Below are 72,089 nucleotides of genomic sequence, written 5' to 3'. Positions count from 1 at the left end.
GCTTGAAAATACTTCTTTGTTGGAGCAAACATGTCTTGTAGCTCCTGTATCAACCCACCACTCTCGTGGATTAGATCCCACCAAGTTAACCTCAGATATCATCGCACATGTATCCATTATCGATAATCCTTGAGTCAATTTAGCCTCTCGAATTCTTCTCGGCTTCTTGCAATCGGAAGATCTATGGTCCATGACATTGCAATTGAAACACTTGCCCGTGAACTTCTTAGAGATTCCTCCTTTAGGATTAAGGCTCCGGTTTTTGACAAAAGAATTATGTTTCTTCTTGTCTTTACCATGCTCAACCACATTTGCTTTAGCCACATGTTGACTATAGTATTTCTTTGAGGCGCTTTTATTTTCCTCTTCAATGCGTAGACGAATCACCAATTTTTCTACGTTCATCTCCTTTCGCTTGTGCTTAAGGTAGTTCTTGAAATCGTTCCAAGACGGTGGCAACTTCTCAATAATAGCAGCCACTTGGAAAGTTTCTCCCAAATTCATGCCCTCAGCATGAATTTTGTGCAAAATTACTTGGATCTCTTGAACTTGTTTAATGACTGGTCTTGAATCTACCATTTTGTAGTCCAAAAATCGACCGACCATAAACTTTTTTGCACCCGCATCTTCTGTTTTGTACTTACGTTCAAGAGATTGCCATAGTTCTTTGGCCGTATTCTTTTCACTGTACACATTGTACAATGAATCTGATAAACCATTCAACACGTAATTTCTACATAAGAAATCTAAATGGTGCCAAGCATCAATGGCCGAAGCAGCTTGCACATCAACTTTCGGATGCACGTTTGCATTCGACGATGAAGCCACGTTTGGCTCATCGATTTTGGGAGTGGGAGGATCCTCCGTGAGGAATCGCGTAAGACTTAGGGTCGTAAGGTAGAAGAACATCTTCTGCTGCCATCTTTTAAAGTTTGAGCCATCAAACTTTTCTGGCTTATCCAAATGGTTAGCTGGAACCGGCATCCTCATGTTAGAAGTAGGTGTTTCGGTAGTCATTTCTGAAACAAAACCAGAAACGTGTAAGAATCTGAGATAAGTAGTATTTGAGACTGTTTTAAGATTGTTGGTAATCTTATCTCATAAAAATTACACGTAAATGATATATGAAAAATAATACAATGATAATAAAACAAATACAACAGATTATTTAAGAAATGAAGAAAAATCTTCTCGTTTGCTCCGAGGCCTGTGGAATCACAGTTCCCTTAAAACAGTTTCACCGTCTCCCGTTTGTGCTGGAGAGTTTCGTCGGTGGCTGCTTCCCAGGGTACAACGGAACCTGCAATGATTTAGCACAGAAAACCACTAAAACAACGAACTAGACAAAAGTACCTGAATCACAATCACCGGGTTTTGCACAAGAATGGTCGAGTCAAGAAACTCGAAGAACACTCACAAGAACACTCACAAGAACAAGGAAAGACTTTAGAATTCTAGAGAGAGAAGTGATGAGATGATGTGTAGAGAGGAATACAATGTGAAGGGATATTTATAGTTGAAAATTAAACTCATAATCAATTCTTTAATCCAACGGTCACTAATCCATCATCCATTCATCCAACGGTTATCGTTGCTTGCCTTTTCATCATCTTTGCAAGTTACATCCTACAATAAATATTTTGTAGTTACAATGACAATTAACATCATTTGTTAACTGCCTCATTCAAGACATTTATGTTAATTGTAACAATTAACAAATTTAATTCACAATGAATTTGATGTGAATTTCATTTGGATGAAATTTCACCTTAATTTACATTTGAATTTCATGTGAATTTCATTTGGATTAATTTCACTTTAATTCACATTTGAATTTCATGTGAATTTCATTTGGATTAATTTCACTTTAATTCACATTTGAATTTCATGTGAATTTCATTTGGATTAATTTCACTTTAATTCACATTTGAATTTCATGTGAATTTCATTTGGATTAATTTCACACTTAATTCACATTTGAATTTGGTGTGAATTTCATTAGCCCAAATATCATTTCCATTTAATTAATGGAATTAGTTTAATTCCAACAATTCCAATATATGAATGAACCAAATTTACATCAATGGGAAGTTGCACTAAGAGTTGTGAACTAAACATAAAATAATGAATACAATAAAAAATTATGTTGGAAAACAAGTTTGGATCATTGACACTAGTGCGAGTAACCATGTTCATCATGAAAAAGAGAAATAACCAAATTTATTTGCATGTGAAAATTTTGTGGAAGTAAAAGCTAGGTTTTGACTAAAATGAAACTATGTTTATTATATGATTGATAGAGGCAAGATTTATTGTTGCTTTGTTGAACAATATGAATATCTTACAATTAAATCATAAAAATAGATTTGAATTCTTACCTAAATGGTAAGATTGCAACCTATAAATTCTTTATAAACATTTATGAGCTAATAAAACATAATTAAAGATTACCATAATTTAATTTTCTTTGTTTTATTTGTTTTTGTTAAGTTCTCAAAAAGTCACTTAGAAAACTAAACACAGTCTAAAATTCAAAAGCAATCTACTAATAAAGTACAAAGATAAAAATCAAACTTAAAAGTTTAACAACAACTCAATAAACTAGTAGAAGAAATTCGCCCTTCAAACTGACATTATGAAGAAAAAAACTCATTTACTTAGGCGATACCATATTTCAGAAAAACCCATCTAAAAGAAGTAAGTCTATAGTTAAGTTCTCTCTAGCCTTAATCTCCTTATCATGACACAAAGAGATAACAACTAATAATATCAGTTTGGATTAGAATGATTGAATGTTCACACTTTTTATAGTAATTTAGTGTCACATTTACTTATATGTTAATAATGTTTTAATTACTTGTTGTTTATATTAGTTGAAAATAACTTTGATTAATATATAAGTAAAAATAAAGGATAAATGAGTAATTAACTTGTATACATATGTTAATTTGAAATATTAGATTTTCTGGATTCTGAAATTTTAGTTCCATAAGATAAAAGCATTGTTTAGTTATTTGTGTGAAAAGACCTTCACACCAAACCACAAACAAGGCCAACTACTTCAGTTAGTTTTAGGCAAAGGCACTTAAATAGTTATAATGTTGATGGAAAAAAAAAAAACTAATAGTAAATTTTAAAAATGTTTTCAAATTAATTTATATTAATAAAACAATAAGTAAATCTTTGCAAAAAGAAAAGAAAAGAAAAGAATGGGTTAATGAAATGGTGTTTCAACTTTTTAAATTAATAATAAGTAAATAATTAATTTTAAAATTTAAGTATAATGAAAAACAATATTTTGTGTCTAATACACATATCATTCTAATCTATTAACAATGTTTTTACATAGGTTTGATTTTTATTAAAAACTTAAGGTGAAAGTAATAACTATAAAAATAATGTAAACCTTTTAGATGTAACAAAAAAAAAAACAAGAAATTACAAATATTATTTTAACCTCTTATACCAATAACACTTTCTTTCCAATAAAATTTTCTACCAAATTATATATTTTACATCCATTCCATTTAAAATCTTTAGTAAAAACCACTTAATGAATAATTAATTATTCATTTATAAAAAAAAGTTACTTAACAATAATTTATTGTGAGTTATGTTAATTTACAAATTGAAAGAGACTATCTAATTCATTATAAATAATTGAAAGACACTAACTAATTCATTATAAATTTTCCCCCTTTTTTATTACAGTTTATCATTTTTTTATTAGATCATGAGTCTCTTAAAATTTATTTTATCAATTGGATGACTCAGTACGTTGTTTTTTTAATTAAATATTTGAGTTAAAAATGATATTAATTATTGTATTTAACTAAATTTCTTGAAAAAATAATTCTATGATTTATAAGTATTCAATGACAAACCCTAGTAAAAAAAAATATGGTATTATCAACCAAAAATAACAATCGTTTTTCACTTGTGGGTATTGAGATATAGAGGGGTCAATACCAATTTTGTGTTGAATCGTACTAGTTCGAGGTTACCTAATTCATTGCGTAGTTCTAGTATATAGTTGTTCTCTATTTTTACTATTTATTTAACCATGTTATTTAATTAGATTTATTGAAAAAATAAATTATATAAAATTTAATGGTTTATTAAGCTAAAGTCTTAGCGGTGTCATAATCCTCGCATTCATTTTCATCAAAGAATACAATTTATATTTGTTAGCACTAAAATTTTACCTATCCAATTTATAAATTTCAAATTATTATTTTGAATAAATAAAATAAAAATAATTAAAAACAAGGCCAAAACTGGATTAAATAATTAATTGAATTAATTATTGTGATAATTAAATTCCAATTAATTAAGATAATGCCAAGAAAATAAATAAAATGATTTAAGACAAATGTTATAATCATTTTATTTCAAATTAATTTTAAGAAAATCAAGAGGATTAAAATAAATAATTTATGATAAGTGTTGTATCCCTCTTATCCCAAATAAATTATTTAATAAACCCCAAAAATATAATAATTTGGCAAAATTAATGTCATATATTAAAAATATTTTGTCAGTTGAAAATAGAGCAAAAATGGATTACAAAAACTAATTTTAATCAAGCTCCAAGGCTGAAAATTGCATGTGATCATGTGTGGCCAAAATTCGAAAGAACCGATGCAGCAAAAGTCACAACCTTAGGATGAGCGTTGGATCATCATCCAACGCTCGGGAACACACCGCGTCACCCATTGTAATGGAGGAAGACATGTTTGCGAAGCAGCGGATCACCAAACGAGCGCTCCAACACCGTCTTTTCCAACACAGACGGAACGCCCGAGCGCTGTTGGAACGCGAATGGAACACCCACCGTCCACGCGTGCGCCCAAAACGACTTCGTTTTGGCCCTCCCTTTACGCTTAAACAGGGAAGCTTGAAACGACGTTGTTTCACCCTAAGTCTTTGTCTTCCTCGCAACAACGAACAAATAAACATTTACAACCATCTTCGATTTTTCAAAGATAGAACTTTTTCGTTTCTCCACTTTTTGACTTCGTTCAAAATGTGAAATGATCACCCTACTCTGGTGATCATTTCCCATATACCTAAGACTATGTGCATCATCACGGCCTATACATGCAACTGACCAAAGAACAGCCAAAACGCCATCAATTGTGATTTGACTTAATCAAACCCACTTGGTCGATGAACCGACCTTGGGAGACGGAGGCTATAAATAGCCTCCCCTGAGCAAACCGGAGGCAAGAGATTCACTCTCAATCCCTCAATCACCCCCGAAGATAATTTTTCCATTGAAGCTCTTCAAGATTCTCTGAAAATTCGGAATTTTCGTGTAAGGATGTAAGGTGCTGATTCAGGTATTTAGAAAGCTTCCATAAGAGTTAAGGAGTTTTCTCAAACACCCAATAAACTTTTAATCACACTATAATTCCCATTACCAATTTGAATTGAAATTTTTATATTTCAGTTTTGTCTATTTTATATACTGTCTTATTATCCAATTTTTTGATTGTAAAACAATTCTAAGATCATTTGTAAGCTTTATGTTGAAGTAAACCAGATCAATCATCTTAAATCGAAAACCCCGAGATTTGATTTTGAAAATTTTCAAAATAGGGTTTTATGTTATTGAGTTATTGTTAAGAAACAACAACCCATAAAGATTCTAATCACGTTTCTAAATATGTTGGGAACCTATTTGGATCTGTTTCAATTCATCCCGATCAAAAGATATTAGTTCTTGAATTGGTCAAAATGAACGATAATGTTCATGTTTTGGTTTCATTCAATCATATGAAGTATAATGAAGCTATTAACAACCTCCTCATGTTTTAATAAAGCTTAAAAACTAGAAACCCATTTTTTTACAAAACTATTTGGGTTGAATAAAACCTCATCCCAATCGAATGACACATCGGGATGATGTTCTAAGGAGTTATAGGAAGCTTCTCATGCCCTTATATCAAAGGAATTCGGGTCTCAAATGAAATCATCAAACATGTAGTTTGATGTTCTTGAGGACTCAAAAACTTAACCCGGGTCTAGCTAGAACCAAGAATCCTTCGCACCCAAAACTGATAAAAGTTAGCCCAAGGCTAACCCAGTACCGAGTATTCTTCGCACTTAAGATCGACAAAAGTTAGCCCAACACTAACCCATGACCGAATGTTCTTCATACCCTGGACCGCTGAAAGTTATCCCAGGACTAACTCAGGACCGAGGATTGACCAAGAGCCTTCTACACCCAGGACCGATGACTCCTACATCCGACTGAGGGTCTTCAGCATCCTGACAAATGATTCCCGCAACTTGACCGAGGAGTTCCAACCTAGGACCGAGGGTTTTAGTAGCCCGACCGATGAAAATCGCACCCAGGATCAAGAACATCGGTCTTTTAGGGACTGTTTGGTTCTATTTTCTTAATTTCAAAATTATTTTCGTAATTTGGAATCCTAAACCATTTTTCAAAAATCTAAAAAAATAAAAAATGATTTTAAAATATTTCCATAAAATATATTTTGATAAGGGTTTGTTTTGATTTATTTTCAAACTCTAATGTTGTATCACGAAGACCCTTTTCCTAATTATCTTTAAATTACGAACTAAAATGAAACTCTTTTAAAAATACGTGTGTATACGTATACTTTTTTTATTGATTTTAAACTAAAACTCAATTTGCGACTTTTTATCCAATAAATAATTTTTTTAATTAATTATTTTTAATTAATTTAAGTAAACATTTCTTTAATCGATTGATTATTTCAAATCTAAATTAAATTTGTTAATCTTATTCTAAAAAATCAAAATATTTTATTGTTTGATATTTATTTAATAATTATTCTAATTAAAATGTGAGAAATGATTGACAAAGGGAATTTGAGGAAGGGAATGATGTGGGTAATTTGATTAGCCAAAAAATAACAAAATTTTTCTCTTCTTTCTCCTCACCTTTTATCATTTTTCCGACCAATGATGTAGTGACACATCATTTCCTCCCCTGTTCCCTATTTCCCTCCCTCATATTCCCTCCTCTGTCACTCTTATTAAAATGTATTATATATAATAATAATATATTATAATTTTTTATTTAAAAATAATATTTAAAAAGATTGTATTCTAAATTACAAATTCTTCATTAGTTAAAAGAATAGGGGCTCCTTTATCTTCCCCGCCATCCCGCTTTTAATTATTATAAATAAATTATATAAAAAAAATTAAAATTATTAATCTTATTAAAATATTTAAAATAAATTTATAATTTTAAAATATTTCATTATTTATTATTTTAAATAAATTCATTTAGGGTGTGTTTCATAGCTATGGAATAATTTATTAGTTTAAGTATAATTATTTATTATAATTAATGAATTAGAATTTTAATATCAATTTTAATTTCAATTTCAATTCCAATTTTAATTTTAAATAAACTCTTTTAAATCTACTATAAGTGAAAATATGAATATACCTATAACTTATTTTATCAAGTTCATAAGTTATAGGAGATAAATATGATCCTAATTATATATGGCAACTTAAATCCAAAATTTGATAAAAATATGTCTAAATTCTAAACCAACTTGTATGTACAGAATCTATTGATTTATTTATTTATTTACTAGCATGATGATCGCATTTATTATATATATATATATAATTATTTTTTCTGCAACATTATCAAATAACATCATCACTAAAACTAGCATTTAGTACGTGCATTTGCACGAGTAATAATATAAAAAATCGTGAAAAAAATTATGAATAACATTTTTAATTTTATTTTTAAGCATTTTAAATTTATGGGTGGGTCAACCCACAATCCGACCCAAGTATTCATTTACTCAACATCATTATATATTAGTTAGTTAAAAAGTTGAACTTATATTAATATTAAAACGCCCCGCGTTTATCAAATTTGGTGTTGAATTTAAAATATAAAGTCTTTGTAGCCTAGTTGGTTAAATAGTTGTACTTGTTTAGATAAGTTGCAAGTTCGAAACATACCTCTAGCATTTTTATTTTTAACCGTTTTAAATTTAAAAACGGGTCAACCCACAATCCGACCCAAGTATCCAAATTAATCACAGCTCTCGACTCGGCAATCCGGACATTTTAAAAATTAAGCATCATTATATATATATAGATATGGTCTTTCTATTACATATTAAAAGTAATCATAACATCTTGTTGAGCCCGACAAAGATCATGCATGTCATCCATCAATCCTGACAAAGATAATGTCATCCATCGAGCCCGCCCGACAAAGATCATGTCATCCATTGTCTATCAGCTAATTCCGGCCATGACCCTTTCCCTTACTCGATCTGGCAGCAACACCCACGAGCTCGTAATCGACGACCTCATCTCCGTTCGATCACATCCGAACAAGTCTATTCCGGCCACGGCTATCACTATCATCAGTTCACTGTCGAATAGATCTTCAACACCAGCAGGCAGCAGGATCGCCATGACAAGCCCACAGTTACAAAATTCAATCTCTAAGAGGGTCATGAATCTATATTTGAAGTTGCTTGCCATTTACAGTACTAGATTGGTTAGGTGAAACTGTTACCCACAGAATGGTTAGATCGTAGGTTGCCATTATATATGATATGATAGGTTCGGTGAAACTCTTACAGAAAAAAAAAACAAGTATTTACAAAATGATAGACAAAGCTCTCTATGTTTATTAGCTAATAAGTCAATTTGATTTAGATTGATTGAATGCTCACTTTTATATTGTAATTTATTAACTTTGTATGTTAATAATGTTTTAATTATTAACGAAAAATAACTTTAATTAAAATATAAGTAAAAATAAAGGATAAATGAGTAATTAATGTCATCCATCTCATAAGTTCAAAAGTGTACCAAATAGTCATAATCCTTACCCTTTATCATCAAATTTGATACTCATTTCAGCAAATTGATTAATGATTTGTTAATCGTATTCAAATGATCGGATATAAGTTTTTTTATCTTGTTACATCAATCTTATCATCTACTTGATTGTAAACAATTTATTGTTGCAATTCTTACGAGTATATATAACTCTTCAAATTTGCGCTATAAACCATTGACATTCATCTTTTCACTGACATAGTTAAAAACATATTTATCCACCGTTCATTTCTCACCAGTTCTATCTTCTTATTTTCACTAGCAAGCACAAATATATAATAATATTAGATATAAAGTAGAATTTTTATTTTTATTTTACACACATGATTAGAGTCATTAAAAAATAATCATTATACTCGTATTAATCTCTCCATTCCATTAGTATAATACCAATTATTGATAAAAAAGAATCACATAAAATAATGCATAAATGAATATTTCTATTTAATGTGACATTTATAAATCTATCATTATGCAATAAACTAATCATTAATCAGAATATAAAGATATATAAATTTTAGTGTAAAAATCTTTTAACAAAAGTAAAAATAACGAGACTCTTAGGCGGCTTAAACCATCGATTATAATATGTAATATGTTGCATGGCGGACCTACTAGGGGGCCTTGGGGCCCGGACCTCCCTCAATCAATGGCGGAGCTACGTAGCGGGCTGGGTTGGGCTGTAGCTCAGGATAAAAGTTTTAAGATATTATATATATATATATATATATATATATATATATATATATATATATATTTACCAAATAAGGCTTTCTCCGGAGGTGAAGTTATCAAAACTTTCCTCTTACATTTCCTTTATAATAACTTCACACTTCTTTTTATAAAATAATATTTTTTTTTATAATTTTATTAAAGTAAAATCAGATTTATTTATATAAGTTAAAATATAAAGAATTATATATGAAGTAATGCAAATCATATAATATTATTATTTATTTTAAAACTACATTTATATTATAATTATATATATATATATATTATTAATTTCAATATAATTAATAATACAAATTACTTATAAAATAAAGATTAAAATAATAATTTATATAAATATAAGGGTAAAATAACAATTCATATAAATATAAGGGTAAAATATTATTTATTTTATGTAGAATATAGAATAATGAAGATGTTTTATAAACGAATTTGTACTTCTACATCACATGACTAGCCTGAGCTTTCTCAATCAATTAATTAATGAGTCTAATGTTACTGATCAAATATACATGGTTAGAATATAACATATCAAAAGATGCATCATTTTGTTTTTGGTGTTATTTTTTCAAGTCTTTAAATAGAGAAAACGTAGATAATACCTTTATAGGAGATGAGTATAAAAATTGGAAAAGGGCATTAGAAAGATTTAATCGTCATATGAGAACTTCAAATAGTTGTCATAATGAAGCTAAAATTCAATTTGAATCATTTCAAGATCAAAGACATAGCGTGAGAAATGTTTTACGTACACATGGTCGTGATATAGAAATAAATTATCGCACCCGTTTAACAACAATGTTTGATGTAACACGCTTTCTATTGAGACATGGATTACCTTTTTGAGGACATGATGAGTTAAGTAGTTCATCAAATAAAGGTAATTTTCTTGAATTGATTGATTGGTATAGTCAACGTAATAAAGAGATTTTGTCTTCTTTTGTATCTGACTCATGGACAAGAATAATTTAGTAATTGTGCTTGTTAGTATTTTTATGTAATTACCAAGTAAAATTTTAATTAAAAAATATATTTATTTGATCGCCAAAAAAATGCTACGTTACTATGTATTTCACCTCCTCCTGAGAAAACATTTATGGGTCCGCCAATGGTACTGGTTGCATTATTTGTTTACAAAATGAGATGTACCATCTAACAAATTACACATTTTCAAAATATCACCGTTAAATATGGTACTTAAATTCAGGTATCTATAGAGAAGTTAGGGAGAAATGAAAAGGTGATCGTAATACCAAAATAAAGATTATCATATAATTTGGTTTCTGACTAAAAAAATTAAGTTTACAATAAGATCAAAAAATATAAAACAAGTCATTTATTTTATCCGTTGGATTTAACTAGACATTATATAGAATTTTCATTTTCTTTTTCCACACATGATTAGAGTCATAAAAAATAATCATTATACTAGTATTACTCTCTCCATTAGTATAAATAGGGCACCAAATTATACTCTAATACCAATTATTGATAAAAAAGAATCACATAAAGTAATGCATAAATGAATATTTTTATTTAGTGTAACGTTTATAAATCTATCAATATGCAATCAACTAAACATTCAACAAAATATAAAGACACCTAAATTTTAGCGTAAAAACTTTTTAACAAGAGTAAAAATAACGAGACTCTTAGGTTGCTTAAACCATCAATTATATCACTTATAACATGTTACATGATTTTTTTTTTACAAATTGAGGTGTACCATCTAACAAATTACTCAAACTTTCAAATTAACATCATCGTTAAATCATCGTTAAAGATGATATATACATATAGAATATATTTTCTCGACGGTGAAAATACTTAAATTCAGACATCTAGGGAGAAATGAAAAGATAATCGTATTACCAAACTAAAGATTATCATATAATTTGGTTTCTGAATAAAAATAAATTAAGTTTATAATAAGATCAAATAATATAAAATATTTATTTTGTCCGTTGAATTTAACTAGGACATTATATAGTAACTTAAGGTTAAAAAAACACTGTGAAAAGAAAGTGAACAATTTTAGCTCGAATGAAAAAGAGAGAGGAGCAAGTTAACAAAGACTGTTAAGATTTCAGGAATATTTGGAGAAATGCCTGGCTAGGGTTTGGTTTGGTTACGAAATAAAATATATTATTTTAACCTCTTATACCAATAATATTTTCTTTCCAATAACATTTGCCAAATTATAATTTTTTTTTATAAATATTAATATAATTTTTACATCCATTCCATTTAAAAGCTTTAGTAAAAACCACTTGATAAATAACTAATTATTGATTTACAAAAAAAAAATTACTTAACAATGATTTATTGTGAGTTATGTTATATTACAAATTGAAAGTTACTGACTAATTCATTAGAAATATTTGAAAGACACTATCTAATTCATTATAAATTTTCTCCATTTTTCTATTACAGTTTATCATCTACTATATCTCCGAGTCACTTAAAAATCATTTAAATATTTGAGCTAAAAATCACATGAACCATCGTATTTAATTAAATTTCTTGAAAAAATAATTCAACTAATAATTTATTGGTATCAAATTACTAACACTAGTAAAAAAATATGGTATTAACAACGGAAAATAATAACCATTTTTTCACTGGTTGGTATTGAGCGTGTAATACTAACAACTAGAAAAACGGTTGATATACTAGTTCGTGTTGACCTAACTCATTGCATAATTCTCTATTATTTTTACTGAAGAAAAATTATATTTGATTTAGTGGTTTACCGTCTTAGCGGTGCCATAATACTCGCATTCATCTTTATCATCGTATCTTTCCTAATTTCTGAAACACCAAGTTTTATGATTTTTATGATTGAACGTGGTAAATTAGACAAGGCTAAGGTCTTGTTGTTGGAAAAATATTAATAATAGTTATTTCTAAATTAATATTTTAATTTTAATCATCCTAAGTTATAGAATTAATTTACAACGTTCAAATTAAAGATTTACGTATATTAACAGCCAAAATCAAATCTTCAATTAATGTTACTAGTCTCTTAATTTGTGGGATTGATTTTGAATTAATTGTGATCAATTAAGATATTTAATTACTATTACTAATCTCTTAATTTGTGTGATTGATTTGCAATAATTGTGATCAATTATTGAAAACGTTTTGTCAGTATATATATAATATATATATATATATACTAGAGGTAAAAAAAGATTATAGATATACTTTTTCAAAAAGAACAATCCACATTCTCGAGAGCATTCAAAGCTATTATCCTCTAAGCCTCGTTAAGGAGATTGCGACATTAACGGGAAGAGTTGTTGAATCCTGAGAGGGAGCGTCACTAACATCCTACCGCAACGAGTAATCTACTTGAGGAGGCGAAATCTCTCTAAGGACAGTGCCCATCACGCCTCAACTTTATCTCGATAAGTTTTCATACATGCTCATTTAGATACAATCGTTTGTAGAACTTTATTTTTCTTGTCGTATCCATACAGATCTATTTTTTTCTAACAATCTTAGAGAGATTGAAAATTTTAAAAATAAAATAAAATGGATACGGCTTTCTTTCTGCTACTAAATTTTTTCCTGAAATCACTCGTATTGAGGAGAAAAATAAACATCAAGATAAAGCGGAGAAAGCAAAGGAACTAACAACATAAGCCAATCTAGTGCAAGATCAATGTGGTAACATCAACTCTCGTTCATTCCATCATAACCGTCCCTATCGTTGGACGAATAGAAAGCAGCCAACTGGATCAAACGAAAAACATTATGAAAGGGCAGTGCGAACTCATCATCATATAGAGAAAAAGAAAGGTAACTGTTTTGTTTATGGAAAATTTGGTCACCATGCAGTTAATTGCAAGCACAAGAAGAGAGACATCAGACCTGCTCCTAGAGCAAATCTAGTTGAGACAGATGATGTGATAGTTACGGTTGTCTCTGAAATAAATCTTGTGGCAGAAGAAAAGTCATGGGTGGTAAACTCTGGTGCTACCAGGCATATCTGTGCTAACAGAAATGCTTTTTACTCCTACACTAAGGTAGGGGAAGGAGAGGAACAAGTCTTTATTGCATACTCAAGAAGAATTAATGTTTGTGGAAAAGGAAATGTGAATCTGAAACTCACCTCCGGTAAAATCCTCTCATTGACTAATGTTCTTCATGTGCCCGAGATTCGCTCAAATCTTGTGTCAGTTTCTGTCTTGGGGAAGGCTGGAGTGAAGAGCACTTTTGATTCAGACATACTAACACTTACGAAAAATAATATTTTCGTAGGCAAAAGTTATTTTGCTAATGGTCTGTTTTTATTAAATGTTCTTGAAAGTATTAATAGTAATGCATCTTCTTCTGCTTATATGATTGACTCGTTTAATTTATGGCATGTTAGATTATGACATTTGAATTATAGTTATATTCAGAAAATGAAAGAGTTAGAATATTTTACATGATGTATCAATTAATAAAAATGAAAAATGTCATGTGTGCGTAGAAGCTAAGAGTACAAAGAAACCATGTAAAATAATTAACAATAGAGAAAGTGAACTATTAAGTCTTATACACTCAGACTTGGGAGATATGAAATCTAACATGACTAGAGGCGGAAAAAGATATTATGTAACATTTATAGACAACAAGTCTAGATATACATACCTGTATCTTTTAAGAAATAAAGATGAGACTGAAGGAAAATTTATAAAATATAACCATTAAAAGATAGAGGTGGAGAATATGACTCTAAATCCTTTAGTGAATTTTGTGAACAACATGGCATTATACACGAGGTAACTCCACAATATTCACCAGAATCTAATGGGATAGTTGAACGAAAAAATAGGACATTAAAGGAAATGATGAATGTTATGCTTATAAGTTCGGGTGTTCCTTCAAATTTGTGGGGTGAAGCTATTTTGTCAGCATGTTTTATACAAAACAGAGTTATATTAAAAAAAACGTGAAAAACTCCATTTGAAATTTGGGAGGATAGATTACCTAATTTAAAATATCTAAGAGTGTGGGGATGTTTAGCTAAAGTTCTCTTACCTGATATTAAAAAGAGAAAAATAGGATCTATGACATGTGATTGTATGGGTTATGCTAAAAATAGTGCAGCATATAGATTTTTGGTGTTAAAAAATGATCTCTTAAATATAAATATAATATTTGAATCTAAAAATGCTGAATTTTTTGAAGATGTATTTCCTTTGAAATTGTCGATTAGTAAATCACCTTCTTCAATTAATTATGAAAATAATAGTGATATTGAGGTTGATGTTGATACTTTAGAAAATATTGATGTAATTGAAATGAGGAGGAGTAAGAGAATAAGAAAGGAAAATAACCTAGGAGATGATTATTATATGTTTCTAGTTGACGGAGACCCATTAACTTATAATGAAGCTATTTCTTCGTCTGATGGTGCACTATGAAAAGAAGCTATAGATAATGAGATTAATTCAATAATGATGAATCATACTTGGGAAATAGTAGACTTACCTACTGGAATTAAACCAATAGGTTGTAAATGGATATTTAAAAAAAATTAAAATTAGATGGATCAATTGAGAAACACAAAGCTAGACTGGTAGCTAAAGGTTATAGACAAAAGAAAGACATAGATTACTTTGACACATATTCCCCTGTTGCTAGAATAACCTCAATTAGAGTTCTGATAGCACTTGCTTCAATTTTTAAAATGATGATAATACATCAAATGGATGTAAAAACAGATTTTCTTAATGGTGATTTAGATGAAGAAATCTATATGGAACAACCTGATGGTTTTATAGTACATGAAACTGAAAATAAAGTTTGTAAACTAATAAAATCATTATATGGTCTTAAACTAGCACCTAAACAATGACATGAGAAATTTAACAAGACAATGGTTAATGGTGGTTATAAGATTAACCAAGTTGAAAAATGTATTTATTATAAATTTGATGAAAATATGTGTGGTGTTATCATATGTCTTTATGTAGATGAAATGCTTATTTTTGGTACTAACATAGAAAAAATAATTGAGACAAAACACTATTTGTGTTCTAATTTTGAAATGAAAGACTCGGGTGAAGCTAATATGATATTAGGAATAAAGCTTGCAAAATTAGACAAAGGATATAAATTATCTCAAGAACATTTTGTTGAAAATTTATTGAAAAAGTTTGAGATGTATGATTCCAAAGTTGTTTGTACTCCTTATTAGGGGTGTCAATTCAAGTGAGTCGGGTGGGTTCGAGCCGGGTTGAAGGAGGTGCATTATAACAAAATTTTCAACCCGACCCGAACCTGAACCAACCTGAAAACAACAAACCCAAACCCGAACCCAGACCAACCCGACCAACCCAACTAACCCGACTAACCCGAAATAAGTTTTTGCTTAATAATAATACTTTAATTTAAATACAAAATAATAAAATTGGCATAAACATAATAATTATGTTTAGAAAATTCAAAATTTTCACAAAATAAATATTACACAACGAAATTATGATACCAATTTTGGAGGCTTGATCTTGGGAATCAATGCACGTTTCTTTATTTGCATCTAAATTTGTCATAGGTGAACCCTCCACACTACCCTCCTCAAGATCAAGATTAATTTGTGAACTCATTTTATTGCTGGATACTAGCGGAGTTCAAGACATTAAAAAAGATGAAAATTAGAGAATGATGTATATTGAAGAGAAGTGAGAAAGATGGAAGAAAAGGAATAATGAGAAAGACAGAAGGAAGAAAAAGAATAGAAATTAAGGATATGGGTTAGACCCGTTAGGGTTAGGGTTTTTTTGTAAGGTAGGCAAGTTATTTTTTTATTAATATATTAGGTGGGTTCGGGTTGATGTGTGACCTGATTTTTTAATTCAGGTCAACCCGGGTTGACCCGAACCCAATCCAACCCAATTTTCTTTTGCAGGTTATATTTTGGGTCTGACCTGAAATGATTAAAACTCGAAAACCCTAACCTAATATTCTCCGGGTCGACTCGTGTCGGGTTGGCGGGTCGAGTTCATTTTTGACACCCCTACTCCTTATGACTCTAATTTACACTTAAAGAAAAATACTGGAAATAATGTTTATCAATCTGATTATGCTAAAATAATTGGGAGTCTCATGTATATGATGAATTGTTCGAGACCAGATATTGCATATGTAGTTAATAGATTGAGTAGATACACTCAGAATCCTAATAAAGATCATTGGATTGCACTGAATAGAATTTTAAGAACTATAGATTTTGGTATATACTATTGTGATTTTCCAACCGTACTTGAGGGTTATTGTGATGCTAACTGGATTTCTGATTCAGATGAGATTAAGTCTACAAGTGGATTCATATTTACTATAGGAAAATGTGTTGTCTCTTGGAAATCAGCAAAGTAGACTTGTATAGCACGTTCTACAATGGAGTAAAAGTTTATTGCTCTCGATTTGGCAGGTATTGAGGCTAAGTGGCTTAGAAATCTCTTAGCAGATATCCCTTTATGGAAAAAGCCCATGCCTTCTATATCGATACATTGTGATTGCAAAGCAGCCATTGGTAGAGCTAATAATGATAATTATAATGGAAAAAGTCGACACATGCGGGTGCGACATTGTTCAGTGAAACAACTGATTAAACATGGAGTGATATCACTAAACTTTGTAAGGTCAGAGATGAATTTGACGGATCCTCTGACCAAACCACTAAGCTCGAGGCTAGTGAGAAATACATCGAGGGAGATGGGATTAATGTCTACAAACGAAACTCAGAATGATAGTAACCCAACCTAGTACGTGAATTATTTCACATATTGTAGGTTCATATGGGTAAGACCAAGTCATTTGTCAGTTTGTGAGACACTATCCCAAATATTTATAAGCAATCCATCCATATGGTTTAAGATAGTGAGTACTGTAATGGAAGAGGATGAGTCTAAACTCTTAATGAATCTATAGCTCATGCGTGAGTGGTGTGTTTAACTGCAGTACACACTTGATAGATTTCACTTATGTGAGAATAGAGGTGGACCGCTTCTATGAAAGTTAGACAGCCTTTCTAGAGCTCTCACGAGATGCAGGATCGACGCAAGGCCAAAATGTGTCACACCACGACGGATAACTTTGGAAGAGAAATTAATGTGACAAATAAGTTCACTGATTCACGTCTGAAATGAGGTTCATAGAGGTTCTAATCTAACCGACATTTCTGTGAGTCTTTACTTATTTTTCTAAGTATTAGTTCATAGTCTAAAAGACACTAGTACTGATGCATTAAATTTTTGCGCTCTCGAGAAAAATATTTTTTTTAAATAATTTTGAAATATGTGGGGATTGTTGGATAAATATTAATAATAGTTATTTCTAAATTATTATTTTAATTTTAATCATCCTAAATTATGGAAATAATTATAACGTTCAAATTAAAGATTTACGTATATTAACAGCCAAAATCAAATCTTCAATTACCGTTACTAGTCTCTTAATTTGTGTGATTGATTTTGAATTAATTGTGATCAATTAAGATATTTAATTATCGTTACTAATCTCTTAGTTTGTGTGATTGATTTGCAATAATTGTGATCAATTATTGAAAACGTTTTGTCAGTATATTTTATATATCTATATATACTAGAGGTAGAAAAAGATTATAGATATACTTTTTCAAAAAGAACAATCCACATTCTCGAGAGCATCCAAAGCTATTATCCTATAAGCCTCGTTAAGCAAATTGCGGCATTAACTGGAAGAGTTGTTGAATCTTGAGAGGGAGCGTCACTAACATCCTACCGCAACGAGTAATCTACTAGAGGAGGCGAAATCTCTCTAAGAACAGTGCCCAACACGACTCAACTTTATCTCGATAAGTTTTCAAACATGTTCATTTAGATACAATCGTTTGTGGAACTTTATTTTTCCTGTCGTATCCATATAGATCTATTTTTTTCTAACACATGTTCTACCGATTAAGGGGCAAGGATGTAGATTAGTAATGTAATAATCTCATGGCATCTATTGAGCAGGCGAGAAAGGTGTGGAAAAATATGTTGCAGCACTAGCATTGACCTCACTTGATAACGTCCATCCTCGTCTCAATATTCAAAAGCCTGTCGAAGTTAATGTCATTATATTTTATGCTCTAATCTTTTTCAAAATAATTGGGTTTTGTGGCGATACTTCTCTCATCTCCACTGTGGTTGTTGGTGTGATGTATGTAGCCACAACTAGGGATGGCAATTTAAAACCGCCCCGTAAAAACCGAACCGAATTGCCCCGTTTGGGACGGTTTTTCCCCGAAACCGAACGAGGATGGGGCGGAGATGGTATTTGTGTCCCCCGCCCCAACCCACCCCACCCCACCCCGTTTTCCCCCCGATTCTGCCCCAAATACCATAAACATAATTAAATATATTAAATCATCAATATATTTATTTATTTACTATATTTTATAAGAGTATTAAAATTATTTCTTTATAATAATATAAAATTTTAATATATTATAATATATATTATATTAAAAAATTGGTTTATATAATTTTATTGTATAATATTTATTTATTTTTTTTAAATAAAAATTATTAACGGTGCCCCACGAGATTCCCTGAAACCGAAAAAAACTGAACGGGGCGGAGATGGTATTAAAAAAATCTCTGAAATTAAAATGGGGCGGGGATGGTAATTGCATTCCCCGCCCCGAACCGCCCCATTGTCATCCCTAGCCACAACTATAGTTTCATTCTACCTTCTTCATCGATTGAGTACAAGGTTCTCGTTTATCATAGATAACATCAAAATGTTCATTTGGCAGATAAGTATACTAATGCAAAATAATCAAATTAAATATATATTTTATATTATTAGTGTGGAAAAAATTACAATTTATATTAGTAAGCACCAAAATTTTACCTACCCAATTTATAAATTTTAAATAATTATTTTGATAAAATAAAATCAAAATAAATTAAAATAAGGCCAAAACAGGATTAAATAATTAATCGTATTAATTATTGTGATAATTAAATCCCAATTAATTAAGATAATGCCAAGAAAATAAATAAATAAAATTGGGACAAATGTTATTTTATCTCGAATTAATTTTAAGAAAATTAAGGTGATTAAAATAAATAATTTAGGATAAATGTTGTATCCCTCTTCTCCAAAATAAATTATTTAATAAACCCCAAAAATATACAAATAAAATAAAATAAACTGAAAAAATAAATGTCATATTTATTAAAAAGATTTTATATATTGTGTAGGTTGAAAATGAAGCAAAAAGGATTAAAAAATCAATTTCAAATAATTTCCAAGGCTGAAAAATCACTTGTGATCTTGTGTGGCCGAAATTCGAAAGAATCGATGCAGCAAAAGCCATGGCCATCAGATGAGCGTTAGATCATCATCCAACGCTCGGGAACACACAGTGTCACCCGTTAAATGGAGGAAGACACAATTATAAAGCAACAGATCACCAAACAGATGCTCTAACACCGTCTCCTCCAAGTAGATGGAACGCCTGAGCACTGAAGGAACGCCCATGGTCCGCTGCGCCCAAAGCTTCGTCGTTTTGGCCCTCCCTTGATGCTCAAACGTGGAAGCTCGAGATGACGTCGTTTCACCTTGCATCTTCGTCTTCCTCGCGACGGGAATGGATAAACATCCGCATCCATCTTTGATTTTTCAAAGATGTCTTTGATTTTTCAAAGATGGAACTTTGTTGTTTTTTCACCTTTAGACTTCCTTTAAAAATGTGACATGATCACTCTACTCCGGTGATTATTTTCCCTACGCCTAGGAGCATCATCATGGCCTATACTAGCAATTGGACGGAGAACAGACAAAATGCCATCAATGACTGTTTGACTTAATCCAACTCACTTGGTTGATGGACCATTCTTGGGTGGCTATAAATAGCTTTATCTAAGCAAACCAAAGACAAGAGATCCAATATCAAGCCCTCAATCACCTCCAAAGATAAATTCCCAAGCTCTTTAAACTTTTCTGAAAATTCAGAATTTTTGTGTAAGGCTGTAAGGTGTTGATTCAGACATTCAGAAAGTTTCTCTAAGAGTTAAGGAGTGTTCTCCAATGCATAATAAGATTTCAATTACAATGTAATTCCCATTACCAGATTAAATTGATTTTTTTATATTTCAGTTTTTTCCATTATCATACATTGACTTATTATTCGATTTTTTTATTGGAAAACGATCCTAGAATCATTTGTAAGCTTTCTGTTGAAACAAAACTAGATAAATAATCTTAAATTGGAAATCCCCAAATATGATTTTTAAAATTTTTAAAATCGAGTTTTCAGAAAACTTCTTTGCATATTTCTAATGATGTTGGGAACCTATTTGGACCAGTTCCAATCCATCCCGATCATGTTGGATCCAAAACTAATTTTTTTATAAAAAATTCAGTTATTGAATTGGTCAAAATGAACAACTAGTGTTCATGTTTTAGTTTCATTCAACTATATGAAGCATAAGAAAGCTATCGATAAACTCTTTACACATCATTAAAACCTAAAAATCATAAACTAGTTTTTTTATGAAAAAAATATTTTGGTTGAATGGAACCTCATCCCGATCGAATGAGAATGGGAAAAAAATTCTAAGGTATTCAAAAAAAGTTGAAAAGTTTACACATCAGGATGATGTTCTAAATGATCTTAGGAACTATAAGATGCTTCCCATGCCCTTGGATCAAAGGATACAGGCCTCAAACGAAATCATCAAACTTGTAGTTTGATGTTATAAAGTGGATATCGTTTTTAACTCGTACATTTCTCGAATATCACTAAACTACGAAACAAAATGAAACTCTAGTTAAAAATACGTTTTATACGCATATATTTTATTCACAATTTAAACTAAAAATCAATTAGCAACTCTTTATCAAATAAATAATATTTTTAATTAGTTTAAGTAAAGATTTTTTTATTTGATTATTTCAAATTTAAATTAAATTTGTTAATCTTATTTTAAAAAATTAAAATATTTTATTCTAAAATATCATGACTTAGTTTTTTTGGTATTTATTTAATAATTATTCTAATTAAAATATATTATATTATATTATATTATAATTTTTCATTAGTTAAGAATAACTCAATTACTATATGATGCTCTAACTCGAAATGACTCTAAAAATGACCTTATTTGCTATAAGTGTCAACGCATAAAATTAAATGCGTTTGTGACAATTATTTTTTTTTTAACAAAAATACCCCCGTTGTGTCACACAACCTCTGACGCAACTGAGTGCATTGTGAAATATTCACAATGCCCTTACTATATAATTAAGAAAAATCAATTTCTTCCCATTTTCTTTTCTTTTCTTTCTTCTCTATTCTCTCTCTTCACGTCTTCTCCCTTCTCCTCCTCTCTAAAAAGAAGACGGATCCCCGACGACGTCGGAATCCCAGTGAAGGCAGGAAACCATGATGTCCGCTGCTACTGGTATGCTTCATTTGTCATTCACTTGTTGTTTCTTTTTTTTGAACGCATTGTTTGTTAGGTTTAGGGTTTAGGGATTGATTGGTTAAATGTCTCTGTTGCGATGGATTCCAGGTGTGTCTCGCGAATGTGGGTGCGTCTCGTGGGTGCGTCTCGCGAATGCGGTTGCATCTCGCGACAAGACCATTTATAGTTAGTAATTGCATTTTATTATTATTTGAGTTTAATCGACGAATAGAGAGAGAGAAATAGAAGTTGTTTATCAAAAGAAAAAAGAAAAATTGAAGTTGGATTGCCAATGAAAGGATTTTGAATGTTGAGATTGCATTTTCAGGCTTGTTCGAAATCTGAAATTCGCTGGATTTATAGGTCACGTCACGAGAAAAGCTTGAGAGAATGATACGAGCAGTGATAGTGATGAATGTTCAAGGCAAGCCTCGTCTGGTCAAATTCTATGATTATCAAGTTAGTATATTACATCTTCATTTCGGTAGCAACGAGATCCAAAATATTGATTTGGATGTAGAGGTTGATATTATACTCCCATTATTGCAGGATACTATGCTTGTTTGCAAGACCTTTGCAACACTGTACTTTGTCTTTGTATTTGATACCTACGAAAATGAACTAGCGATGCTAGATCTTATGCAAGGTACATTGTTATAGATTTTCATTCTTGATTTCACATTTTCTAAGTACTTTTTTGAAGAATTTTTTATCATCTTCTTCGTTTTATGTAGCCATTGCATAAGCTCAATATATTCACTTATATATAGAAATGAACTCGTTATTGAAAGAAGTCACATTATTCGAGACAATACAGACTTATGATTAAGTAAACTTTGTTGTATATTTCATAATACAGACTTACTGTTTTACTGGTGCATGTTATTCTAGATGAAATTGTGTTGGGAGGTCAAGTTTTGGAGACAGATTCTTCCTATGTATATGTAGTGAAGGTTGTACAAGAAATAACTAGGTCTGCATCCTTCTGATGTTGTTTCCATTGTCCTTTCTTAATAACACGCTTTTATTCTGCGTGATGATAATGACTTCTCAAGTTTCATGTAGGTTGGAGAAGGCTGCAAATTCAATATCACTAGTTCCAAAATCAATTAATGCCTGGCAGGGAAGATAGTTCATCCAATTCTACCATCTTTGATCATAATCTTTTACTAGAATTTCTTGTTCTTCTGGAATGATAATCAATGATGGTTTTAATTTGACAACATATTTGTAAAGAACCCTTTTTTTAAAATAATATATAAAATTAGGGATCAAATTATGCTTAATATCCATATTTAAGATGCATATCCAATTATCCTTAAAAGTAAGGAGATATGAAGAGAAAAAATAAATAATAATTAAATTAGTATTGATTGAATTTCAGGCTTACCAAAGTAGTAAAAATATGAATATACTAAATCTCATATCCATATTTTTTCTTAATTTAATAAATATAACTTAATTTATAAATCTAAACCTAATGAGGCAGAAGCAACTCAAATATGCTGAAAAACTGAAAATAATGAGAAGTTTATTACAGGAAAGACATGGGAAATGGTTAGAACAAGAGGATAGGAGTTAATTGGCATAATGTGGTATGGTCTCCAAAGATTATTCTTCGTCACCAATTTATTCTCTGGTTGGTATACAGGAAAAGGTTGACAACAAAAGACATAATTCAAAAATACATAAACATTCTTGATATCAACCGTGTCCTATGTTCGGGAGTTGAGGAAAGCATAAATCATTTATTTGGGGAGTGCTCTTTTCTTATACAAATATGGAGGATGTATGCTGCAAACATGAACATTATCAATTTTTCAGGAATATGGGAAGAAATCCAAGAGTGGATGAAGAATAAAGCAAAACAAAGATCCTTCTATGTAAGTATGTTAAAATGCTACTTTGGAGCAGTAATCTACAATATTTGGAAAGAAAAAAATTCAAAACTCGCAGTGGAAGAAGTAGAACCGCTGGAAATATTTGGAGAGATATAACTTCAGATAGAAATGCACTCATTCAATCCTGGAGAGGAATCGAAAGGATTGAAGAGAATAGAAAGCTCTGCCAGATATGGGATATTTCATTTGAGAAGGTCACAAGTAGAATAAAAGTAAAAACGCGGTAGGCGTTAATTGATTGTTGTTGTCTGTAATTTAATTATTGTTTCATTGTCAAATCTAGAAATTGTCTAGATCTGATCTTAAATATTTATATTTTTTTCCCTCTTTTAAATTTTTTTAAATTAAATGGCACTAAGCTGTTTTTCAAAAGAAAAAACTTCATTTACAAAGTTTTTAAGTTATATGAGATAAATATGTTTCTAATGGTATATGATACCTTAAATCCCAAATTTGATGAAATATGTATATCTAAACCAACTTGTATATATATAAAATGGCATTTATTATATATAATTAATTAATTTTTCTGCAATATTATTAAATAATACTAGCATTTAGCCCGTGCATTTGCACGATTAATAATATAAAAAACCGTGAAAAAAAAATACGGATAACATTTTTAATTTTATTTTTAACCGTTTTAAGTTTATGGGTGGGTCAACCCACAATCCGACCCAAGTATCCATTTACTCAACATCATTTTATATATATATATATATATATATTAGTAGGTTAAAAAGTTGAACTTATATTAATATTAAAACGTCTCGCGTTTATCAAATTTGGTGTTGAATTTAAAATATAAAGTCTTTGTAACCTAGTTGGTTAAAGAGTTGTACTTGTTTTGTTAGGTTGCAAGTTCGAAACATACCTCTAGTATTTTTAATTTTATTTTTAACCGTTATAAATTTAATGGCGGGTCAACCCACAATCTGACTCAAGTATCCAAATTAACCACAACTCTCGACCCGACAATCCGAACACTTTAAAAATTAAGCATCATTATATATATATAGATTAACGCGCACTAAAGATATGGTCTTTATATGACACATTAAAAGCAATCATAGTGTAATCATAACATCTTATTTAATTGAAATCAGAATCTTCGTTAACTATGTTAGTTTTTTTAATCGGCCGGTACTAATATTCAGCCATTCCCACCCTCTTACTCTTACACCCAATGAAATCATTGTCCAAAGCTCTTACCTTGCAAATTTAACTTACCATTGATCTAGAGGAACTCAACAAAGATCATGTCATCCTTTGGCTATCAGCTAATTCCAACCATGAGTCTGATATATATTTTTTTTATCTTGTTACATCAAATTTATCGTCTACTTGATTAGAAACAATTTATTGTTGCAATTCTAATGAGTATATAACTCTTAAAATTTGCTCAATAGACCATTCACATTCATCTTTTCACTACATGAATAAAAACATTATTATCCTTATTGCATAATAAAGTTCATTTCTCTATTAGTTTTATCTTCTTGATTTCATTAACCGCTATTAAAAAATAAACATTATATTGATATTACTCTCTCCATTAGTATAAACAAGCAAAAGAAATATATTCTACTCTAAATTCACTTATTGATAAAAAAAAAATCACATAAATAATAATATATAAATGATTATTTCTATTTAGTGTCACATTTATAAATCTATCCGTGTTCAATCAACTAAGCATTTAACATGATATAAAGACACACAAATTTTAACGTAAACTCTTAAAACACTTAAACCATCCATTATATTACTTATAATAGATTATATATTTTTTTTTTACAAATTAAGATAATTATTTAATCACGTTCAAAACAAATACATATAGAATGTATCTTTTTAATGGTGAAAATTCTTAAATCTAGGAAGAGATGAAACAATAATTGTATTACCAAAATAAAGATGATCATATAATTTGATTTCGGAATAAATAAAAATTGAGTTTAGAATAAAATCAAATAATATAAAAAAAAAAAAAATCATTTATTTTATCCGTTGATTTAACTAGACATTATATAGTAACTTAAGGTAAAAAATTACACTTGGAAAAGTAAATGAAAATTTTAGCTCGAATGAAAAAGAGAGAGGAGCAAGTTAACAAAGACTGTTAAGATTTCAGGAATATTTGGAGAAATGCCTGGCTAGGGTTTGGTCTACGAGGAATTGAACAACGATCTCGATCCACCAACGAGTTATCTGCAGTAATTCGGTCGGAGACTCAGTTCCGTTCCCGAGTTTGGACGGCGGCGGCGGCGAAGGGAAAGAATGGCCTCTACCCGGTAAACGTCTCCGTTCACTGTTTTTTTCACTCTCTGGGTAAATCATTTTGAGAAAGTAGTGAAATGGTTATTAGGAAGCAACTTTGCAGCAATTGCTATCTCTTGTTTCGTCCTCACACCAAATGCTTATCTTCAGCAACCGTAGAATCAAGTTTCAATGACATAGAAACCCAAATTAGATCATTATGTGATAAATCCAGTCCCCGACTCGAAGATGCTTTGCTCCTCTTTAATCAAGCAGTTGAAATCCACGGCCTGCCTTCTGAATCAACATGCGATTTTCTTTTACAAACATTTTCACAGTCGAGGAAGTATAACATGGTTATCAATGTCTACAATAAGATGAAGGGTATTCAAGTTTTTCGCAGTATCATATCATTGCAAGTTCTTATCAAGTTTTTCCTTCATTCAAATAAGCCCGATTTTTCTTTTGGAGTGTTGGGCACGATGGTGAAGTGTGGTTTTCAAGTTAACACATATTGTATAAATGTTGTTTTAAATGGACTTTGTCGAAATGGTGATACTTCAAGAGCTGTAAAGGTTTTCAATGAATGGTGCAGAGGGTCTGTATTGCCTGATGTGATTACTTTCAGCACTCTTATGAACGGGCTTTGTAAAGAGGGTCGAATGGGAGAAGCAATGTATTTGTTTGATGACATGAAGTTGAAGGGCATGAATCCGAATGTTTCTACTTATAACACTCTTATGAACGGGCTTTGTAAAGAGGGTCGAATGGGAGAAGCAATGGATTTGTTTGATGACATGAAGCTGAAGGGCTTCAATCCGGATGTTGTTACCTACAGCACTCTTATGAACGGGCTTTGTGAAAAGGGTCAAATGGGAGAAGCAATAGATTTGTTTGATGACATGAAGCTTAAGAGCCTCAATCCGGATGTTATTACTTACAACACTCTTATGAATGGGCTTTGTAAAGAGGGTCAAATGGGAGAAGTAATGGATTTGTTGGATGACATGAAGCTGAAGGGCCTCAATCCGGATGTTTCTACTTACAACACTCTTATGAATGGGCTTTGTAAAGAGGGTCAAATGGGAAAAGCAATGGATTTGTTTGATGACATGAAGCTGAAGGGCTTCAATTCGGATGTCATTACTTACAACACTCTTATGAACGGGCTTTGTAAAGAGGGTCGAATGGGAGAAGCAATGGATTTGTTTGATGACATGAAGCTGAAGAACATCAATCCGAATGTTTCTACTTACAACACTCTTATGAATGGGCTTTGTAAAGAGGGTCAAATGGGAGAAGTAATGGATTTGTTGGATGACATGAAGCTGAAGGGCCTCAATCCGGATGTTTCTACTTACAACACTCTTATGAATGGGCTTTGTAAAGAGGGTCAAATGGGAAAAGCAATGGATTTGTTTGATGACATGAAGCTGAAGGGCTTCAATTCGGATGTCATTACTTACAACACTCTTATGAACGGGCTTTGTAAAGAGGGTCGAATGGGAGAAGCAATGGATTTATTTGATGACATGAAGTTGAAGGGCCTCAATCCGAATGTTCTTACTTACAACACTCTTATGAACGGGCTTTTTAAAGAAGGTCGAATGGGAGAAGCAATGGATTTGTTTGATGACATGAAGCTGAAGGGCCTCAATCCAGATGTTGTTAACTACAACACTCTTATGAACGGGCTTTGTGAAAAGGGTCGAATGGGAGAAGCAATAGATTTGTTTGATGACATGAAGCTTAAGAGCCTCAATCCGAATGTTATTACTTACAGTGCACTTGTAAATGGATTTTGCAAAGCTGGGAATTTCGACGAGGGAAAGAAACTTTACGACATGATGTTGGAAAAAGGAGTTGAACCGAACGCATTCATTTATTCAAGTTTATTACAGTTTCTTTGCAAAATGAGGCGATGGGAGGAAGCTAGCGAGTTATTCAATGTGATGTCACACCGAGGAATAAAACAGAATCGGGTAATCTATAACGTTTTAATCGATGGGCTGTGTAAAGATGGAAGGCCTATGGATGCCATGCGGTTAGTAGACTTAATGGAGGAGAATGGTGAAGAGTCAGACAAAATAACATATACTTCACTAATCAATGAATTTTGTAAATCTGGTATGGTTACCGAAGCTTTAAGAGTCTTTGAAAGAATGACTAAAGGGAATAATAATAAAATCGACATTGTTTCTTACAATTCATTAGCTTGGGGGCTTTGCAAGAATGGGAAGGTTGATGAGGCGGTGAGGTTAGTATCTTTGATGTTGAAAGACAAGAATCGTGTAGAACCAAATCATCAATTGTTAACAGCTTTAATTTACGGGCTATGTAAAGAAGGTCATCTAAAGAAAGCGATGGAGATTCATCGTGAAATGAACATGAGAGAAATATTTCCTTTTAATATACTAATACATGCTCATTTGAAGAAAGGAGATGTCGGTGAAGGAATGAAGTTATTGAAGAACGGGCTTGAAATGGGATTAGTTCTGGATTCATACACTTATTCAGCTTTGATAAATGGATTCTGCCGATTGAGAATGATGAACGTTGCGAAAGGTCTTTTGATTCACATGACTGTTCGTGGAATTCTGCTTACACCTCATCATTACAACACTTTACTAGAAAGTCTCTGCAAAGAAGGTAGTTTGGAGGAGGCAAAGGGTTTCTTTTTAGCGATGAGCAAAACAGACAGTAAGCCGAATGTTGCATCTTTTAATATAATAATTCATGGAACTCTAAGAGCAAAGGATCTACATTCGGCGAAACTATTCTTCGAGGAAATGCTTCAAATGGGCGTGGAACCTGATGTTGGGATCTTTTCAACACTTGTAAATGGAATAATGAAATTAGAACATTGGAAGGAGGGAAAAGACACGATCGAGAGGATGGTGACTTGCGGTTATGGTCCTACTGCTGCTGTATACGATTCTTTGCTAAAGGGTTTTCTTGCGATGGGTGAAAAGGAAGAAATAATTGGTTTGCTTAGACGGATGGCAGCTGATGGGTTTCGTCTTAACGAAGAAATTACTGATACAATTCTCAAATGTTTGTGTCTTTTTTCTGAACATGATAATGTTGAAGAGATCTTGCCTAGTTTTCAACAGGAGGTTTCTAAGGTGGTTTGAGAAGAAAATGGAAGAATTGTATTGAATTGAAATATTTGAGTTAAAAATGATAGTGATCATACTTGGGTGACTCTATTACTTAACACTATTGTCTTTTTCTGTTTTAAGATATGAGATTGTGCTTAAACAAATATTTTTTATATACATATCATTTAAAAAAAAAAAGGTAATTACATAAGTGTTTTGTTGATGGATTAAGAAGGAATATTTAAATAGGCATCCGATTTGCATCCAACCAATCAAATGTCCAAATATATTTATTATCATTTAACCTGTAGCATTTTTAACTTCGAAGCAAACTTCATTTTATTTTTATTTTGACTTTCCATGACTCTTATGATTATTTAGGCAAAATTTATATATCAAAATTATTGGGTTCTATGTAATATATAGAAGGAGACATTGCATCAAATAAAGAAGCTTGAAAACGATATATTTTGAATGTGGTAATAATTTCGCAAAACATAAATAACCGAATTTATTTGTATGTATAAATTTTATGGAAATATTTGTTAGATTTTATTACCAATAACATTCTCTTTCTAATAACATTTTCTGTCACATTGTAAAAAAATTAATATTATTTTTATATATATTAATATTATTTTTACATCCATTCCATTTAAAAGCATCAGTAAAAACCACTTTATAAATAATTAATTTTTCATTTACAACAACAAAATAAGTTACTTAACAATAATTTGGTGTGTGAGTTATGTTAAATTACAAACTAATTAACTAATTCATTCTAAATTTCCCTCTTATTTTTAAATGTAAACATTATAAGTTACGAGTTTATCATTGACTATATCACGAGGCTACTTAGACGATCCATGTATATATATGATCCCATCCATGTGCACATTAAAGGGGCCGGATTGATGATGTGTTTTGAATTTGATGGTTAGCTGTTTGTAAGGTAGTATGCATGTGTGTGGTGGGGAATTACAAATTACAAATTATTAATAAGAAAAATGTACGTATGATTTTCATAAAGATTTGTCATAAAATATCGCTGACATAGTTTTTAAACAATTAATTCATCATATTTTATAATGACCTCAAAATCAGAGACCAAGGCTGGCTGATTGAATAAAACCAAAGGCTAACCTCCAAACCACACTTAATTATATGACCATCTCAGATCCACCCATTCTTATTGGGATGTGAATCGGAAACTTAACCTCGTCGTAGTAGTTACTACAAAAGAGACTTAAGAACAAAAGGAAGAGAAAAAGGCAGGATTGACACACACAAAATAGTCAAATTACGAAATAAACAAAAAACGATTCCACTATAATACAACATATATACCATTTGGTAGAGAAACCTGCGATGGATCCAATAATGCAAACAGGGTGGTGGAAGAAATTGTCTATCTTTAGATTGTTTTCAAAAAGCCAGCAAAGAATATCATACACCATGTATGAAAGCGTGACTACTAGAAGACTTCGTATCTATCCCCATTAGAGTAGATTAGATTTAGATTAAATTATAGAATAGATCAAGAAGAAGAAGACCCTGAATTGGAGAAGGCATAGAAGCGAAAGGGCAGGCTGGGCAGGTCCAATCTTGAATTGAGAGACAGGAAAGAGCAACAGCCAAACAAGCGTGGATTGTTGAAACCAAACGGTTGCAGAAATCGAATGACCGTTTCCAGTGCCGCCCAATGTAGTTCCCAAATCTTATTTCTATCAGATCCAACCCAAATCTCATAAGTATCACCTTGTTCACCAAGAACCTCATAAGTATCACCTTGTTCACCAAGAACCTCATAAGTATCACCTTGTTCACCAAGAACCTCAACCCTCTTCCTTTTGATGTTGATATAGTTGAAGCAGCTGGGATAAGAAAATCACGTGGAACTTCCACCACAACCATCATGATTATAGGTATCTACAATAAAAGAGTGATTAAGCGATGTAATCCTTTGAATAAGATAAACAGAATCATAACATGTTAAATCTAAATAGAATGCAGATTTATCAGATATGTAGCTGCATTCTGCAATGTTAAAAAAAATAAAGCTAAAAATACAAAAAAGACAGTATAAAAAAGAACAACAATAGACATAATTTGTGATATATAAATAATATATATTTACAAATTGGTGTTTGACAAAAATAAGATCAGTTCTATAATATTCGTAATAAAATAAATCAGAAAAAAAAGATTGAAAAGAAAAAAAGACTTGCACCTGCACTAGAAAGTCAATACCAACAGCCACATTACCTGCACAAGAACCAGCAACCGCACCTACACAGTCTCACACAGTTAATTAGCAGGCGCTTCCACAAGCAGATGAAAAACCAACATCTACAACATACCACAAACAGTAGGGATGAACTGTGATTGCACCAGTAAAACTACAGCCTGCACAATACACAACAACATCACAACCTGTAGCAAAACAACAGACATCAGGGATAAACTACGCATACACTTATTCAACGAGGGACTGCTCCAGCACCTGCACCAAGATGCTAGAACCTGAAACGCAACTCGACCTGCTGCAGTAGGCGAGATTCGTGTCTCTAGGAAGGGCAGTCGACCTTAGGGCCGGCCCTGGGGTAAGTCAACCTATGTAGTTGTATAGGGCCCCTACTTTTATAGGTCTCATTTTTTAATATTTAATAATATTATATTATTAATCTTAATTTTTCCTTTTTTTCTCCTTTAATATTAAATATATATTATATAATATATATAACTTTTTATCTCATTTTTAATCTCTTATTTTCGTATTATAATATATTAATCATTTATATCTTAGTTTAAATTATTAAAATTTATTTTAATTTTTTTACTAATTTAAGGGTCCCAAAATTTAAATTTGCATACGGCCCCAAATTCTTAGGGCCGGCCTGTAGGCCTGCACCCTAAAGATCTGTATCTGCACAACACCAAAGGAACATACCGCATATGCACCAGAGCAAACATAGACTGTCACAGCAAACTGCAGGAGGTAGGTCGAATCATCGACCGCGCTAGAGGTAAGGCGACAAACCCGATGTGCATAACGTGCCAGATGTGTTGGTCGTGCCAGATGTGCCGATACGTTAAGAAATAGTTGTTAAAGAAAGCAGACATTGTACTTGTTAAGAAATACGAGAATATCTTTTAGGGTTTATTTGGTTAACAGACAGTTTCATCTAGACAATTTGAGAAGACGATTAAAATAAAACAAAGGAGATAAACATGTCTCTTGCAGATCTTGTTAACCAAAATCTGCAAAAAGAAGACAAAAAACTCGACGGACAATTTCTAAGAGAGAAATCGCTAAACACTTCAAGGGAATGTTGCATTAGCATCATCCCCAAGACCATAAAGAACATTTGACGCCACTTCATTAAATTTCATTTTTGCGAGAAGATTGTAGCGGAGAAGATTCATACTAGGGTTTAAAAAATCGATAAGAGAGAAAAAAAATAGTGGAAGTGTAGCAGAATAATTTCTATTTATTTAAATTATTACTTCAATGTTGTAAATAGAAATGAAGTCAACATCACTCGATAGCGTTTGTTTCACTTTTTTTTTTGGAGAAATGGCTTACGCCATTAATTAAAAAGACCCAAAAGGGTAAAATGAGTACAAGAGCAGAAATTGAGCTTACAACAGTATGCTCAAAGTCAACACACGATGGCCATAAAGAATCTACAGTTTTGTCTAAGAAACGCATATGGACATGAAATCATAAGTACAAAAGTGAATAAGGAAGGAAGCTAACAATCAATCAACTAAAACAAGACGATAGGGGTTGATTTCCTCGGATTCGTCTCTCTTGTCTTTGCCCTTGTTCTTTCTTTCCTTCTTTCTTGTCATCCTTAGGTCTTTTTGGGATATATTTCCGGATAGAGTTCCGGCTTCTTCGTCTTCGCTAGCTTCTCTTGTCACTTTTTTCTTTTGGGCTTGAGTTTGGAGTTGAGCGTATCAGTTGTTTCCCTTAAGGTGGTTTCTTTGACAACGTTGCGGCTTTCTTTGGTTTCGTAGCTAATGGTTTTTGAGATGTTTTGGCTTTCGCTATCATCCACGTCGATGTTGGGATTTTCGAACATAATTAGTGGGGAAAGGGCCTCGGTTTTAGGCTCGGTGAGATCGGGATCAGTTTGGTTCTCGTTCACGTGTTCATTGTGGCTTTCATTTGCTTTGAGGATTTCAATATAATATTTCTTGACCACCTTTAGATTCTCTTGTTCGGGGGTGACCACAGGTTTCTTTTGCTTTTCACCATCCTCTTTTTCCGATTGTTCGTACATGACCTCAATGATAGCCATGTTTTTATTCCGGCATCTTAACTCGAATTTTTCCGGTTTTGTACTCGTTGAATCGATCTCAATGCAAACGCGGGCAAACGCGACTCGTTTAAACGAGTAAAGTCGGGATCGAGCTTAAGCGGCTTTCTAATGAGTCTGGTGAAGTAGGCAAGTGCTTTGGTATTACAAAGGTGTGGTGGAATGTTTCTTAGTCTCACCCACACTTGTTCGGATTGTGCCAGTTTGCTATTGATGTCCATTTCTTCATTCCATTTGGCGAGCTTGAAACATAAGCTGAACATGAAGGTGAGATCTAAGTCGGCAATGGCTTGGGCTTCGGTCTCCATGCCAAAAGTGAGGAAGAAATAGCCAAAGTCGTTGACTTTGACTTTTTAAAGTCTCTTTTCGCTCCATTGTCAGAAAAGGGCGGCCTTGATTGCTCGGAATGGGGTCTTGTGGGTGCCCATGAAGTGACCGACGACAACTCGCTTCCAATCGTTGACGCATCCCTCTTCAATTTCTAGGGGGAGTTCGATTTGGAGCGGGTGTTCGAGCGTTTTAATTTTTAGACTAGGATCTACATTGAGCTTGCCTCCATTAGCTGTCCCGTTTTCCCCCCAAACCTTATTGGTTTGCCATGTTCGATTTGCATTTGTTTGTGTAGTGTAGGCATAGGTTTTAGGGCACTTGTAGAACTCCCTCATTACATTAACCAACCACATAACGATTTCCTAGTATTCGGCTTTTTCGAATGAGTTCCAATCTTGCTCGAATCGGATTTTGAATTGGCAAATGATTTGCTCGCTCCTTTCATTGGTCATGACAAGTTCATGCCTTTGGAATAGGGCGAGAGATTTGAGAATTTTGTTCCGAATGCCTGTCAGATTTGCGATTTTATTTCGTCCCATGGTCCACGATTTATTGGGGAATTGAGCGGTCGGGATAGGGATGTCGTGACATACCGTAGTGGTTGAGGTGAGTCTGACTGGAAAAACAGCATCGTGACCGATTAGGGTGGCAGCGACATGGCCTGTCGAAGGAGTAGCGCTACACTTTTATTAGTTCTGTTAATAAAAATGAAGCAAGCATCAATAAGTAGCGCTTATTTCACTCATATGAGCGATGTATATACATAGTAAAGCAAGCTTCACTAGATAATTTGTTTCACTCATATAATCGTTGTAAATACCCAGTGAAGTAAGCTTCGTTTATTAGTGCTTGTTTCACCCTTTTTAATTCTCCAGTATGGTTTACAAGAAGAAAGTTTGTTTCACCCTTTTTAATTCTCCAATAGGATTTACATGAATGAATAAATGTTTTTACATGAACGCATAAAGATTTTTACATTAATGTGTTAGTGATTTTACATTAACGTTTATATATATTTAATATATAATTATATAAATTATAAAAAAATTAAAATAAATTCATTTAAATATCTTACAAATAAATTAAAAATTATACTTACAAATAAATTTAAAAATATGTTGTTATATATATATATATATATATAATTATATAAATTTTGACAGATTAATTAAATATATTATAAATAAATTTATAATTATATAAATTATAAAATAATTAATAAGTTATATCACAAATAAAATAATTAATAATTAATATAAATTAATTTAAATATTTGACAAAGTAATTATGTATGTTTTTATATTTGTATACTTATATCAATTATGACATATTTAATATAAATTAATTTAAATACATCAAAAATAAAATAATAAATATATTTTTATATATAATTATATTTAATATATAATTATATAAAATACAAACTAGTTAATATGCTTTATTTACGGAGTCAAATGAAGCAAATTTACTTGACAGGCGCCAAAATTATAAAATAATTAATATTTTCTATTTAAGTAGTCAAATAAAGCAAACTTCACTTAAATGAGTCAAACTTTATTTAGTTTTACACTTCGTTCAGTTTTACATTATAAAACCCATGTAAAACGGAATTACAATTATCAGCCTACTAATGTAAAACGGAGTGAGACGAATGAAGCTTCACTCCTTTGCGCTTTTCATTGACCCGGATATTAATCAGGGTTCCAGATATCTCTTTTTCCAACAACTGCTTGATTTAATAATAAAATAATGAAGTTGTAATCTGATTGGTTCAGAAGACGAGAACAGCCAATTCATGAACTGGACTGTTTATATGGCCACTTTAATTTGAAATTGAAATGTAGACATATATGAGAATTTTATAACACTCAATGTTAAAACAAAATAAGATCATTAGTTAGTTAATGATATTTTAGATTTTTTTTGATTCATAACAAAAAAAAAAATTCCACTTAACTTTTTTTTTTTTAACATAAGAAGGTAACATTATCTCGATTTTAACATAATATTCTACAAGTAAAACTCGAATATGAAAGATTCGGTCTCTTAAAATTTATTTTGTCACTTGGATCAATTAGTATGTTATTTTTCTTTAATTAAATATTTGAGTTAAAAATGATAGTATATGGGTGACTCTATTGTGTAACTCACATTTTAAGTCTATTTTGTTTTAAGATTTGAAATTGTGCTTAAACAACTACTTTTTATATACATGTTATTTTTTTTTTTAAATCAAGTATTGACATAAGTGTTTTGTTGATTGGTTAAGGAATAGGCATCTAATTTACATCCAGCCAAATGTCCAATATTCATTATCATTTAACATGTAACATTTTTAACCTCTAAGTAAAAGTTTATTTTATTTTTGTTGACTGTACATGTCTCTTATGATTATTAAGGCAAAAATTATATATCAATGTTACTAGACTTTTAGAGACATAACATCAAATTAAGAAGTTTGGAAATGACATATTTTGCATGTGGTAAGATTGTTTCAACTTTAAAATGATAGCATGTTTATGTAATTTTGCAAAACAGAAACCGACAATGACCAAATTTATTTGTTTGTGAAATTTTTTTGGAAGTAAATGCTAGATTGACTCAAATAAAATTATGTTTTTTTTATGATTGATAGAGGCAAAATTCATTATTGCCTTGTTGAATAATATGAACATCTTATAATTAAATCATATAAATATATTTGAATTCTTACATAAATGGTTAAGATTGCAACCTATAAATTCCTAAACTTTTATGGGTTATTCAAACATAATCAAAGATTTCCATAATTTAAATTTTTTTATTTTATTTGTTTAGTTAGAGGATCTTAAAAAGCCACTTAGGAAACTAAACACAATCCAAATTTCAAAACTAATCTACTACTAAAGTACAAAAATATAAACCAAACTTAAAAAGTTTAACAACAACTCAATAAACTAGTAAAAGAAATTCAATTTTCAAACTGACATTACCAAAAATAAATAAATAAAAATAAATAAATCTACTTATGAAATACTATATTTCAGAAAAACTCATCTTAAGAAGTAAGTCTATAAGATAAGCTCTCTTTAGCCTTAAAGAGACTATATTGGGATCAAATATGTTGCTACAGATTTAATTATTTTTCACTTTGTACTTTCACAAAAATAAGTTGAATTTTCTTCATTTATTTTGATTCATTCTATAAAATGAACAATTTTTGTGAATGTGATAAATAGTGGAACACACCATCTGGAACATTAGATTTGATCACTTTATATTTAAAGACTAATAATGTAAGTTTGGATTGGAATGATTGCATGCTCACTTTTTATAGTATTTATTGTCATAATATTTACTTATATATTAATAATGTTTTAATTACTTGTTGTTTGTATTAATTAAAAAAAACTTGGATTAAAATAAAAGACTATAAGAATAATGTTAACCTTTCAAAATCAAACAAAAATTTTAAGAAATAACCTCTTATACCAATATCACTTTCTTTCAAATAACATTTTCTGTCAAATTATAATTTTTTTATATATATTAATATTATTTTTACATCCATTCTATTTAAAAGCTTTAGTAACCACTATTTGATGAATAATTATTCATTTCCAAAAAAGAAAGTTACTTAAGAATGATTTATATATTGTGAGTTAATTAGTTAAATTACAAAATGAAAGACACTAACTAATTCATTATAAAAATTTCCCTTTTTCATAATGAGTTTATCATTTACTATTATGACAAGTCTCTTAAAAATTATTTTTATCACTTTATTTATTAAGTTATTTTTTTTAATTAAATATTTGAGTTAAAAATGATATAACCATCGTATTTAATTAGATTTCTTGAAAATATATTTCTAACTAATATATGATTTATTGGTATCAAATGACTAGCACTATTAAAAAAACATGGTATTAACAATGAAAAATAAGAACCGCTTTTTCACTGGTTGGTATTGAGAGTGTAAAACTAACCGCTAGAAAAACGGTTGATATAGATAGGTCAATTCTAATATCGTGTAGGATTGTACTAGTTTGTGTTGACCTAACTCATTATATAATTCTAGTATATAGTTATTTTTACTATTCATTTAACCATGTTTTATGATTGAGCTTGGTAAATTGGATGAGGTTAAGGTCATGTCCAACTGATTGTTTTGATTGTAAATTGGTTTGCATATACGCAACTAGATATGTGTGGTCATGGGACTATTGGGAGAATTAATTTCAAATGAAAAACTTCCCTTAGAGATTTAGTGAGTTACATATTTTTATCATCGGTTCCTTTGTTAGTTAAATTTACAATAACCAATAGTAAAAACATGACAATAACAAACGGAAAATAGTAACCGCGTTTTCACAGTTGGTATTGAGAGTTGGTATTGAGGGTATAATATCAACAATTAGAAAAACGGTTGGTATAGAGGGGTCAATATCAATATCGTATTAGATCGTGCTAGTTCGTGTTGATCCAACTCATTGTCAACATTAATTAGTTGTTCTATGTTGTTTTTACAAATTCACATGCTAAATAAATAAGTCGCTCTTTGTTTGAGTTTATTTAGTTTCATAATTCTCAAAATATTTTTGAATATTTATTTATTGGATTTTTAAATTAATTAAATTTAATCATTTTTGTAAGTAGTCTACGCCAAAATATATCAAAGAAATGGCACCGATCAAATATCGAGAATAAATCTATATCAGATTTCAGTTATTCACCACGATTGACACTATTGTTGTGAGTGTGATAAACTATTTTTTCGACGAGAGCGAACATAGATAGAGTTACAGACTCAACGGTGCCATGAATTTTGCCTTCATCTTCATCGTATAGTATTGCTCCTAATTATTGAAACTTCAAATTTTATGATTGAGTATGGTAAATTGAATGAGGCTAGGGTAATGTTATGCCGATTAAGGAAACAAGGATGTAGAAAAGAAATGAAATAACTGTTTAACAGTCCAAGAAGGTGTGGAAAAATATGTTGCAATTCAATATTGGTCTTACTGCATAATAATTTTAATTCATATATATATCACAATTCCTGGCACAGTGATCATTTCACCTATGATCATAGGCTTGATCATTGGATCAAGTCGTTGGAATACACAAAAACCATTAATCACCTTTAGTCTAAAATTCAATCCGCTAAGTTTTTTTGAAATTTTTAGAAATTTTGTATAAGGCTCTAAAGTTTGTTTCTGGATAATTTCAAAAAACTTTATCAAGAGTTTAAAAGTGTTCTCCAATTCATTGTACATCTCTTAATAATTCTCAACATCAATCGCAGGTACTAGCATTTAAACATTATTTTTATAATTTTAAATCCAAAAAACCTATACATGTCTATAAATTGAAAAATAATTGGTTAACTAAAACGAAATAAAACCAATTTTCAAAATAAATAGTCAAATTTTGATGAGTAGATACCGCTCTTTAATGTACCGAGGATATAGCGTGAAAGCTTTTTCGTAAATATCACAAAATATCGAACTCAACAATTGAATCTCTGATAAAATTACGTTTATACACGTATGCAATTATTTTTATTAATTTTAAATTTGAAAGCAATTGTACATATTGTTGTGATTGCATTAGTTTACAAGTGATTTGATATGTGTGGTGAGGTGATAATTGTGAGAAAAAATTAAGAATGAGATATTTTTAAAAAAAATTAGACAATCTCCAAATATTTTTATCAAGTTGATTTCTTTGTTAGTTAAATTTATAATAATCACTAGTAAAAAACATGTTAATATATAAAAACGAAAAATAGCAATAGATTTTTTCGTGGTTGATATTGAGGGTGTAATATCAACATCTAATAGATGACATAGAGAGGTCAATATCAATTTCGTGTTGACCAAATATTGCCTAGCTCTATTATAATTGTCCTATTATTTTATTGTTTATTAGACTTTTGCAAAAATAAAATTAAATAAAAAATAAATAAATTATATCTGATTTAAATGGTTTATTGGTATAAATGATATTATAAGAAGTTAACAATGTTATTAGAGGAAGATTGAATAAAAAATTTAGTAGTACTTTTGTTCCATATAAAAAGTTTGGGTGTTTTGCTGCTTGGGCGTATAAAAATTGGACCCTACACATTTTAAGGATGAAGTTTGGGCATATTTAATTAGAATTTAATAAATACTGATTTTGGAAAAATAGCAAAGCAGCAACACAAAATCTGGAAAATTAGCTTCAAAGGAACAACACAAATCATGTGCAGTAAAATAAACTTGTTGAACATTAATATTCATACTTTCACTTAATGATTTTATGTAAATAATAAAATTATGATTTTATTTTAAAATTTTAATAAGATTAATAATTTTAATTCATATATATATTCTATACTTATTATAATTTATGATAATTTAGAATAATTATTAAATAAAAATGAAGCGTTTTGATTTGAAATGTGATGCATATTTGGTGTCGTACTAGTTTTTCTTTATTAAAATATTTTGATAAGGTTAATAAATTAAGTAATCTTCTTTATTTTTAATAAAGTTAATAATTTTAATATATATATATAATTGCATTATATTAAATTCTATTAGAATTTTATTTCCATTTTTAATTCTTAATATTAAAGGTTTACCAAACTAAAGAATTTTAATTGAACCTTCCAATTCTATTGTGAATTTCAGGCTTACCAAAGTAGTAAAAATATGAATATACTATATCTCAAATCCATATTTTCTCTTAATTTAATAAATATAACTTCATTTTTAAAGTTGGTAAGTTATATGAGATAAATATGGTCCCAATGGTATATGATAGCTTAAATCCCAAATTTGATGAAATATGTATGTCTAAACCAACGGGAAATTTGACGAAATAATCCTAATAAGAGGTTTATTTTCAAACTTAGCATAGGCCAAATAAAATTTTCAAATATAACATTTTGCCTATGTCAAAAGACTCTTTTGCCCTCAAATTAAAAAAATCAACCTTTTAGTTTCTTTTCTTCCCTCCCTCTCATCTTTTCATATTTCCAAACCGTCTTCCCTCATCCCCAGTTTCTTCCTATTCCAAACACCCGACGACGACGACCACGATCCTCCCCCAAACACCACCTCTCCTCCGATGACTAACCAAGCCCCCGACGACTAACTGAGCCCCCGACGACGATCCAAGAAGAACGAACGACTATCCAAGGCATCGAACGACTAGAACGAACTAAGGTTGCATATCGACTAGAACGAACGAACGACTATCCGAGGCATCGAACTCCCGAGGCATTGAAGGTGAGTTTTTCCCGTTTTCTATCGTTTACCTTCAATGCATGCTAAAATCGAACTATGGTTTAGGGTTTTAGTCATCTTAGTGTTTAGGTTTAGGTTTTGGGCTGACTAAATCGTTTTGGGTTTGAAATGGATCTGTCGAATGCTGTTGCAGGTTGTCGAAGGCTGTCGCAGGCGAATATGCATCTGTCGCAGGCGAATGCGCATCTGTCGCAGGCAACCCGGGTTGACCCAAACCCAATCCAACCCAATTTTCTTTTTCAGGTTATATTTTGGGTCTAACCCGAAATGATTAAAACCCGAAAACCCCAACCCTAACCCAATATTCTTCGGGTCGACTCGTGTCGGGTTGGCGGGTCGAGTTCATTTTTGACACCCCTACTCCTTATGACTCTAATTTACACTTAAAGAAAAATACTGGAAATAGTGTTTATCAATCTGATTATGCTAAAATAGTTGGGAGTCTCATGTATCTGATGAATTGTTCGAGACATATTGCATATGCAGTTAATAGATTGAGTAGATACACTCAGAATCTTAATAAAGATCATTGGATTGCACTAAATAGAATTTTAAGATATTTACGTGGAACTATAGATTTTGGTATATACTATTGTGATTTTCCAGCCGTACTTGAGGGTTATTGTGATGCTAACTGGATTTCTGATTCAGATGAAATCAAGTCTACAAGTGGATTCATATTTACTATAGGAAAAGGTGATGTCTCTTGGAAATCAGCAAAGCAGACTTGTATAGAACGTTTGACAATGGAGTAAGAGTTTATTGCTCTCGATTTGGCAGGTATTGAGGCTAAGTGGCTTAGAAATTTCTTAGCAGATATCCCTTTATGGAAAAAGCCCATGCCTTCTATATCGATACATTGTGATTGCAAAGCAGCCATTGGTAGAGCCAATAATGATAATTATAATGGAAAAAGTCGACACATGCGGGTGCAGCATTGTTTAGTGAAACAACTGATTAAACATGGAGTGATATCACTAAACTTTGTAAGGTCAGAGATGAATTTGGCGGATCCTCTGACCAAACCACTAAGCTCGAGGCTAGTGAGAAATACATCGAGGGGGATGGGATTAATGTCTACAAACGAAACTGAGAATGATAGTAACCCAACCTAGTACATGAATTAATTTACGTATTGTAGGTTCATATGGGTAAGACAGCCTTTCTAGAGCTCTCACGAGATGCAGGATCGACGCAAGGCCAAAATGTGTCACACCGCGACGGATAACTTTGGAAGAGAAATTAATGTGACAAATAAGTTCACTGATTCACGTCTAAAATGAGGTTCATAGAGGTTCTAATCTCACCGACATTTTTGTGAGTCTTTACTTATTTTTCTAAGTACTAGTTCATAGTCTAAAAGACACTAGTACTGATGCATTAATTTTTTGCGCTCTCGAGAAAAATGTTTTTTTTAAATAATTTTGAAATATGTGGGGATTGTTGGATAAATATTAATAATAGTTATTTCTAAATTATTATTTTAATTTTAATCATCCTAAATTATGGAATTAATTTACAACGTTCAAATTAAAGATTTACGTATATTAACAGCCAAAATCAAATCTTCAATTACCGTTACTAGTCTCTTAATTTGTGGGATTGATTTTGAATTAATTGTGATCAATTAAGATATTTAATTACCGTTACTAATATCTTAATTTGTGGGATTGATTTGCAATATTTGTGATCAATTATTGAAAACGTTTTGTCAGTATATTTTTATATATCTATATATACTAGAGGTAGAAAAAGATTATAGATATACTTTTTCAAAAAGAACAATCAACATTCTCGAGAGCATCCAAAGCTATTATCCTCTAAGCCTCGTTAAGCAGATTGCGACATTAACGGGAAGAGTTGTTGAATTTTGAGAGGGAGTGTCACTAACATCCTACCGCAACGAATAATCTACTCGAGGAGGCGAAATCTCTCTAAGGACAGTGCCCAGCACGCCTCAACTTTATCTCGATAAGTTTTCAAACATGTTCATTTAGATACAATCGTTTGTGGAACTTTATTTTTCCTGTCGTATCCATACAGATCTATTTTTTTCTAACACATGTTCTACCGATTAAGGGGCGAGGATGTAGATTAGTAATGTAATAATCTCAGGGAATCTATTGAGCAGGCGAGAAAGGTGTGGGAAAATATGTTGCAACACTAGCATTGACCTCACTTGATAATGTCCATCCTCGTCTCAATATTCAATAGTCTGTCGAAGTTAATGTCATTATATTTTATGCTCCAATCTTTTTCAAAATAATTGGGATTTGTGGCGATACTTCTCTCATCTCCACTGTGGTTGTTGGTGTGACGTATGTAGCCATAACCATAGTTTCATTCTACCTTCTTCATCGGTTGAGTACAAGGTTCTCGTTTATCATAGATGACATCAAAATGTTCATTTGGCAGGTAAGTATACTAATGCAAAATAATCAAATTAAATATATATTTTATATTATTAGTGTGGAAAAAATTACAATTTATATTAGTAAGCACCAAAATTTTACCTACCCAATTTATAAATTTTAAATAATTATTTTGAGAAAATAAAATCAAAATAAATTAAAATAAGGCCAAAACAGGATTAAATAATTAATCGTATTAATTATTGTGATAATGAAATCCCAATTAATTAAGATAATGCCAAGAAAAAAAATAAAAATAAAATTGGGACAAATGTTATTTTATCTCGAATTAATTTTAAGAAAATTAATGTGATTAAAATAAATAATTTAGAATAAATGTTGTATCCCTCTTCTCCAAAATAAATTATTTAATAAACCCCAAAAATATACAAATAAAATAAAATAAACTAGAAAAATAAATGTCATATTTATTAAAAATATTTTATATATTGTGTAGGTTGAAAATGAAGCAAAAAGGATTAAAAAATCAATTTCAAATAAGTTCCAAGGCTGAAAAATCACTTGTGATCTTGTGTGGCCGAAATTCGAAAGAATCGATGCAGTAAAAGCCATGGCCATCAGATGAGCGTTAGATCATCATCCAACACTCGGGAACACATAGTGTCACCCGTTAAATGGAGGAAGACACATTTACGAAGCAACAGATCACCAAACAGATGCTCTAACACCGTCTCATCCAAGCAGATGGAACGCCTGAGCGCTGAAGGAACGCCCATGGTCCGGTGCGCCCAAAGCTTTGTCGTTTTGGCCTTTCCATGATGCTCAAACGTGGAAGCTCGAGACGACGTCGTTTCACCTTGCATCTTCGTATTCCTCGCGACGAGAATGGATAAACATCCGCATCCATCTTTGATTTTTCAAAGATGTCTTTGATTTTTCAAAGATGGAACTTTGTCGTTTTTTCACCTTTAAACTTCTTTTAAAAATGTGACATGAACACTCTACTCCGGTGATTATTTTCCCTACGCCTAGGAGCATCATCATGGCCTATACCAGAAACTGGACGGAGAACAGACAAAACGCCATCAATGACTGTTTGACTTAATCCAACCCACTTGGTTGATGAACCAATCTTGGGTGGCTATAAATAGCTTTATCTAAGAAAACCAAAGACAAGAGATCCAATATCAAGCCCTCAATCACCTCCAAAGATAAATCCGCAAGCTCTTTAAACTTTTCTGAAAGTTCAGAACTTTTGTGTAATGCTGTAAGGTGTTGATTCAGACATTCAGAAAGTTTCTCTGAGAGTTAAGGAGTGTTCTCCAACGCATAATAAGATTTCAATTACAATGTAATTCTCATTATCAGATTAAATTGATTTTTTTATATTTTAGTTTTTTCCATTATCATACATTGACTTATTATTCGATTTCTTGATTGGAAAATGATCCTAGAATCATTTGTAAGCTTTCTGTTGAAACAAAACTAGATAAATAATCTTAAATTGGAAATCCCCAAATTTGATTTTGAAAATTTTCAAAATCGAGTTTTCAGAAAACTTCCTTGCATATTTCTAATGATGTTGAGAACCTATTTGGACCAGTTCCAATCCATCCCGATCATGTTGGATCCAAAACTAATTTTTTTTATAAAAAAATTCAGTTATTGAATTGGTCAAAATGAACAACTAGTGTTCATGTTTTAGTTTCATTCAACTATATGAAGCATAAGAAAGCTATTGACAAACTCTTTTCACTTCATTAAAACCGAAAAATCATAAACTAGTTTTTTATGACAAAAATATTTGGGTTGAATGGAACCTCATCCCGATCGAATGAGAATGGGAAAAAAATTCTAAGGTATTCAAAAAAAGTTGAAAAGTTTACACATCAGGATGATGTTCTAAATGATCTTAGGAACTATAAGATGCTTCCCATGCCCTTGGATCAAAGGATGCATGCCTCAAACGAAATTATCAAACCTGTAGTTGTTTGATGTTCTTAAGGACTGAGAAACCTAGACCGGGTCAAGTCTGGACCGAGAATCATTTGCATCTAGGACCGATAAAAGTTAGCCCAAGGCTAACCCAAGACCGAGTGTTCTTCGCACTCAGTACCGACAGAAGTTAGCCCAAGGCTAACCCATGTCCGAGTGTTATTCATACCTAGGACCGAGGAAAGTTAGCCCAGGGCTAACCCATGACCGATGAATCCTGCACCCGACTAATGATTCCTATACCCGACCGAGAGTCTTCCCCACCTATGACAGATAACTTCGCACCTAGGACCGATGACTCCTGCATCTGACCTAGGGTCTTTAACACCCCGACCGTTGATTCTTCCAACTCGATCGAGGAGTTCCAACCCAAGACCGAGGGTTTCAGCACCCCAGCCGATGGAAATCGCATTCAGGACCGAGAACACGAGACTTAGGGCATGTTTGGTTACATTTCTTAATTTCACAATTATTTTTTGTAAGTTTGGAATCCTAAATCATTTTTTAAAAGTCTAAGAAAAAAATAGAAAATGATTTCAAAATATTTTTATAATATTTCATAAAATCTATTTTAATAAGGACTTGTTTGTGATTTATTTTTAAACTCTTATGTCTTTAACTAATATTTTTTAGGTACATTTCTCCTTAATCATCGTCATGATCAGCTACAAGTATCATCATTTAAATATTGTTTTCGCAGTTTTTAAATACAAAAAAAAAAAAACATATACATGTCTAGAATATGAAGAATAATTGGTTAAAATAAAACGTTATACAAACAACTTTCAAAAGTTAAGATTTTATAAAGTGAAGACCGTTTTTAACTCATACATTTCTCGAATATCACTAAATTACAAAACAAAATGAAACTCTAGTTAAAAATACATTTTATACGCATATATTTTATTCACAATTTAAACTAAAAATCAATTATCAACTCTTTATCAAATAAATAATATTTTTAATTAGTTTAAGTAAAGATTTTTTTAATCGAATTTTTATTTGATTATTTCAAATTTAAATTAAATTTGTTAATCTTATTTTAAAAAATTAAAATATTTTATTCTAAAATATCATGACTTAGTTTGTTTGGTATTTATTTAATAATTATTCTAATTAAAATATATTATATTATATTATAATTTTCATTAGTTAAGAATAACTCAATTACTATATGATGCTCTAACTCGAAATGACTCTAAAAAGGGCCTTATTTGCTATAAGTGTTAACGCATAAAATTAAATGCGTTGGTGACAATTATTTTTTTTGAACAAAAATGCCCCCGTTGTGTCACGCAACCTCTAGTTGCCTCTAGTTGCGTCACGCAACTAAGTGCATTGTGAAAAATCCACAATGCCCTTGATATATAATTAAAAAAAATCAATTTCTTCCCATTTTCTTTTCTTTTCTTTTTTCTCTATTTACTCTCTTCACGTCTTCTCCCTTCTCCTCCTCTCTAAAAAGAAGACGGACCCCCGACGACGTCGGAATCCTAGCGAAGGACGTCGGAATCCCAGCGAAGGCAGGCAACCATGATGTCCGCTACTACTGGTATGCTTCATTTGTCCTTCACTTGTTGTTTATTTTTTTTGAACGCATTGTTTGTTAGGTTTAGGGTTTAGGGATTGATTGGTTAAATGTCTCTGTTGCGGCGGATTCTAGGTGCGTCTCGCGAATGCGGGTGCGTCTCGTGGGTATGTCTCGCGAATGCGGTTGCGTCTCGCGACAAGACCATTTATAGTTAGTAATTGCATTTTATTATTATTTGAGTTTAATCTACAAATAGAGAGAGAGAAATAGAAGTTGTTTATCAAAAGAAAAAAGAAAAATTGAAGTTGGATTGCCAATGAAAGGATTTTGAGTGTTGAGATTGCGTTTTCAGGCTTGTTCGAAATCTGAAATTCGCTGGATTTATAGGTCACGTCGCAAGAAAAGCTTGAGAGAATGATACGAGCAGTGATAGTGATGAATGATCAAGGCAAGCCTCGTCTGGTCAAATTCTACGATTATCATGTTAGTGTATTACATCTTCATTTTGGTAGCAATGAGATCCAAAATGTTGATTTGGATGTAGAGGTTGATATTATACTCCCATTATTGCAGGATGCTATGCTTGTCTGCAAGACCTTTGCAACACTGTACTTTGTCTTTGTATTTGATACCTACGAAAATGAACTAGCGATGCTAGATCTTATGCAAGGTACATTGTTATAGATTTTCATTCTTGATTTCACATTTTCTAAGTACCCTTTTTGAAGAATTTTTTATCATCTTCTTCGTTTTATGTAGCCATTGCATAAGCTCAATATATTCAATGTAAAGAAATGAACTCGTTATTGAAAGAAGTCACATTATTCGAGACAATACAAACTTATGATTAAGTAAACTTTGTTGTATATTTGATATATATAGGCTTACTGTTTTACAGGTGCATGCTATTATAGATGAAATTGTGTTGGGAGGTCAAGTTTTGGAGACAGATTCTTCCTATGTATATGTAGTGAAGGTTGTACAAGAAATAACTAGGTCTGCATCCTTCTGATGTTGTTTCCATTGTCCTTTCTTAATAACACGCTTTTATTTTGCGTGATGATAATGACTTCTCAAGTTTCATGTAGGTTGGAGAAGGCTGCAAATTCAATATCACTAGTTCCAAAATCAATAATGCCTGGCAGGGAAGATAGTTCATCCAATTCTACCATCTTTGATCATAATCTTTTACTAGAATTTCTTGTTCTTCTGGAATGATAATCAATGATGGTTTTGATTTGACAACATATTTGTAAAGAACCCCTTTGTTTTAAGATAATATATAAAATTATGGATCAAATTATGCTTAATATCCATATTTAAGATGCATATCCAATTATCCTTAAAAAAAAGGAGATATGAGAGAAAAAATAAACAATAAGTGAATTAGTATTGATTGAATTTCAGGCTTACCAAAGTAGTAAAAATATGAATATACTATATCTCATATCCATATTTTCTCTTAATTTAATAAATATAACTTAATTTATAAACCTAAACCTAATGAGGCAGAAGCAACTCAATGAAAGTAATGATGAAATATACTGGAAAACAGAAAACAATGAGAAATTTATTATAAGAAAGACATGGGAAATGGTTATAACAAGAGGACAGGAGCATAATGTGGTATGGTCTCCAAAGATTATTCTTCGTCACTAATTTATTCTCTGGCTGGTATACAGGAAAATGTTGACTACAAAAGACAGAATTCGAAAATACATAAACATTCATGATATCAACTGTGTCCTATGTTCGGGAGTTGAGGAAAGCATAAACCATTTATTTGGGGAATGCTCTTTTGTAATACAAATCTGGAGGATGTATGCTGCAAACATGAACATCATCAATTTTTCAAGAATATTGAAAGAAACCCAAGAGTGGATGAAGAATAAAGTAAAGGAAGATCCTTCTATGTAAGTATGTTAAAATGCTACTTTTGAGCAGTAATCTACAATATCTGGAAAGAAAAAATTCAAGAACTCATAGTGAAAGAAGTAGAACCGCTGAAGATACTTGGAGAGATATAACTTTAGATGGAAATGCACTCATTCAATCCTGGAGAGGAATCGAAAGGATTTAAGAGAATAGAAAGCTCTGTCAGATATGGGATATTTCATTTGAGCAGAAGGTCACAAGTAGAATAAAAGTAAAAACGCGGTAGACGTTAATTGATTGTTGTTGTCTGTAATTTAATTATTGTTTCATTGTTAAATATAGAAATTGTTTAGATCTGATCTTAATTAATAAATATGAGATAAATATGGTCCTAATAGTATGTGATAGCTTAAATCCCAAATTTGATGAAATATGTATGTCTAAACCAACTTGTACATATATAAAATGATCGCATTTATTATATATATAATTAATTAATTTTTCTGCAGTATTATGAAATAACATTAGCGCGCACTAAAGATATGGTCTTTATATTACACATTAAAAGCAATCATAGTGTAATCATAACATCTTTTAATCGGCCAAGGATTGGCCTAAAGTTACTAATATTCAGCCATTCCCACCCTCTTACACCCAATGAAATCATTGTCCAAAGCTCTTACCATTGATCTAGAGGAACTCAACAAAGATCATGTCATCCTTGGGTATCAGCTAATTCCAACCATGACTCTGGTATATATTTTTTTATCTTGTTACATCAAACTTATCGTCTATTTGATTAGAAACAATTTATTGTTGCAATTCTAACGAGTATATAAATCTTAAAATTTGCTCAATAGACCATTCACATTCATCTTTTCATTGCATGAATAAAAACATTATTATCCCTATTGCATAATAAAGTTCATTTCTCTTTTATCTTCTTTATTTCATTAACCGTTATTAAAAAATAATCATTATATTGATATTACTCTCTCCATTAGTATAAACAAGCAAAAAAAAATACTCAACTCTAAATTCACTTGTTGATAAAAAAAAATCACATAAATAGTAATGTATAAATGATTAATTCTATTTAGTGTCACATTTATAAATCTATCAATATTCAATCAACTAAGCATTTAACATGATATAAAGACACACAAATTTTAACGTGAACTCTTAAAACACTTAAACCATCCATTATATTACTTATAATAGATTATATATTTTTTTTTTATAAATTAAGATAATTATTTAATCACACATTCAAAACAAATACATATAGAATGTATCTTTTTGATGGTGAAAATTCTTAAATCTAGGAAGAGATGAAACAATAATTGTATTACCAAAATAAAGATGATCATATAATTTGATTTCGGAATAAATAAAAATTGAGTTTAGAATAAAATCAAATAATATAAAAAAAAAAAAAAATCATTTATTTTATCCGTTGATTTAACTAGACATTATATAGTAACTTAAGGTAAAAAATTACACTTGGAAAGTAAATGAAAATTTTAGCTCGAATGAAAAAGAGAGAGGAGCAAGTTAACAAAGACTGTTAAGATTTCAGGAATATTTGGAGAAATGCCTGGCTAGGGTTTGGTCTACGAGGAATTGAACAACGATCTCGATCCACCAACGAGTTATCTGCAGTAATTCGGTCGGAGACTCAGTTCCGTTCCCGAGTTTGGACGGCGGCGGCGGCGAAGGGAAAGAATGGCCTCTACCCGGTAAACGTCTCCGTTCACTGTTTTTTTCACTCTCTGGGTAAATCATTTTGAGAAAGTAGTGAAATGGTTATTAGGAAGCAACTTTGCAGCAATTGCTATCTCTTGTTTCGTCCTCACACCAAATGCTTATCTTCAGCAACCGTAGAATCAAGTTTCAATGACATAGAAACCCAAATTAGATCATTATGTGATAAATCCAGTCCCCGACTCGAAGATGCTTTGCTCCTCTTTAATCAAGCAGTTGAAATCCACGGCCTGCCTTCTGAATCAACATGCGATTTTCTTTTACAAACATTTTCACAGTCGAGGAAGTATAACATGGTTATCAATGTCTACAATAAGATGAAGGGTATTCAAGTTTTTCGCAGTATCATATCATTGCAAGTTCTTATCAAGTTTTTCCTTCATTCAAATAAGCCCGATTTTTCTTTTGGAGTGTTGGGCACGATGGTGAAGTGTGGTTTTCAAGTTAACACATATTGTATAAATGTTGTTTTAAATGGACTTTGTCGAAATGGTGATACTTCAAGAGCTGTAAAGGTTTTCAATGAATGGTGCAGAGGGTCTGTATTGCCTGATGTGATTACTTTCAGCACTCTTATGAACGGGCTTTGTAAAGAGGGTCGAATGGGAGAAGCAATTGATTTGTTTGACGACATGAAGCTGAAGGGCATCAATCCGGATGTTATTACTTTCACAACTCTTATGAACGGGCTTTGTATAAATGATCGAATGAGAGAAGCAATGGATTTGTTTGATGACATGAGGTTGAAGGGCCTCAATCCGAATGTTCTTACTTACAACACTCTTATGAACGGGCTTTGTATAAATGATCGAATGAGAGAAGCAATGGATTTGTTTGATGACATGAGGTTGAAGGGCCTCAATCCGAATGTTCTTACTTACAACACTCTTATGAACGGACTTTGTAAAGAGGGTCGAATGGGAGAAGCAATGTATTTGTTTGATGACATGAAGTTGAAGGGCATGAATCCGAATGTTTCTACTTATAACACTCTTATGAACGGACTTTGTAAAGAGGGTCGAATGGGAGAAGCAATGTATTTGTTTGATGACATGAAGTTGAAGGGCATGAATCCGAATGTTTCTACTTATAACACTCTTATGAACGGGCTTTGTAAAGAGGGTCGAATGGGAGAAGCAATGGATTTGTTTGATGACATGAAGCTGAAGGGCTTCAATCCGGATGTTGTTACCTACAGCACTCTTATGAACGGGCTTTGTGAAAAGGGTCAAATGGGAGAAGCAATAGATTTGTTTGATGACATGAAGCTTAAGAGCCTCAATCCGGATGTTATTACTTACAACACTCTTATGAATGGGCTTTGTAAAGAGGGTCAAATGGGAGAAGTAATGGATTTGTTGGATGACATGAAGCTGAAGGGCCTCAATCCGGATGTTTCTACTTACAACACTCTTATGAATGGGCTTTGTAAAGAGGGTCAAATGGGAAAAGCAATGGATTTGTTTGATGACATGAAGCTGAAGGGCTTCAATTCGGATGTCATTACTTACAACACTCTTATGAACGGGCTTTGTAAAGAGGGTCGAATGGGAGAAGCAATGGATTTGTTTGATGACATGAAGCTGAAGAACATCAATCCGAATGTTTCTACTTACAACACTCTTATGAACGGGCTTTGTAAAGAGGGTCGAATGGGAGAAGCAATGGATTTGTTTGATGACATGAAGCTGAAGGGCTTCAATCCCAATGTGATTACTTTCACCACTCTTATGAGCGGGCTTTGTAAAGAGGGTCGAATGGGAGAAGCAATGGATTTGTTTGATGACATGAAGCTGAAGGACATCAATCCGAATGTTTTTACTTACAACACTCTTATGAATGGGCTTTGTAAAGAGGGTCAAATGGGAGAAGTAATGGATTTGTTGGATGACATGAAGCTGAAGGGCCTCAATCCGGATGTTTCTACTTACAACACTCTTATGAATGGGCTTTGTGAAAAGGGTCAAATTGGAGAAACAATGGATTTGTTTGATGACATGAAGCTGAAGGGCCTCAATCCAGATGTTGTTACCTACAACACTCTTATGAACGGGCTTTGTGAAAAGGGTCAAATTGGAGAAACAATGGATTTGTTTGATGATATGAAGCTGAAGGGCCTCAATCCAGATGTTGTTACCTACAACACTCTTATGAACGGGCTTTGTGAAAATGGTCAAATGGGAGAAGCAATAGATTTGTTTGATGACATGAAGCTTAAGAGCCTCAATCCGGATGTTATTACTTACAGTGCACTTGTAAATGGATTTTGCAAAGCTGGGAATTTCGACGAGGGAAAGAAACTTTACGATATGATGTTGGAAAAAGGAGTTGAACCGGACGCATTCATTTATTCAAGTTTATTACAGTTTCTTTGCAAAATGAGGCGATGGGAGGAAGCTAGCGAGTTATTCAATGTGATGTCACACCGAGGAATAAAACAGAATCGGGTAATCTATAACGTTTTAATCGATGGGCTGTGTAAAGATGGAAGGCCTATGGATGCCATGCGGTTAGTAGACTTAATGGAGGAGAATGGTGAAGAGTCAGACAAAATAACATATACTTCACTAATCAATGAATTTTGTAAATCTGGTATGGTTACCGAAGCTTTAAGAGTCTTTGAAAGAATGACTAAAGGGAATAATAATAAAATCGACATTGTTTCTTACAATTCATTAGCTTGGGGGCTTTGCAAGAATGGGAAGGTTGATGAGGCGGTGAGGTTAGTATCTTTGATGTTGAAAGACGAGAATCGTGTAGAGCCAAATCATCAATTGTTAACAGCTTTAATTTACGGGCTATGTAAAGAAGGTCGTCTAAAGAAAGCGATGGAGATTCATCGTGAAATGAACATGAGAGAAATATTTCCTCTTAATATACTAATACATGCTCATTTGAAGAAAGGAGATGTTGGTGAAGGAATGAAGTTATTGAAGAATGGGCTTGAAATGGGATTAGTTCTGGATTCATACACTTATTCAGCGTTGATAAATGGATTCTGCCGATTGAGAATGATGAACATTGCGAAAGGTCTTTTGATTCACATGACGAATCGTGGAATTCTGCTTGCAACTCGTCATTACAACAAGTTACTAGAAATTCTCTGCAAAGAAGGTAGTTTGGAGGAGGCAAAAAGTTTCTTTTTAGCGATGAGCAAAACAGACAGTAAACCGGATGTTTTCTCTTTTAATATCATAATTAATGCAACTCTAAGAGCGAATGATCTACAATCGGCGGAACAATTATTCGAGGAAATGCTTCAAATGGGCGTGGAACCTGATGTTGTGATCTTTTCAACACTTGTAAATGGATTTATGAAATTAGGACATTGGCAGGCGGGAAAAGCCACCTTCGAGAGGATGGTGGCTTGCGGTTATGGTCCTACTGCTGCTGTATACGATTCTTTGCTAAACGGTTTTCTTGCGATGGGTGAAAAGGAAGAAATAATTGGTTTGCTTAGACGGATGGCAGCTGAGGGGTTTCGTCTTGACAAAGAAATTACTGGTACGATTATGAATTGTTTGTGTCTTTTTTCTGAACATGATAATGCTGAAGAGATCTTTCCTAGTTTTCAACAGGGGGTTTCTAAGGTGATTTGAGAAGAAAAGGGAAGAATTGTATTGAATTGAAATTGTTAGCAGGTTTATATGGGCACTTTAATTTGAAATTTAAATGTAGACATATGTCCAAGATTAAAACAAAATAAAATATTAGTTAGTTAATGATATTTTATATTTTGGTTGATAACAACAATTTAAACTTTTATTTGCTTAACTTCTTTTTTTTGTTTTTTAAATAAGATGATTGTCTTTCTTCTCGGAGAAAGGAGTTAACATTATCTCTATTTTAACTTAATTCGCTTTAAGTGAAAATTGAATATGAAAAATTCGTTCTTCGATTAAATATTTGAGTTAAATATTTGGTGACTCTTGTATAATTTACATTATAAGTTTTTTCTGTTTTAATATATGAGATTGTACTTAAACAAATATTTTTTTATATACATATCATTTAAAAAAAAAAAAAGTATGTGCATAAGTGTTTTGTTGATGGGTTTAGAAGGAATATTTAAATAGGCATCCAATTTGCATCCAACCAATCAAATGTCCAAATATATTTATTATCATTTAACCTGTAGCATTTTTAATTTGTAAGCAAACTTCATTTTATTTTTATTTTGACTTTCCATGACTCTTATGACTCTTATGATTATTTGGGCAAAATTTATATATCAAAATTATTGGGTTTGATGTAATATATAGAAGGAGACATCGCATCAAATAAAGAAGCTTGAAAACGACATATTTTGAATGTGGTAATAATTTCGCAAAACATAAATAACCGAATTTATTTGTATGTATAAATTTTATGGAAATAAATGTTAGATTTTGACTGAAATGAAATTATATTTATTACGATTGATAGACATGCTACTGGACGTTTCTGTACCCGATGTTAATCCATGAGCGAGAGTTCCTACACTTGTTGACAGTCATGTTTTCTGTACCCAATATGAGACCAAGACCGACGATATGCACCTGTTGCTGAAGGCTGGGACCGACATGGTTGCACCTGATGAACCCAGAACTGATGAATGTTGTTGAGGACCGAGGACCAATGTTTGTTGTATTTGAGGATCGAGGACCCTTACTACTAACTAAGGATCGACGTTGTTGCACGATAAGGACTAAAGACTAATGTTTGTTGCACCCGATGACCGAAACCGATGTTGCTGACCAGGGATTGACGTTGTTGTACACTTGGGACCCAAAACCGCTACTGCATGCTGCTCGACCGAGGATGCACCTTAGGACTGAGTTGGGTTCACACCTCGGTTAAAATTAGGTTTTGTGACCATGGAGGTTAACCACGGTCCTTGTGCATGTTTTTTTTATATATTTTGTCTTGTTTAGGTTATACTTTTCATTTGGGTTTTGTGGCATTAATTTATATAAGTTTGTGACTTATGTGAATCTATGGTAGCATTTAAATTATTAAACATTGTAAAGCATTATAAATTTTAAAAACGACCAAAATAAATTAATAGAAATCTTAGAGGCGTTGTGGGACATAACATCTAAAAAAACAAATTTTCACACGTAACCCAACGTCGAATTCATTTTTCTTAATTTCCTATTTTTTTTTTTATAAATTAGGTGACAAATCTTTAGTCGTGTGGATAATTAAATTGAAAAAATCTAAAATAAGCCTACAACGACTTCTCATTAAAAAAAATCTCTTCATCTCTTCCAGATTTTATAGGAATATAAGTTATGAAGTCGTCTATAAAACCTTAGTTTTAAAACTTGAAATCTTTCCAACCTTAAATTAATTCCCCTCTCAATTGACTTTTTTTCAAAACGATATATTTTTTCAAAACATAAAAGGCGTCCCAGATTTTCAAAATCGTCGATTTTAGACATTTAAAAAAAACGATCACAAAAGTAATGATTATAAGAATAATGTAAACCTTCTAAATTAAAAAAAAAAAAATGTAAGAAATAAAATATATTATTTTAACCTTTTATTACCAATAACATTCTCTTTCTAATAACATTTTCTGTCGCATTGTAAAAAAAAATTAATATTATTTTTATATATATTAATATTATTTTTACATCCATTCCATTTAAAAGCATGAGTAAAAACCACTTTATAAATAATTAATTTTTCATTTACAACAACAAAATAAGTTACTTAACAATAATTTGGTGGGTGAGTTATGTTAAATTACAAACTAATTAACTCATTTATTCTAAATTTCCCTCTTATTTTTAAATGTAAATATTATAAGTTACGAGTTTATCATTGACTATATCACGAGGCTACTTAGACGACCCATATATATATATATGATCCCATCCATGTGCACATTAAAGGGGCCGGATTGATGATGTGTTTTGAATTTGATGGTTAGCTGTTTGTAAGGTAGTATGCATGTGTGTGGTGGGGAATTACAAATTACAAATTATTAATAAGAAAAATGTACGTATGATTTTCATAAAGATTTAGTCATAAAATATGGCTGACATAGTTTTTAAACAATTAATTCATCATATGTTATAATGACCTCAAAATCAGAGACCAAGGCTGGCTGATTGAATAAAACCAAAGGCTAACCTCCAAACCACACTTAATTATATGACCATCTCAGATCCACCCTATATATATAGATATGACACACACAAAAATAGTCAAATTACGAAATAAACAAAAAACGATTCCACTATAATACAACATATATACCATTTGGTAGAGAAACCTGCGATGGATCCAATAATGCAAACAGGGTGGTGGAAGAAATTGTCTATCTTTAGATTGTTTTCAAAAAGCCAGCAAAGAATATCATACACCATGTATGAAAGCGTGACTACTAGAAGACTTCGTATCTATCCCCATTAGAGTAGATTAGATTTAGATTAAATTATAGAATAGATCAAGAAGAAGAAGACCCTGAATTGGAGAAGGCATAGAAACGAAAGGGCAGGCTGGGCAGGTCCAATCTTGAATTGAGAGACAGGAAAGAGCAACAGCCAAACAAGCGTGGATTGTTGAAACCAAACGGTTGCAGAAATCGAATGACCGTTTCCAGTGCCGCCCAATGTAGTTCCCAAATCTTATTTCTATCAGATCCAACCCAAACCTCATAAGTATCACCTTGTTCACCAAGAACCTCATAAGTATCACCTTGTTCACCAAGAACCTCAACCCTCTTCCTTTTGATGTTGATATAGTTGAAGCAGCTGGGATAATAAAATCACGTGGAACTTCCACCACAACCATCATGATTATAGGTATCTACAATAAAAGAGTGATTAAGCGATGTAATCCTTTGAATAAGATAAACAGAATCATAACATGTTAAATCTAAATAGAATGCAGATTTATCAGATATGTAGCTGCATTCTGCAATGTTAAAAAAAAATAAAGCTAAAAATACAAAAAAGACAGTATAAAAAAGAACAACAATAGACATAATTTGTGATATATAAATAATATATATTTACAAATTGGTGTTTGACAAAAATAAGATCTGTTCTATAATATTCGTAATAAAATAAATCAGAAAAAAAAGATTGAAAAGAAAAAAAACTTGCACCTGCACTAGAAAGTCAATACCAACAGCCACACTACCTGCACAAGAACCAGCAACCGTACCTACACAGTCTCACACAGTTAATTAGCAGGCGCTTCCACAAGCAGATGAAAAACCAACATCTACAACATACCACAAACAGTAGGGATGAACTGTGATTGCACCAGTAAAGACTACAGCCTGCACAATACACAACAACAACACAACATGTAGCAAAACAACAGACATCAGGCATAAACTACGCATGCACTTATTCAACGAGGGACTACTCTAGCACCTGCACCAAGATGCTAGAACCTGAAACGCAACTCGACCAGCTGCAGTAGGCGAGATTTGTGTCTCTAGGAAGGGCAGTCGACCTTAGGGTCGGCCCTGTGGTAAGTCAACCTATGTAGTTGTATAGGGCCCCTACTTTTATAGGTCTCATTTTTTAATATTTAATAGTATTATATTATTAATCTTAATTTTTCCTTTTTTTCTCCTTTAATATTAAATATATATTATATAATATATATAACTTTTTATCTCATTTTTAATCTCTTATTTTCGTATTATAATATATTAATCATTTATATCTCAGTTTATATTATTAAAATTTATTTTAATTTTTTTTTACTAATTTAGGGGTCCCAAAATTTAAATTTGCATACGGCCCCAAATTCTTTGGGCCGGCCTGTAGGCCTGCACCTTAAAGATCTGTATCTGCACAACACCAAAGAAACATACCGCATATGCACCAGAGCAAGACATAGACTGTCACAGCAAACTGCAGGAGGTAGGTCGAATCATCGACCGCGCTAGAGGTAAGGCGACAAACCCGATGTGCATAACGTGCCAGATGTGTTGGTCGTGCCAGATGTGCCGATACGTTAAGAAATAGTTGTTAAAGAAAGCAGACATTGTACTTGTTAAGAAATACGAGAATATCTTTTAGGGTTTATTTGGTTAACAGACAGTTTCATCTAGACAATTTGAGAAGACGATTAAAATAAAAAAAGGAGATGAATATGTCTCTTGCAGATCTTGTTAACTAAAATCTGCAAAAAGAAGACAAAAAACTCGACGGACAATTTCTAAGAGAGAAATCGCTAAACACTTCAAGGGAATGTTGCATTAACATCATCCCCAAGAACATAAAGAACATTTGACGCCACTCCATTAAATTTCATTTTTGCGAGAAGATTGTAGCGGAGAAGATTCATATTAGGGTTTAAAAAATCGATAAGAGAGAAAAAAAATAGTGGAAGTGTAGCAGAATAATTTCTATTTATTTAAATTATTACTTCAATGTTGTAAATAGAAATGAAGCCAACATCACTCGATAGCGTTTGTTTCACTTTTTTTTGGAGAAAAGGCTTACGCCATTAATTAAAAAGACCCAAAAGGGTAAAAGGAGTACAAGAGCAGAAATTGAGCTTACTATAGTATGCTCAAAGTCAACACACGATGGCCATAAAGAATCCACAGTTTTGTCTAAGAAACGCATATGGACATGAAATCATTAGTACAAAAGTGAATAAGGAAGGAAACTAACAATCAATCAACTAAAACAAGACGATAGGGGTTGATTTCCTCGGATTCGTCTCTCTTGTCTTTGCCCTTGTTCTTTCTTTCCTTCTTTCTTGTCATCCTTAGGTCTTTTTGGGATATATTTCCGGATAGAGTTCCGACTTCTTCGTCTTCGCTAGCTTCTCTTATCACTTTTTTGTTTTTGGGCTTGAGTTTGAAGTTGAGCGTATCAATTGTTTCCCTTAAGGTGGTTTCTTTGACAACGTTGCGGCTTTCTTTGGTTTCGTAGCTAATGGTTTTTGAGATGTTTTGGCTTTCGCTATCATCCACGTCGATGTTGGGCTTTTCGAACCTAATTAGTGGGGAAAGGGCCTCAGTTTTAGGCTTGGTGAGATCGGGATCAGTTTGGTTCTCGTTCACGTGTTCATTGTGGCTTTCATTTGCTTTGAGGATTTCAATATAATATTTCTTGACCACCTTTAGATTCTCTTGTTCGGGGGTGACCACGGGTTTCTTTTGCTTTTCACCATCCTCTTTTTCCGATTGTTCGTACATGACCTCAATGATAGCCATGTTTTTATTCCGGCATCTTAACTCGAATTTTTCCGGTTTTGTACTCGTTGAATCGATCTCAATGCAAACGCGGGCAAACGTGACTCGTTTAAAAGAGTAAAGTCGGGATCGAGCTTAAGCAGCTTTCCAATGAGTCTGATGAGGTAGGCAAGTGCTTTGGTATTACAAATGTGTGGTGGAATGTTTCTTAGTCTCACCCACACTTGTTCAGATTGTGGCAGTTTGCTATTGATGTCCATTTCTTCATTCCATTTGGCGAGCTTGAAACATAAGCTGAACATGAAGGTGAAATCTAAGTCGGCAATGGCTTGGGCTTCGGTCTCCATGCCAAAAGTGAGGAAGAAATAGCCAAAGTCGTTGACTTTGACTTTTTAAAGTCTCTTTTTGCTCCATTGTCGGAAAAGGGCGGCCTTGATTGCTCGGAATGGGGCCTTGTGGGTGCCCATGAAGTGACCGACGACAACTCGCTTCCAATCGTTGACGCATCCCTCTTCAATTTCTAGGGGGAGTTCAATTTGGAGCGGGTGTTCGAGCGTTTTAATTTTTAGACTAGGATCTACATTGAGCTTGCCTCCATTAGCTGTCCCGTTTTTCCCCCAAACCTTATTGGTTTGCCATGTTCGATTTGCATTTGTTTGTGTAGTGTAGGCATAGGTTTTAGGGCACTTGTAGAACTCCCTCATTACATTAACCAACCACATAACGATTTCCTAGTATTCGGCTTTGTCGAATGAGTTCCAATCTTGCTCGAATCGGATTTTGAATTGGCAAATGATTTTGCTCGCTCCTTTCATTGGTCATGACAAGTTCATGCCTTTGGAATAGGGCGGGAGATTTGAGAATTTGGTTCCAAATGCCTGTCAGATTTGCGATTTTATTTCGTCCCATGGTCCACAATTTATTGGGTATTTGAGCGGTCGGGATAGGGATGTCGTGACATATCGTAGTGGCTGAGGTGAGTCTGACTGGAAAAACACCATCGTGACCGATTAGGGTGGCAGCGACATGGCCTGTCGAAGGAGTAGCGCTACACTTTTATTAGTTCTGTTAATAAAAATGAAGCAAGCATCAATAAGTAGCGCTTGTTTCACTCATATGAGCGATGTATATACATAGTAAAGCAAGCTTCACTAGATAATTTGTTTCACTCATATAATCGTTGTAAATACCCAGTGAAGTAAGCTTCGTTTATTAGTCCTTGTTTCACCCTTTTTAATTCTCCAGTATGGTTTACAAGAAGAAAGTTTGTTTCACCCTTTTTAATTCTCCAATAGGATTTACATGAATGAATAAATGTTTTTACATGAACGCATAAAGGTTTTTACATTAATGTGTTAGTGATTTTACATTAACGTTTATATATATTTAATATATAATTATATAAATTATAAAAAAATTAAAATAAATTCATTTAAATATCTTACAAATAAATTTAAAATTATATTTACAAATAAATTTAAAAATATGTTGTTATATATATATATATATATTTAATATATAATTATATAAATTTTGACAGATTAATTAAATATATTACAAATAAATTTATAATTATATAAATTATAAAATAATTAATAAGTTATATCACAAATAAAATAATTAATAATTAATATAAATTAATTTAAATATTTGACAAAGTAATTATGTATGTTTTTATATTTGTATACTTATATCAATTATGACATATTTAATATAAACTAATTTAAATACATCAAAAATAAAATAATAAATATATTTTTATATATAATTATATTTAATATATAATTATATAGAATACAAACTAGTTACACTGGTAAAAAAAGGAGCTTTACCGACGGTTTTTCCCGAAGGTTTTGTAAACCTCTCCTAAATACTCCCGAGAGGAACAAATCCTTCGGGATTAAAAATAGATTCCGAGTGGGGTGTAAAACCTTCGGGTTTATTAATTATTACCGAAAGTTCTACAAAGAACTTTCGGTTTTTACCTTCCCAAAAAACCCAAAAAAATTCTAAGTGTTGGGTGTGGGTTATTTGCGAAGGTTTTAGGAAAAACCTTCGGTTTTGAAATCCCTTGGTTTTTTAATTGCGAAGGTTATTCAAAGACCCTTCGGTTTTGCCTTTTTTGAAAATTTCATTTCCGAAAGTTTTACAAAGAACCTTCGGTTTTGCTCATTAAAAAAAAAATCAAATTTTTGAAATTGGTTATTCCGAAGGTTTTATAATAAACCCTCGGTTTTGACTAATATCAAAACCGAAAGTTTTATGAAAACCTTCGGCCTAAACCTCTATAAATACAAACCCTAACCCTTCTCTTTTTCATTCCGCTTCTCTCCTTTCTCTCTCTTCCGCCTCCGCCGCCGTCTGCCTCCTCCAAGCCGCGGGTTCTTCTCCTCTTTTCAGGTAATTTGTTTGATTTGTTTTTTTGTTTTGTTTATTGTAAGATTTAGATTTTTCTTAAGTTTGTATATATATATATATTATAGATCTAGATTTATGTTAGTTTACGTTATTTTGTTTGATGAATATATATATATATACATATATCTGAAATGCATTTAGGATATGGGTGATGATTCGACATGGAAGAGACTTCGGCGTACACCGGAGAAACTGCATCCGTGTTACCAAAATCTGATAACACAATCAGAAATTGTGGCACGTGAGGAAGAGGTCAGAAAGATGACGCTGGAAATGGAACAAATCCGACTAAGGGATGCCGAAAGAGGTCGTTTGCTGAGTGAAATCAAAGCGGACCGGGCCGAAATGTCTCAGAGATTGGAGAATCTCGAACAAGAACTTGTCTTGTTGAGGAGTCGACTGAATCAACCACCCGGTCCTTCCACCCCATCTAATAATTAATTTGTAGATTTATTATGGATTTATTATGGGTTTATGACAGTTATGTTTTAATATTTATGAATTATTGTTATTATGTTTGTTTGGTTTGGTTTAATATGTTTTATTAATTAATTATGTATTTTTTTGACTTTTCATATTTTTTTAAAGAAAAACCGCATCGCCAAAACCGAAAGTTTATTTAAAAACCTTCGGTTTTGACACATTTTTTTAGGTAAAAACCGAAGGTTTTCAAATAAACCTTCGGTTTTGACCTTACATTAAAAAATTGGGGAAGGGTAAAAACCGAAGGTTTTCAAATAAACCTTCGGTTTTTACCTTACATTAAAAAATCTGATTTTTTTCTAAGTATGGGGGAAGGGTAAAACCGAAGGTTTTCAAATAAACCTTCGGTTTTGACCTTACATTAAAAAAATCTGATTTTTTTTCTAAGTATGGGGAAGGGTAAAAACCGAAGGTTTTCAAATAAACCTTCGGTTTTTACCTTACATTAAAAAATCTGATTTTTTTCTAAGTATGGGGGAAGGGTAAAACCGAAGGTTTTCAAATAAACCTTCGGTTTTGACCTTACATTAAAAAAATCTGATTTTTTTTCTAAGTATGGGGAAGGGTAAAAACCGAAGGTTTTCAAATAAACCTTCGGTTTTTACCTTACATTAAAAAATCTGATTTTTTTCTAAGTATGGGGGAAGGGTAAAACCGAAGGTTTTCAAATAAACCTTCGGTTTTTACCTTACATTAAAAAAATCGGATTTTTTTCTAAGTATGGGGAAGGGTAAAAACCGAAGGTTTTCAAATAAACCTTCGGTTTTTACCTTACATTAAAAAATCTGATTTTTTTCTAAGTATGGGGGAAGGGTAAAACCGAAGGTTTTCAAATAAACCTTCGGTTTTGACCTTACATTAAAAAAATCTGATTTTTTTTCTAAGTATGGGGAAGGGTAAAAACCGAAGGTTTTCAAATAAACCTTCGGTTTTTACCTTACATTAAAAAATCTGATTTTTTTCTAAGTATGGGGAAGGGTAAAAACCGAAGGTTTTCAAATAAACCTTCGGTTTTTACCTTACATTAAAAAAATCGGATTTTTTTCTAAGTATGAGGAAGGGTAAAAACCGAAGGTTTATTTGAAAACCTTCGGTTTTGACCCCTCTTTAAAAAAATCAGATTTTTTTCTAAGTATGGGGGAGGGTAAAAACCGAAGGTTTTCAAATAAACCTTCGGTTTTGACCCTAGTTTAAAAAAATCTGAAAATTTTCTAAGTATGGGGAAGGGTAAAAACCGAAGGTTTTCAAATAAACCTTCGGTTTTGACCTTACATTAAAAAAATCTGATTTTTTTTCTAAGTATGGGGAAGGGTAAAAACCGAAGGTTTTCAAATAAACCTTCGGTTTTTACCTTACATTAAAAAATCTGATTTTTTTCTAAGTATGGGGAAGGGTAAAAACCGAAGGTTTTCAAATAAACCTTCGGTTTTGACCCCTCTTTAAAAAAATCAGATTTTTTTCTAAGTATGGGGGAGGATAAAAACCGAAGGTTTTCAAATCAACCTTCGGTTTTGACCCCTCTTTAAAAAAATCAGATTTTTTTCTAAGTATGGGGGAGGGTAAAAACCGAAGGTTTTCAAATAAACCTTCGGTTTTTACCTTACATTAAAAAAATTAGTTTTTTTTCTAAGTATGGGGAAGGGTAAAAACCGAAGGTTTTCAAATAAACCTTCGGTTTTTACCCTAGTTTAAACCGTGAGGTTTCCTTAAAACTTTCGGTGACATGCAAAAAACCGAAAGTTTTACTATTAACTTTCGGTGTTACCAAATCATAATTTGGAAAAATTTTTGTTTGATACACTCCAATCTAGAATCTTAATTAATCTAATAAAGTGTGTGTTGTTTTTTAAAAATTAAGATTGTGTTTAATGTTAAAATGTTTATGATTGTGTTTGATTATATAAAGAAGTGTATTTATATGTTTGTGTTTATATATGATGACATGAATGTGTATAAAGTTTGATCATATGGGTGATGTGTTAAGGTATTAAATGTGTTAAATTAATAATGTTCAAATCCATTAGAAGATTAGGAACCAATTAATTTAACAATTTGTGACATAGAAATTCCGAGAGTTTTGGGTAAAACTTTCGGAAATACCCATAAAAACCGATAGTTTTATGATTAACTCTCGGAATTAATATGTCCCAAATTGTTAAATTAATTGGTTTTTTTGGTTATAATCTAGACTCCTAACTAATATTATCAAGTGTGTGTTTTATTCTAAAATTTTAGTTTGTGTTTAATGTTAAAATGTTCAAGAATGTGTTAGATCATAAAGAGAAGTGTACATGAATGTTTATGTAGGATTATTCTATGTATTTGTGTAATGTTTGATCATATGGATTGAGAAATGTTTTAAGGATATCAAATGTGTTAAATTCATGTTGTTCATCGTTATTAGAAAGTGAGAATCCAAATAATTTAACAATTTGTCATGTTCTAAAACCGAAAGTTAAATAAATAACTTTCGGAAATATGCATAAAATACGACAGATTTACTAAAACCTCTCGGTTTTGTGCATTTAATTTTAATAGTAAAAATGTAAACAAATAATCAAAACCGAGAGTTTTATGAAAACTCTCGGAATTTAAATATCCAAAAACCGAGAGTTTTCTTATAACTCTCGGTTTTGATTATTTTCATAAAACCGAGAGTTATATGAAAACTCTCGGTTTTTGGATATTTAAATTCCGAGAGTTTTCATAAAACTCTCGGGAATCAACTATTTAATTAGAAAAAACCCCTTCTTTCTTTCTTCCCCGTTTTTTCTTCTTCGATCCGACTCTCTCTCTCCCGCCGCCTCTCTTCCCCAGCGCCGCTCTCAGCCGCCAAGACGCCAAGACGACGCCCTTCAATCCCGAAGAAGACGACGCCGCCTTGAAGCCGCCAAGACGCCGCCATCTTGAAGCCGCCACCGGTCGAAGATCTGCCGCGGACCCGATTGAAGTTCTGCTGCCGCGCCTCAGCCAGCCTCCGCCGACGATTGAAGGTTAGTTCTTCGATTTCAGGTTTATTTGAAAACCTTAGTGTTATATATGTTAGGGTTTGAAGTTAATTTATATATATTAGTGTTATATATGTTAGATTTTAGGGTTAGTTTTTAGGAATTGTTAGAATTAGGAATTATTAATCTTATTAATGAATCTGATTGAATCTGTTTGAATGATTGATGTTATATATGTGAGATTTGGTTTGGATTTGTTGATTTATGTTACATTTTGTTTAATTTAGGATTATGGTTTGATTTTTGTTTGACTTAGTTTAGATTGGTTTGATTTTGGTTGGAATGAGGTTTGATTTTGGTTTGATTGAGGTTTGATTTTGGTTTGATTTATGTTTGATTTATGTTTGATTTTGGTTTGATTTTGTTTTGATTGAGGTTTGATTTTGGTTTGATTTATGTTTGATTTTGGTTTGATTGAGGTTTGATTGAGGTTTGATTTTGGTTTGATTAATGTTAACAATAGGTTTATATTGGGTTTGATTGATGTATGGTTAATTGGTTTGATTAATGGTTATTGATTTTGATTTAGGTTTGGTTATTAGGTTTGATTAATGTTAAAAATTTGTTTATATTGAGTTTGGTTTAGGTTTGGTTATTTGGTTTGATTGATAGTTATTGAGATTATGTTACAATTGTATTCATGTCGAATTTAAGTTACATTACATGGTTTGATTGTGTCTGCTTTTGGATTAGGACCGTCTGTCTCTTGAAGATCTCCGAGGTTATTACACCTTCAACTGCATCCTCCACCGTCCCCGCGCCTCTCCACCGTCGCCGCGCCTCTCCAGCTAAAAAAGGTCAGTTTTTAAGGCTTTTTATGTTTGACTAGGTTTGATTAGTTTAAAAAATTGGTTAGATTAATAATGATTGGTTATTTGAATTAGGCCAGATTGAGGACTGCCGTGCCAGATTGGTTGGATTAGGTTAGATTAGGATTGAAATGTTTATGATGAAATATTGTTTGTTTATGTGGAATTTGGTTTGGATAATGTTAGATTAGGTTTGAAATGTATATGAATGACATATTAATGTTTGTTTAGGTGGAATTTGGCTTGGATAATGTTAGATATTGTTGAAATGTATATGAATGAAATAATGTGAAATTAGGTTTGAAATGTATATGAATGAAATATTGTTTGTTTATGTGGAATTGGGTTTCGATAATATTAGATTAAATTGATTATTGGTTGGATAATGATAGATTAGATAGAAATTATGTTAGCATTCTGTAAGCCTAATTAATTTAGACAAATATAAGTAAATAATAATCCGGGTTGTTTTCCATTTTATTAGAAATATGGAAGTACCCGATAAAAGATGGATGACCTTACGTCGAGATCATCCAGATTACGAGGAAGGTGTTGACAAATTCCTCGAGTATGCTTTTAGGAATACATCCCGACAAACCGTGAAATGTCCCTGCGTGAAATGCTTGAACACGCCGTTTATGGAAATAGACGAACTGAAGACTCACCTCATCGTTTATGGAATAAATATTCATTATGAGTATTGGTATTTTCATGGGGAAAAGAGACGTACTACTCAAGTAGTTAATGAAGATGTCGATGAAGATGCCGATGACTACGATGATGATGACGACGATGATCAGTCGGAAGATGCCGTGCCGGAATTCAACGATCCGAGACAGGAGATGAATAATACAGTTAATGAACAGGTCAACGAAGAACGTTATATGCACGAATTTATAAACGATATGTTCCCCAACGTTAATGACGTCCCGAGCAACGATGAACCAGTCGAAGATGCGCAAAATTTTTATAAATTGCTTGATGATTCCAAACGGCCATTGTATGAAGGTGCTCGAATAACGAAATCATCGGCACTACTGAAACTACTTCACATAAAAAATGTATGTCAATGGACGAATTCTTCGTTCGATATGTTGCTGCGTCTGCTTAAAGACTACATATTACCGATTGACGCTCAATTGCCAAACTCGTACTACGAAAGTAAAAAATTCATTACTGATATCGGGCTTAAATATGAGAAGATAGACGCATGTAAGAACAACTGTATGCTATTTTGGAAGGACGACATGAATGAAGATTCGTGCAGAGTTTGCGGTCTTTCAAGATGGAAAGTCGACCAAACAAGTGGGACAGTTCGGGAGAAGCAAAACGGGAAATTCATTCCAAAAAAGGTGCTGAGATATTTCCCTTTAATACCAAGACTGCAAAGACTATACATGTCCTCAAAAACGGCTCCAATGATGAGATGGCATAAAGAAGGAAGAGTTGACAGTGATACGTTGAGACACCCCGCTGATTCCTTAACTTGGAAGACGTTTGATGAAAATTATACAGATTTTGCTTCAGAATCTCGAAACGTAAGACTTGGTTTATCAAGCGATGGGTTTCAACCATTTGCAAATGGGAAAAAATCATACAGTGTTTGGCCGGTAATTCTAGTATCTTATAATGTGTCACCCACGACTTGCATGGATTCTAGCAATTTCATTTTATCTATGTTAATTCCGGGTCCAAAGAGTCCGGGAGATGCAATTGACATATTTCTCCAGCCATTGATCGAAGAGTTGCATGAACTGTGGCAAACAGGTGTGAGAACGTTTGATGCACACACCTCGCAATACTTTAACATGCGAGCGGCGTTGTTGTGGACCATTAACGACTTTCCCGCATACGCAAATTTATCAGGCTGGAGTACGAAAGGTAAATTTGCTTGTCCTTGTTGTAACAACGACACGGTATCCCTTCGATTGGTTCATGGTTCCAAACAATGTTACTTGGGTCAAAGACGTTTCCTTCCACCGAAGCACAAATACAGAAGGGATAAAGAGTCGTTTGATGGTCGAACTGATTATAGGGATCCCCCTAGATTGTTAACGGGGCAAGAAAGTTATGAGCAAGCACGAGACCTAGAAGACATTATTCTTAGTGCGGATATGAGCAAGAGAACCAAGATATATCATGAAACGCGGGGAGACAATTGGAACAAACTTAGCATTTTCTTCCGTCTACCTTATTGGAAATCGCTATTATTGAGACATAATTTGGATGTGATGCATATTGAGAAAAATATCTGTGATAGCGTGTTGGGAACAATAATGAATGTGAAAGAGAAGACTAAGGATGGTCCTAAAGCTCGTAAAGACTTAGAACTCTTAGGCATAAAATCATGGTTACATCCTATAAATGATGAAGGAGTTGTTCATTATCCAGAAGCGCCTTTCACTTTGACATCCGAAAATAAAATACGTCTTTGTAACTTCTTGAAAGATCTCAAGTTGCCTGATGGGTTTTGCTCAAATATCGGGGGTTGTGTAAATTTGGAAGAGAAAAAACTTTCGGGATTAAAGAGTCACGATTGTCACATCTTGTTGGAATATCTAATTCCTTTAGCAACTCGTGGATTGCTTCCAGAGTATGTGTATGATGCGTTAGTAAATTTGTCTCGTTTCTTTCGGTTGTTGTGCTTCAAAGAGTTGATTCAAGAGGACCTGGAACAATTGTACATGGATATTACATTGACACTTTGCAAATTTGAAATGATTTTTCCGCCGTCAATCTTCGACATCATGATGCATCTCCCGGTTCACTTGTCATTTGAGGCTTTGCTTGGAGGACCTGTTCAGTATCGATGGATGTATCCCTTTGAACATTACATGGGTACAATGAAAAGATATTTGCGGAATAATAACCACCCCGAAGCCTCTATAAGCGAGAGCTATCTTGTTAACGAAAGTATTAGCTTATGTGCCAGGTATATGGAGGAACAAGATCAAGAAAATGCACAACCTGAAATCTCGGGGATTTCAATATTTGCATCATTGGAAGAACTATCCAACGGAAAAGTATACAACTTGGATTATATAGATCGAGTGACAGCTCATTCTTACATTTTGAAAAATTGTCCCGAAGCAGAACCTTTTTACATGTAAGTTTCAAAGTTGCTGTTACTAATTAGCATTAAAGAGTGTTACTAATTAGCATTCGATCTATTTGTAGAGATTATAACAACGAGTCAAGTGGAGAAACGTTTGCCGCATATTTCAAACATCGAGTGAGTAAATTACAAACCATATATCCTAACTCTTTTTATTCATATTAACAACTTCGTTTCGGATACATATATAGGTCGCCCATTTAGCAGAAATGAACGACATATCAACAGACCTCAAGATCTTAGGAGAAGGTCCAAGTATGTACTCGTCTATGTATGTTTGGTGTAAAGTAAACGGATTCAAATTCTGTACAGAAAAACACGACGAAGGTTTGACAACTCAAAATAGTGGGGTGGTTGTTGAGGGGTACAACGGATCTGAAACTATGTCATACTACGGAGTTTTGACGGATATAATCGAATTACAATATTATTCTCACAAACGAGTTGTTTTATTCAAATGTAAGTGGTTTGATACACACTCGGGGGAACTAGGAGTGAAAGTGGACAAATATGGCTTTGTAAGTGTAAATGTAAACCGAATTTTGAAAACCCAAAGTCAAGACCCGTATATATTGGCGAGTCAAGCAAAACAAGTATTCTACGCCCCTGATATGTCAGCCCGACCCGGTTGGAAGATTGTGACAAAAATAAAACCGCGGTTTACAAACATATAGTTCAGATTAATTAATTAGGTAGATTTAATAATGTTTTTAACTTTATATTCATTTTTATTACTACTTTATTTCAATTATTCACTCATTTTTATTAATGGTGTGAATTAAGAATGTCAGAAGGTCCTAAAACAACTTGGAAGAGTATGAGGAAGACACCCAAGAAATTGGATAAGAGTTACCAAAACCTACTTGCCCAATCCGAGTTGTTAAAGCAACGAGGATCGTCTTCGAGAGACCAACCACCGATTCCTGTGGTCCCGATAGCTACTGCGCCTCCCCGAACATACGAGACTGAAGACGATATTGATGACTTCGCAGAGTATATAGAGAGCACATTCGCTGATAACCTGCCTACCGATGAGGCTGAAGACGAGGGTCTTGAGGAGCCTATCGAGGACCAGGATGACGAGGAGGAGCACGGGACCACTCCCGACCCATCATCGACAGGTATTTCGTTTACAAATTAGTTAGTGTTTCAATTGATTGACATATTTAATTAAGATTTTGATAATTTTGAAGAATCTTCTGCCCGTAAAAGACGGGGGAAGAACAAGAATATTGCGCTGTCTAAGAGGCTAGCGGGGACGAGGATCCCTCTAACGTTTAGAGAGAAGGATGGGAGGCCAGGCGGTACAGACGTGGGAAGGACTAGGTGGTCTAGACATGTGGGGTCGATTATCCGGGACCCCGCAGCCGTCTCACACCGTCTTCTCAAGTGGAAGGCTTTAAGTGCAGACCAATTGGATTCACTGTGGACTGCTATCAAGGTAATACTTATAACTTGATTAATATACATTACGTCATTAAATAATTATTTGTAACATTTGGATGTTATTTTTTTCAGGATCCGTTCGAAGCGACTAATGGCGACATTGAGTATTTTCGAAAGACCGGGTTGGGACACGCCAATCAGATATGGGATAGATGGCGGTCGGATTTGAACAAGAATTATATCCGCGTCCACAAAGGAGACGAGGCGGCGGTACTGGCTAATCCTCCACCGGACTATGATCGAGATGATTGGGAGTTTGTGTGTCGCAACCATTTCTTCACAGAAACGTTTAAGGTACGGTTTCATAATTCAAATAAAAGTTGATATTAATTAATCTAACTTCATTTGTTATTTCAAATACAGAGACACAGTTCTACAAATATGAAGAATCGGAAGAATCTAAAATTCCCGCATCGAACGGGAAGTAGACCGTTTGCACAAATTGAAGACGAGTTGGTAAGTACATTATTTGTAATAACTTAATATGTAGATTGTTATTAATTATATAAATCATTTATTTCAACAGGCGATTGAAATGGGACGGCCACCGTCTGTAATTGAAGTATTCAAGAGGACACGTACACCAAAACCGACACAAGAAAACCCAACACCCGTCCCGGACGAACACGTGCAAGAGAAAATTGTAAGTGAATTGAATAAGTCTAGTTTTTTATTATAGAAATGATATTTTATTTGAATTGTGCAGGCTGAGATGGAAGAGGTTGTTAGTAACGAACCCGGAATATCGGATTTTGAATTGACGGAGAGGGTGTTCGGACAACAAAAACACGGGGTAGTGTTCGGAATGGGATCAGGCGTCCGACCCACACACTTTCGTGAGGATCGTCGTAGTGGAAACAGTTCACAGCGAAAC

General features: G+C 32.4%; 3 protein-coding genes across 4 annotated transcripts; all 3 read left to right on the top strand.

Annotated features, from left to right (window-relative positions):
* The first annotated feature begins 26,047 nt into the window (after positions 1-26,047).
* Positions 26,048-29,426, top strand: LOC124940257 (pentatricopeptide repeat-containing protein At1g63330-like). Its single transcript, XM_047480756.1, has one exon. The coding sequence runs from the start codon at positions 26,308-26,310 to the stop codon at positions 29,341-29,343; it is 3,036 nt and encodes a 1,011-aa protein (XP_047336712.1). The 5' UTR covers positions 26,048-26,307; the 3' UTR covers positions 29,344-29,426.
* Positions 29,427-47,575: 18,149 nt separating this feature from the next.
* On the top strand, positions 47,576-48,358 carry LOC124939429 (AP-3 complex subunit sigma-like). Its single transcript, XM_047479905.1, has 3 exons — positions 47,576-47,748; positions 48,023-48,136; positions 48,229-48,358. The coding sequence occupies exons 1-3, from the start codon at positions 47,576-47,578 to the stop codon at positions 48,356-48,358; spliced, it is 417 nt and encodes a 138-aa protein (XP_047335861.1).
* A 2,205-nt stretch (positions 48,359-50,563) lies between these two features.
* Positions 50,564-55,506, top strand: LOC124940256 (pentatricopeptide repeat-containing protein At1g63080, mitochondrial-like). 2 transcript variants are annotated; one of them, XM_047480755.1, is made up of 3 exons: positions 50,564-51,521; positions 51,627-54,283; positions 55,205-55,506. In XM_047480755.1, the coding sequence occupies exons 1-3, from the start codon at positions 50,818-50,820 to the stop codon at positions 55,243-55,245; spliced, it is 3,402 nt and encodes a 1,133-aa protein (XP_047336711.1). In that variant the 5' UTR covers positions 50,564-50,817; the 3' UTR covers positions 55,246-55,506. The 2 variants fall into 2 exon arrangements, with proteins under 2 accessions (XP_047336711.1, XP_047336710.1); XM_047480754.1 differs by having other exon boundaries at positions 50,564-54,283; positions 55,205-55,505.
* Positions 55,507-72,089: the final 16,583 nt, after the last annotated feature.

The sequence above is a fragment of the Impatiens glandulifera genome, chromosome 5, assembly GCF_907164915.1.
Source record: "Impatiens glandulifera chromosome 5, dImpGla2.1, whole genome shotgun sequence".
Lineage (NCBI taxonomy): Eukaryota > Viridiplantae > Streptophyta > Magnoliopsida > Ericales > Balsaminaceae > Impatiens > Impatiens glandulifera.
The sequence above is the reverse complement of the archived record's forward strand: the minus strand, read 5'-3'. Positions and strand labels throughout refer to the sequence as shown.

Bases quoted from the DNA above. Each gene is read 5' to 3' on its own strand.
- LOC124940257 (XM_047480756.1), top strand. From the start codon at position 26,308: ATGGTTATTAGGAAGCAACTTTGCAGCAATTGCTATCTCTTGTTTCGT.
- LOC124939429 (XM_047479905.1), top strand. From the start codon at position 47,576: ATGAATGATCAAGGCAAGCCTCGTCTGGTCAAATTCTACGATTATCAT. The intron at 47,749-48,022 runs GTACTTTGTCTT...TGATATATATAG, and splicing joins TGCAAGACCTTTGCAACACT to GCTTACTGTTTTACAGGTGC. The intron at 48,137-48,228 runs GTCTGCATCCTT...AGTTTCATGTAG, and splicing joins GTTGTACAAGAAATAACTAG to GTTGGAGAAGGCTGCAAATT.
- LOC124940256 (XM_047480754.1), top strand. From the start codon at position 50,818: ATGGTTATTAGGAAGCAACTTTGCAGCAATTGCTATCTCTTGTTTCGT. The intron at 54,284-55,204 runs GTACGATTATGA...TACGATTGATAG, and splicing joins TCTTGACAAAGAAATTACTG to ACATGCTACTGGACGTTTCT.